Genomic DNA, 72089 nt, shown 5'->3' on the forward strand with positions numbered 1-72089 from the left:
CCACCGTCACGCCAACAGAAATACGCCCATGCCATTACGACCCACGAATCCACGCGGCGGTCATTCAAACGCGGTATTCCATTGGCGGGACACACCGCCGCGGTCAGAATACACACAAACGAACAAAACTCAGCCACATTGGACGATTTGAATTCCACACACCTGATACACATACACACACCACGCCCACACACACAATACAATATAAAACACACACCCACATCACCCACAAACCCCTACGCCAAAAAATTCTGAAAGAAGGCCAGAGCGAGACACCACCATCCACAAACTAGCAGCCACAGCCACTCCACACCATCACCCAAACACTATCCACACACAAAACAACACACACCACCACACTCAACACACTTAACTACACATACTCCACCCCACACATCATACACACCACCCCATGGCACCCCAAAGACACCCCCGCTTCTCAGACGAAGAACTCAGGGTCATGGTGGAGGAAATCGTTCGGGTAGAGCCCCAGCTGTTCGGCACACAGATACAATACACCAGCATTGCCCGGAGGACGGAGCTATGGCAGAGGATTGTCGACAGGGTCAACGCTGTGGGACAGCACCCCAGAAATCGGGAAGACATCAGGAAGCGATGGAACGACCTACGGGGGAAGGTGCGTTCCATGGTATCCAGGCACAACATCGCCGTGCAGAAGACTGGCGGAGGACCCCCACCTCAACCCCCACAATTTACAACATGGGAGGAGGAAGTCTTGAACATCCTGCATCCTGACGGCCTCGCAGGAGTCGGCGGAGGAATGGATACTGGTAAGTTGAAGCTTCACTACTGCTTCCCCCCCACCTGCATGCCAAATCATACCCCAACCCTCACCCCCATCCTCGAACCCCACCCTCACCCCCACCCCCATCCTCACCCCCACCCTCACCCCCACCACCATCCTCACCCCCACCACCATCCTCACCCCCACCCCCAGCACACCTATTCCCTGCCAATGTCTCACCATCACAACCCACACATCCCAAAACCTAGGCCTGCATGCGTCCACTAAGCATGGACACCCATCACCAAAGCATGCCCAATGCATATACACATCCCCCCCACAAGCCACCCTCACCAAAGCCCCCACACACGAATGCCAGCACTTGGGGACACGGGAACCCACAGATACACCCATATGCCACACATTGAAACTATAACCATACCTCTATACCCCTGCAGGACCCGACCATCAACACACCGCCGCGGAGGGCCCAGAATTCTCCACACCCCCCACCCAAGAGGCCGTCAGCGATGACAGCAGCTCTGTCGACCTGGACACCGATGACCAGCCCGGACCATCGGGGACCTCTGGACAGTCGGTTCCCCTCACACAGGCCCAGGCCACTACAGACCCAAACCCCTCTGGGAACACCAGCACAGCTCCCACCCAGCGGGCCCATGCCTCTGTCTCCAGGGCGCGTCAATCTGCGGTGTGTCTACCACTACAGGGCACCCACGATAACCCACCACCCCAACAACAACAGGGACCTGGGGGCAGTGGTAGTGGGCACACCGGCCAGGGGGCAGAGGCCCAGGGAAACAGGACAACTCGGAGGGCAGCTGTGCGACAGGGGGGGGACGGGCCCAGGGAACCCACTCTCCACGAGGCCCTCACCACCATCATGGGAGCATACAACCGCTCCCAGGAGACGATGGCGACGGTACTGGCCCGGTTCCAGGAGATCCAGGTACTGCAGGAGGAACACTATCGGGGGTACAGGGAGGACATCAGAGCCCTCACCTCCACCCTGGTTACCATGGTAGGGCTGCTGCAGGACCTCGTCAACACCAGGACGGACACTCAACAACACCCAAGGGCCCCTGCCACTAGCCTGGACCAAGAACAGCCAACCACCTCCGCCGGCGCTAGTGGACAGGAGGCCCCCGCACAGCAGCAGCCCACCAGACCCCCACCTCCTGCAGGAGAAGAACCACCCCGCAAGAGGGCCCTGAGATCTCGCAAGAAGACAGAGTAGGATGTCAAGACCCCCGCCAGCAATGGATACCACCTGATGTCATCCCACTGTCCCACATTGTCACCCTGTCCATCCTTGAACTGCCCATGCTCCATCTCTCCACAGGCCTCTGGACAATGCACCTGTGTGACTGTTACTCTGGACTCTGCCATGGACATTCCTTCACCATAGCCCCCACCCACTTGAAACCACCCATCCCATTTTGAGCACTTAAATAAACACCTATTTTGCACAAAACTATCTGGAGTCTGGCTGTGATTTCAATATATTGTAATTGATATGACAGTGCAAATATGTCCTTGTACATAGTGAAGTCAACAAACAGCTGCCACAAAGCTGTAGTCCATGGGGAAACGAAGCACAGGACTCGTAGTGGGGACCCCAGATCTGAAATAGGGAGGGAAAAGCCACAACTCAGTCATCATACACTGGGGCAAATAGACAGGCAGCAGAGATGCAGGAGAGTAGTTCACATTTACTAAATTATCTTTGAATTGTTACCTGTGTCCTATTGGAAGTACTGTTCAATGATTCTGTCCCTGTTGTCTGTTTCAGCCCCGTCGTCTTCCTCCTCGTCACTCTCCTCAGGTTCCACCGCTGCCACAACACCACCGTCTCGACCATCCTCCTGCAGGAAAGGCACCTGGCGGCGCAAAGCCAGGTTGTGAAGCATGCAGCAGGCCACGATGATGTGACACACCTTCTTAGGTGAGTACATTAGGGATCCACCTGTCATATGCAGGCACCGAAACCTGGCCTTTAGGAGGCCAAAGGTGCGTTCGATCACCCTCCTAGTACGCCCATGGGCCTCATTGTACCGTTCCTCTGCCCTGGTCCGGGGATTCCTTACTGGGGTCAGTAGCCACGACAGGTTGGGGTACCCAGAGTCCCCCAATAGCCATACACGGTGTCTCTCTAGCTGTTCCATCACGTAAGGGATGCTGCTATTCCTCAGGATGTAGGCGTCATGCACTGACCCAGGGAATTTGGCATTTACATGCGAGATGTACTGGTCAGCCAAACACACCACCTGGATGTTCATTGAATGGTAACTTTTTCTGTTCCTGTACACCTGCTCCCTGTCTCTTGGGGGAACCAAAGCCACATGGGTCCCATCAATGGCACCAATGACGTTGGGAATATGTCCAAGGGTGTAGAAATCACCCTTCACTGCAGCCAATTCGCCCACCTCAGGGAAAATGATGTAGCTCCTCACGTATTTCATCAGGGCAGACAACACTCTGGATAACACCTTCGAAAACATGGGCTGAGACATCCCAGAAGCAATTCCCACTGTTGTCTGAAATGAACCACTTGCCAAGAAATGGAGTACTGACATGACCTGCACCAGAGGGGGAATCCCTGTGGGTTGGCGGATGGGGGACATCAGGTCGGGCTCCAGCTGGGCACACAGTTCATGTATAGTGGCACGGTTAAGACGGTAGGTCAGGATAATGTGGCGTTCTTCCATTGTCGACAGGTCCACCAGCGGTCGGTACACGGGAGGATTCATCCGTCTCCTCGCCAAACCCAGCGGACGGTGCCTAGGAAGGACAACATGGAGCACACAGTCAAGCAACCCACAGGTACGTACTCACAGCTAGCACAGTAAACAATTCTCTATGCAGTGAATGGCGTGTCTGAGTGGCTATGCAAGGCCTAGGCCTGTGTGACGCAGTTGAAATTGAGCCATGTGGGCCCTGGAAATGGCGGCTGCCTGACCTGTGAAGTGTGACAATGGGATGTGAGGTCAATGCGCTGGCGTGGCACACCGCGGCGGGCGGCGGGCGAAGACCGCGGCGCGATGCCGCATTGGTTAACATTGAAGCCTATGGGTTTCAGGAGCCAATGGCGAAGGGCGCCGGCGGTGCGGGACGCACCGCCGCGGTACGCACCGCCGCGGACGTGACCGCCATTTTCTATCTACTTATCCACTTGCGACTTGAACTTTCACAGGAGAGGACCTATACTGCAAGTGTTGCTGTGACCTCGGTCTGGAAGGGACAATGGCTGCTGCGCCTGGGGAAAGGGCCCCTGCCTTCACTGGAGAGGAGTTGGAGAAACTTGTGGATGGGGTCCTCCCCCAGTATGCGCTACTCTACGGTCCTCCAGACCAACAAGTGAGTTTAATTCAATCTGGATTTGGGGCCACTGGCTGGCTTGGGGGCCTGGCGGGGGGCCTGGCGGGGATGGGGGGGCATGTTGGGGCTGGCGGGGGGCCTGGCGGGGATGGGGGGGCATGTTGGGCCTGGTGGGGGGCATGGCGGGGGGCCTGGCGGGGATGGGGGGCGTTGGGCCTGGCTTGGGGGCCTGGCGGGGGGCCTGGCGGGGATGGGGGGGCATGTTGGGGCTGGCGGGGGGCCTGGCGGGGATGGGGGGCATGTTGGGCCTGGTGGGGGGCATGGCGGGGGGCCTGGCGGGGATGTGGGGGCATGTTGGGGCTGGCGGGGGGCCTGGCGGGGGGCCTGGCGGGGATGGGGGGGCGTTGGGCCTGGCTTGGGGGCCTGGCGGGGATGGGGGGCATGTTGGGGCTGGCGGGGGGCCTGGCGGGGATGGGGGGGCATGTTGGGCCTGGTGGGGGGCATGGCGGGGGGCCTGGCGGGGATGGGGTGCGTTGGGCCTGGCTTGGGGGCTTGGCGGGGGGCCTGGCGGGGATGGGGGGGCATGTTGGGGCTGGCGGGGGGCCTGGCGGGGGGCCTGGCGGGGATGGGGGGCGTTGGGCCTGGCTTGGGGGCCTGGCGGGGGGCCTGGCGGGATGGGGGGGCATGTTGGGGCTGGCGGGGGGCCTGGCGGGGATGGGGGGCAGGTTGGGCCTGGTGGGGGGCATGGCGGGGGGCCTGGCGGGGATGGGGGGGCATGTTGGGGCTGGCGGGGGGCCTGGCGGGGGGCCTGGCAGGGATGGGGGGCATGTTGGGGCTGGCGGGGGGCCTGGCGGGGATGGGGGGCATTACTTTCAAGGCGGCATTTCAAGCAACCCCGCCAGCTACACGTTGCTCTTCGCTGACGACGGCCAAATAGCCAGAAACACGTGTCCGAAGATACAGCACTCGCCGCACCAACTTATGGTGAAAAACTTTTAAAACTCTGTTCAAATTCGTGCTAATGACTGCATTTACCATGATGCCTTGGGGTCACAAATGCTGTAATGGAAGACAGGGTGCTCCCCATTTTGACTGTTGTAATTAAGGCTCCCGTGAGCCTCTGAGCTGACGAGCTCGGGTGAAGCACCTGTGCGCCTTCTTGAGTGGTACTTAAACCTGTGAATACTTTCAAGGCGGCATTTCAAGCAACCCCGCCAGCTACACGTTGCTCTTCGCTGACGACGGCCAAATAGCCAGAAACACGTGTCCGAAGATACGGCACTCGCCGCACCAACTTATGGTGAAAAACTTTTAAAACTCTGTTCAAATTCGTGCTAATGACTGCATTTACCATGATGCCTTGGGGTCACAAATGCTGGAATGGAAGACAGGGTGCTCCCCATTTTGACTGTTGTAATTAAGGCTCCCGTGAGCCTCTGAGCTGACGAGCTCGGGTGAAGCACCTGTGCGCCTTCTTGAGTGGTACTTAAACCTGTGAATACTTTCAAGGCGGCATTTCAAGCAACCCCGCCAGCTACACGTTGCTCTTCGCTGACGACGGCCAAATAGCCAGAAACACGTGTCCGAAGATACGGCACTCGCCGCACCAACTTATGGTGAAAAACTTTTAAAACTCTGTTCAAATTCGTGCTAATGACTGCATTTACCATGATGCCTTGGGGTCACAAATGCTGGAATGGAAGACAGGGTGCTCCCCATTTTGACTGTTGTAATTAAGGCTCCCGTGAGCCTCTGAGCTGACGAGCTCGGGTGAAGCACCTGTGCGCCTTCTTGAGTGGTACTTAAACCTGTGAATACTTTCAAGGCGGCATTTCAAGCAACCCCGCCAGCTACACGTTGCTCTTCGCTGACGACGGCCAAATAGCCAGAAACACGTGTCCGAAGATACGGCACTCGCCGCACCAACTTATGGTGAAAAACTTTTAAAACTCTGTTCAAATTCGTGCTAATGACTGCATTTACCATGATGCCTTGGGGTCACAAATGCTGGAATGGAAGACAGGGTGCTCCCCATTTTGACTGTTGTAATTAAGGCTCCCGTGAGCCTCTGAGCTGACGAGCTCGGGTGAAGCACCTGTGCGCCTTCTTGAGTGGTACTTAAACCTGTGAATACTTTCAAGGCGGCATTTCAAGCAACCCCGCCAGCTACACGTTGCTCTTCGCTGACGACGGCCAAATAGCCAGAAACACGTGTCCGAAGATACGGCACTCGCCGCACCAACTTATGGTGAAAAACTTTTAAAACTCTGTTCAAATTCGTGCTAATGACTGCATTTACCATGATGCCTTGGGGTCACAAATGCTGGAATGGAAGACAGGGTGCTCCCCATTTTGACTGTTGTAATTAAGGCTCCCGTGAGCCTCTGAGCTGACGAGCCCGGGTGAAGCACCTGTGCGCCTTCTTGAGTGGTACTTAAACCTGTGAATACTTTCAAGGCGGCATTTCAAGCAACCCCACCAGCTACACGTTGCTCTTCGCTGACAACGGCCAAATAGCCAGAAACACGTGTCCGAAGATACGGCACTCGCCGCACCAACTTATGGTGAAAAACTTTTAAAACTCTGTTCAAATTCGTGCTAATGACTGCATTTACCATGATGCCTTGGGGTCACAAATGCTGGAATGGAAGACAGGGTGCTCCCCATTTTGACTGTTGTAATTAAGGCTCCCGTGAGCCTCTGAGCTGACGAGCTCGGGTGAAGCACCTGTGCGCCTTCTTGAGTGGTACTTAAACCTGTGAATACTTTCAAGGCGGCATTTCAAGCAACCCCGCCAACTACACGTTGCTCTTCGCTGACGACGGCCAAATAGCCAGAAACACGTGTCCGAAGATACGGCACTCGCCGCACCAACTTATGGTGAAAAACTTTTAAAACTCTGTTCAAATTCGTGCTAATGACTGCATTTACCATGATGCCTTGGGGTCACAAATGCTGGAATGGAAGACAGGGTGCTCCCCATTTTGACTGTTGTAATTAAGGCTCCCGTGAGCCTCTGAGCTGACGAGCTCGGGTGAAGCACCTGTGCGCCTTCTTGAGTGGTACTTAAACCTGTGAATACTTTCAAGGCGGCATTTCAAGCAACCCCGCCAGCTACACGTTGCTCTTCGCTGACGACGGCCAAATAGCCAGAAACACGTGTCCGAAGATACGGCACTCGCCGCACCAACTTATGGTGAAAAACTTTTAAAACTCTGTTCAAATTCGTGCTAATGACTGCATTTACCATGATGCCTTGGGGTCACAAATGCTGGAATGGAAGACAGGGTGCTCCCCATTTTGACTGTTGTAATTAAGGCTCCCGTGAGCCTCTGAGCTGACGAGCTCGGGTGAAGCACCTGTGCGCCTTCTTGAGTGGTACTTAAACCTGTGAATACTTTCAAGGCGGCATTTCAAGCAACCCCGCCAGCTACACGTTGCTCTTCGCTGACGACGGCCAAATAGCCAGAAACACGTGTCCGAAGATACGGCACTCGCCGCACCAACTTATGGTGAAAAACTTTTAAAACTCTGTTCAAATTCGTGCTAATGACTGCATTTACCATGATGCCTTGGGGTCACAAATGCTGGAATGGAAGACAGGGTGCTCCCCATTTTGACTGTTGTAATTAAGGCTCCCGTGAGCCTCTGAGCTGACGAGCTCGGGTGAAGCACCTGTGCGCCTTCTTGAGTGGTACTTAAACCTGTGAATACTTTCAAGGCGGCATTTCAAGCAACCCCGCCAGCTACACGTTGCTCTTCGCTGACGACGGCCAAATAGCCAGAAACACGTGTCCGAAGATACGGCACTCGCCGCACCAACTTATGGTGAAAAACTTTTAAAACTCTGTTCAAATTCGTGCTAATGACTGCATTTACCATGATGCCTTGGGGTCACAAATGCTGGAATGGAAGACAGGGTGCTCCCCATTTTGACTGTTGTAATTAAGGCTCCCGTGAGCCTCTGAGCTGAGGAGCTCGGGTGAAGCACCTGTGCGCCTTCTTGAGTGGTACTTAAACCTGTGAATACTTTCAAGGCGGCATTTCAAGCAACCCCGCCAGCTACACGTTGCTCTTCGCTGATGACGGCCAAATAGCCAGAAACACGTGTCCGAAGATACAGCACTCGCTGCACCAACTTATGGTGAAAAACTTTTAAAACTCTGTTCAAATTCGTGCTAATGACTGCATTTACCATGATGCCTTGGGGTCACAAATGCTGGAATGGAAGACAGGGTGCTCCCCATTTTGACTGTTGTAATTAAGGCTCCCGTGAGCCTCTGAGATGACGAGCTCGGGTGAAGCACCTGTGCGCCTTCTTGAGTGGTACTTAAACCTGTGAATACTTTCAAGGCGGCATTTCAAGCAACCCCGCCAGCTACACGTTGCTCTTCGCTGACGACGGCCAAATAGCCAGAAACATGTGTCCGAAGATACGGCACTCGCCGCACCAACTTATGGTGAAAAACTTTTAAAACTCTGTTCAAATTCGTGCTAATGACTGCATTTACCATGATGCCTTGGGGTCACAAATGCTGGAATGGAAGACAGGGTGCTCCCCATTTTGACTGTTGTAATTAAGGCTCCCGTGAGCCTCTGAGCTGACGAGCTCGGGTGAAGCACCTGTGCGCCTTCTTGAGTGGTACTTAAACCTGTGAATACTTTCAAGGCGGCATTTCAAGCAACCCCGCCAACTACACGTTGCTCTTCGCTGACGACGGCCAAATAGCCAGAAACACGTGTCCGAAGATACGGCACTCGCCGCACCAACTTATGGTGAAAAACTTTTAAAACTCTGTTCAAATTCGTGCTAATGACTGCATTTACCATGATGCCTTGGGGTCACAAATGCTGGAATGGAAGACAGGGTGCTCCCCATTTTGACTGTTGTAATTAAGGCTCCCGTGAGCCTCTGAGCTGACGAGCTCGGGTGAAGCACCTGTGCGCCTTCTTGAGTGGTACTTAAACCTGTGAATACTTTCAAGGCGGCATTTCAAGCAACCCCGCCAGCTACACGTTGCTCTTCGCTGACGACGGCCAAATAGCCAGAAACACGTGTCCGAAGATACGGCACTCGCCGCACCAACTTATGGTGAAAAACTTTTAAAACTCTGTTCAAATTCGTGCTAATGACTGCATTTACCATGATGCCTTGGGGTCACAAATGCTGGAATGGAAGACAGGGTGCTCCCCATTTTGACTGTTGTAATTAAGGCTCCCGTGAGCCTCTGAGCTGACGGGCTCGGGTGAAGCACCTGTGCGCCTTCTTGAGTGGTACTTAAACCTGTGAATACTTTCAAGGCGGCATTTCAAGCAACCCCGCCAGCTACACGTTGCTCTTCGCTGACGACGGCCAAATAGCCAGAAACACGTGTCCGAAGATACGGCACTCGCCGCACCAACTTATGGTGAAAAACTTTTAAAACTCTGTTCAAATTCGTGCTAATGACTGCATTTACCATGATGCCTTGGGGTCACAAATGCTGGAATGGAAGACAGGGTGCTCCCCATTTTGACTGTTGTAATTAAGGCTCCCGTGAGCCTCTGAGCTGACGAGCTCGGGTGAAGCACCTGTGCGCCTTCTTGAGTGGTACTTAAACCTGTGAATACTTTCAAGGCGGCATTTCAAGCAACCCCGCCAGCTACACGTTGCTCTTCGCTGACGACGGCCAAATAGCCAGAAACACGTGTCCGAAGATACGGCACTCGCCGCACCAACTTATGGTGAAAAACTTTTAAAACTCTGTTCAAATTCGTGCTAATGACTGCATTTACCATGATGCCTTGGGGTCACAAATGCTGGAATGGAAGACAGGGTGCTCCCCATTTTGACTGTTGTAATTAAGGCTCCCGTGAGCCTCTGAGCTGACGAGCTCGGGTGAAGCACCTGTGCGCCTTCTTGAGTGGTACTTAAACCTGTGAATACTTTCAAGGCGGCATTTCAAGCAACCCCGCCAGCTACACGTTGCTCTTCGCTGACGACGGCCAAATAGCTAGAAACACGTGTCCGAAGATACGGCACTCGCCGCACCAACTTATGGTGAAAAACTTTTAAAACTCTGTTCAAATTCGTGCTAATGACTGCATTTACCATGATGCCTTGGGGTCACAAATGCTGGAATGGAAGACAGGGTGCTCCCCATTTTGACTGTTGTAATTAAGGCTCCCGTGAGCCTCTGAGCTGACGAGCTCGGGTGAAGCACCTGTGCGCCTTTTTGAGTGGTACTTAAACCTGTGAATACTTTCAAGGCGGCATTTCAAGCAACCCCGCCAGCTACACGTTGCTCTTCGCTGACGATGGCCAAATAGCCAGAAACACGTGTCCGAAGATACGGCACTCGCCGCACCAACTTATGGTGAAAAACTTTTAAAACTCTGTTCAAATTCGTGCTAATGACTGCATTTACCATGATGCCTTGGGGTCACAAATGCTGGAATGGAAGACAGGGTGCTCCCCATTTTGACTGTTGTAATTAAGGCTCCCGTGAGCCTCTGAGCTGACGAGCTCGGGTGAAGCACCTGTGCGCCTTCTTGAGTGGTACTTAAACCTGTGAATACTTTCAAGGCGGCATTTCAAGCAACCCCGCCAGCTACACGTTGCTCTTCGCTGACGACGGCCAAATAGCCAGAAACACGTGTCCGAAGATACGGCACTCGCCGCACCAACTTATGGTGAAAAACTTTTAAAACTCTGTTCAAATTCGTGCTAATGACTGCATTTACCATGATGCCTTGGGGTCACAAATGCTGGAATGGAAGACAGGGTGCTCCCCAATTTGACTGTTGTAATTAAGGCTCCCGTGAGCCTCTGAGCTGACGAGCTCGGGAGAAGCACCTGTGCGCCTTCTTGAGTGGTACTTAAACCTGTGAATACTTTCAAGGCGGCATTTCAAGCAACCCCGCCAGCTACACGTTGCTCTTCGCTGACGACGGCCAAATAGCCAGAAACACGTGTCCGAAGATACAGCACTCGCCGCACCAACTTATGGTGAAAAACTTTTAAAACTCTGTTCAAATTCGTGCTAATGACTGCATTTACCATGATGCCTTGGGGTCACAAATGCTGGAATGGAAGACAGGGTGCTCCCCATTTTGACTGTTGTAATTAAGGCTCCCGTGAGCCTCTGAGATGACGAGCTCGGGTGAAGCACCTGTGCGCCTTCTTGAGTGGTACTTAAACCTGTGAATACTTTCAAGGCGGCATTTCAAGCAACCCCGTCAGCTACACGTTGCTCTTCGCTGACGACGGTCAAATAGCCAGAAACATGTGTCCGAAGATACGGCACTCGCCGCACCAACTTATGGTGAAAAACTTTTAAAACTCTGTTCAAATTCGTGCTAATGACTGCATTTACCATGATGCCTTGGGGTCACAAATGCTGGAATGGAAGACAGGGTGCTCCCCATTTTGACTGTTGTAATTAAGGCTCCCGTGAGCCTCTGAGCTGACGAGCTCGGGTGAAGCACCTGTGCGCCTTCTTGAGTGGTACTTAAACCTGTGAATACTTTCAAGGCGGCATTTCAAGCAACCCCGCCAACTACACGTTGCTCTTCGCTGACGACGGCCAAATAGCCAGAAACACGTGTCCGAAGATACGGCACTCGCCGCACCAACTTATGGTGAAAAACTTTTAAAACTCTGTTCAAATTCGTGCTAATGACTGCATTTACCATGATGCCTTGGGGTCACAAATGCTGGAATGGAAGACAGGGTGCTCCCCATTTTGACTGTTGTAATTAAGGCTCCCGTGAGCCTCTGAGCTGACGAGCTCGGGTGAAGCACCTGTGCGCCTTCTTGAGTGGTACTTAAACCTGTGAATACTTTCAAGGCGGCATTTCAAGCAACCCCGCCAGCTACACGTTGCTCTTCGCTGACGACGGCCAAATAGCCAGAAACACGTGTCCGAAGATACGGCACTCGCCGCACCAACTTATGGTGAAAAACTTTTAAAACTCTGTTCAAATTCGTGCTAATGACTGCATTTACCATGATGCCTTGGGGTCACAAATGCTGGAATGGAAGACAGGGTGCTCCCCATTTTGACTGTTGTAATTAAGGCTCCCGTGAGCCTCTGAGCTGACGAGCTCGGGTGAAGCACCTGTGCGCCTTCTTGAGTGGTACTTAAACCTGTGAATACTTTCAAGGCGGCATTTCAAGCAACCCCGCCAGCTACACGTTGCTCTTCGCTGACGACGGCCAAATAGCCAGAAACACGTGTCCGAAGATACGGCACTCGCAGCACCAACTTATGGTGAAAAACTTTTAAAACTCTGTTCAAATTCGTGCTAATGACTGCATTTACCATGATGCCTTGGGGTCACAAATGCTGGAATGGAAGACAGGGTGCTCCCCATTTTGACTGTTGTAATTAAGGCTCCCGTGAGCCTCTGAGCTGACGAGCTCGGGTGAAGCACCTGTGCGCCTTCTTGAGTGGTACTTAAACCTGTGAATACTTTCAAGGCGGCATTTCAAGCAACCCCGCCAGCTACACGTTGCTCTTCGCTGACGACGGCCAAATAGCCAGAAACACGTGTCCGAAGATACGGCACTCGCCGCACCAACTTATGGTGAAAAACTTTTAAAACTCTGTTCAAATTCGTGCTAATGACTGCATTTACCATGATGCCTTGGGGTCACAAATGCTGGAATGGAAGACAGGGTGCTCCCCATTTTGACTGTTGTAATTAAGGCTCCCGTGAGCCTCTGAGCTGACGAGCTCGGGTGAAGCACCTGTGCGCCTTCTTGAGTGGTACTTAAACCTGTGAATACTTTCAAGGCGGCATTTCAAGCAACCCCGCCAGCTACACGTTGCTCTTCGCTGACGACGGCCAAATAGCCAGAAACACGTGTCCGAAGATACGGCACTCGCCGCACCAACTTATGGTGAAAAACTTTTAAAACTCTGTTCAAATTCGTGCTAATGACTGCATTTACCATGATGCCTTGGGGTCACAAATGCTGGAATGGAAGACAGGGTGCTCCCCATTTTGACTGTTGTAATTAAGGCTCCCGTGAGCCTCTGAGCTGACGAGCTCGGGTGAAGCACCTGTGCGCCTTCTTGAGTGGTACTTAAACCTGTGAATACTTTCAAGGCGGCATTTCAAGCAACCCCGCCAGCTACACGTTGCTCTTCGCTGACGACGGCCAAATAGCCAGAAACACGTGTCCGAAGATACGGCACTCGCCGCACCAACTTATGGTGAAAAACTTTTAAAACTCTGTTCAAATTCGTGCTAATGACTGCATTTACCATGATGCCTTGGGGTCACAAATGCTGGAATGGAAGACAGGGTGCTCCCCATTTTGACTGTTGTAATTAAGGCTCCCGTGAGCCTCTGAGCTGACGAGCTCGGGTGAAGCACCTGTGCGCCTTCTTGAGTGGTACTTAAACCTGTGAATACTTTCAAGGCGGCATTTCAAGCAACCCCGCCAGCTACACGTTGCTCTTCGCTGACGACGGCCAAATAGCCAGAAACACGTGTCCGAAGATACGGCACTCGCCGCACCAACTTATGGTGAAAAACTTTTAAAACTCTGTTCAAATTCGTGCTAATGACTGCATTTACCATGATGCCTTGGGGTCACAAATGCTGGAATGGAAGATAGGGTGCTCCCCATTTTGACTGTTGTAATTAAGGCTCCCGTGAGCCTCTGAGCTGACGAGCTCGGGTGAAGCACCTGTGCGCCTTCTTGAGTGGTACTTAAACCTGTGAATACTTTCAAGGCGGCATTTCAAGCAACCCCGCCAACTACACGTTGCTCTTCGCTGACGACGGCCAAATAGCCAGAAACAAGTGTCCGAAGATACGGCACTCGCCGCACCAACTTATGGTGAAAAACTTTTAAAACTCTGTTCAAATTCGTGCTAATGACTGCATTTACCATGATGCCTTGGGGTCACAAATGCTGGAATGGAAGACAGGGTGCTCCCCATTTTGACTGTTGTAATTAAGGCTCCCGTGAGCCTCTGAGCTGACGAGCTCGGGTGAAGCACCTGTGCGCCTTCTTGAGTGGTACTTAAACCTGTGAATACTTTCAAGGCGGCATTTCAAGCAACCCCGCCAGCTACACGTTGCTCTTCGCTGACGACGGCCAAATAGCCAGAAACACGTGTCCGAAGATACGGCACTCGCCGCACCAACTTATGGTGAAAAACTTTTAAAACTCTGTTCAAATTCGTGCTAATGACTGCATTTACCATGATGCCTTGGGGTCACAAATGCTGGAATGGAAGACAGGGTGCTCCCCATTTTGACTGTTGTAATTAAGGCTCCCGTGAGCCTCTGAGCTGACGAGCTCGGGTGAAGCACCTGTGCGCCTTCTTGAGTGGTACTTAAACCTGTGAATACTTTCAAGGCGGCATTTCAAGCAACCCCGCCAACTACACGTTGCTCTTCGCTGACGACGGCCAAATAGCCAGAAACACATGTCCGAAGATACGGCACTCGCCGCACCAACTTATGGTGAAAAACTTTTAAAACTCTGTTCAAATTCGTGCTAATGACTGCATTTACCATGATGCCTTGGGGTCACAAATGCTGGAATGGAAGACAGGGTGCTCCCCATTTTGACTGTTGTAATTAAGGCTCCCGTGAGCCTCTGAGCTGACGAGCTCGGGTGAAGCACCTGTGCGCCTTCTTGAGTGGTACTTAAACCTGTGAATACTTTCAAGGCGGCATTTCAAGCAACCCCGCCAGCTACACGTTGCTCTTCGCTGACGACGGCCAAATAGCCAGAAACACGTGTCCGAAGATACGGCACTCGCCGCACCAACTTATGGTGAAAAACTTTTAAAACTCTGTTCAAATTCGTGCTAATGACTGCATTTACCATGATGCCTTGGGGTCACAAATGCTGGAATGGAAGACAGGGTGCTCCCCATTTTGACTGTTGTAATTAAGGCTCCCGTGAGCCTCTGAGCTGACGAGCTCGGGTGAAGCACCTGTGCGCCTTCTTGAGTGGTACTTAAACCTGTGAATACTTTCAAGGCGGCATTTCAAGCAACCCCGCCAGCTACACGTTGCTCTTCGCTGACGACGGCCAAATAGCCAGAAACACGTGTCCGAAGATACGGCACTCGCCGCACCAACTTATGGTGAAAAACTTTTAAAACTCTGTTCAAATTCGTGCTAATGACTGCATTTACCATGATGCCTTGGGGTCACAAATGCTGGAATGGAAGACAGGGTGCTCCCCATTTTGACTGTTGTAATTAAGGCTCCCGTGAGCCTCTGAGCTGACGAGCTCGGGTGAAGCACCTGTGCGCCTTCTTGAGTGGTACTTAAACCTGTGAATACTTTCAAGGCGGCATTTCAAGCAACCCCGCCAGCTACACGTTGCTCTTCGCTGACGACGGCCAAATAGCCAGAAACACGTGTCCGAAGATACGGCACTCGCCGCACCAACTTATGGTGAAAAACTTTTAAAACTCTGTTCAAATTCGTGCTAATGACTGCATTTACCATGATGCCTTGGGGTCACAAATGCTGGAATGGAAGACAGGGTGCTCCCCATTTTGACTGTTGTAATTAAGGCTCCCGTGAGCCTCTGAGCTGACGAGCTCGGGTGAAGCACCTGTGCGCCTTCTTGAGTGGTACTTAAACCTGTGAATACTTTCAAGGCGGCATTTCAAGCAACCCCGCCAGCTACACGTTGCTCTTCGCTGACGACGGCCAAATAGCCAGAAACACGTGTCCGAAGATACGGCACTCGCCGCACCAACTTATGGTGAAAAACTTTTAAAACTCTGTTCAAATTCGTGCTAATGACTGCATTTACCATGATGCCTTGGGGTCACAAATGCTGGAATGGAAGACAGGGTGCTCCCCATTTTGACTGTTGTAATTAAGGCTCCCGTGAGCCTCTGAGCTGACGAGCTCGGGTGAAGCACCTGTGCGCCTTCTTGAGTGGTACTTAAACCTGTGAATACTTTCAAGGCGGCATTTCAAGCAACCCCGCCAGCTACACGTTGCTCTTCGCTGACGACGGCCAAATAGCCAGAAACACGTGTCCGAAGATACGGCACTCGCCGCACCAACTTATGGTGAAAAACTTTTAAAACTCTGTTCAAATTCGTGCTAATGACTGCATTTACCATGATGCCTTGGGGTCACAAATGCTGGAATGGAAGATAGGGTGCTCCCCATTTTGACTGTTGTAATTAAGGCTCCCGTGAGCCTCTGAGCTGACGAGCTCGGGTGAAGCACCTGTGCGCCTTCTTGAGTGGTACTTAAACCTGTGAATACTTTCAAGGCGGCATTTCAAGCAACCCCGCCAACTACACGTTGCTCTTCGCTGACGACGGCCAAATAGCCAGAAACAAGTGTCCGAAGATACGGCACTCGCCGCACCAACTTATGGTGAAAAACTTTTAAAACTCTGTTCAAATTCGTGCTAATGACTGCATTTACCATGATGCCTTGGGGTCACAAATGCTGGAATGGAAGACAGGGTGCTCCCCATTTTGACTGTTGTAATTAAGGCTCCCGTGAGCCTCTGAGCTGACGAGCTCGGGTGAAGCACCTGTGCGCCTTCTTGAGTGGTACTTAAACCTGTGAATACTTTCAAGGCGGCATTTCAAGCAACCCCGCCAGCTACACGTTGCTCTTCGCTGACGACGGCCAAATAGCCAGAAACACGTGTCCGAAGATACGGCACTCGCCGCACCAACTTATGGTGAAAAACTTTTAAAACTCTGTTCAAATTCGTGCTAATGACTGCATTTACCATGATGCCTTGGGGTCACAAATGCTGGAATGGAAGACAGGGTGCTCCCCATTTTGACTGTTGTAATTAAGGCTCCCGTGAGCCTCTGAGCTGACGAGCTCGGGTGAAGCACCTGTGCGCCTTCTTGAGTGGTACTTAAACCTGTGAATACTTTCAAGGCGGCATTTCAAGCAACCCCGCCAACTACACGTTGCTCTTCGCTGACGACGGCCAAATAGCCAGAAACACATGTCCGAAGATACGGCACTCGCCGCACCAACTTATGGTGAAAAACTTTTAAAACTCTGTTCAAATTCGTGCTAATGACTGCATTTACCATGATGCCTTGGGGTCACAAATGCTGGAATGGAAGACAGGGTGCTCCCCATTTTGACTGTTGTAATTAAGGCTCCCGTGAGCCTCTGAGCTGACGAGCTCGGGTGAAGCACCTGTGCGCCTTCTTGAGTGGTACTTAAACCTGTGAATACTTTCAAGGCGGCATTTCAAGCAACCCCGCCAGCTACACGTTGCTCTTCGCTGACGACGGCCAAATAGCCAGAAACACGTGTCCGAAGATACGGCACTCGCCGCACCAACTTATGGTGAAAAACTTTTAAAACTCTGTTCAAATTCGTGCTAATGACTGCATTTACCATGATGCCTTGGGGTCACAAATGCTGGAATGGAAGACAGGGTGCTCCCCATTTTGACTGTTGTAATTAAGGCTCCCGTGAGCCTCTGAGCTGACGAGCTCGGGTGAAGCACCTGTGCGCCTTCTTGAGTGGTACTTAAACCTGTGAATACTTTCAAGGCGGCATTTCAAGCAACCCCGCCAGCTACACGTTGCTCTTCGCTGACGACGGCCAAATAGCCAGAAACACGTGTCCGAAGATACGGCACTCGCCGCACCAACTTATGGTGAAAAACTTTTAAAACTCTGTTCAAATTCGTGCTAATGACTGCATTTACCATGATGCCTTGGGGTCACAAATGCTGGAATGGAAGACAGGGTGCTCCCCATTTTGACTGTTGTAATTAAGGCTCCCGTGAGCCTCTGAGCTGACGAGCTCGGGTGAAGCACCTGTGCGCCTTCTTGAGTGGTACTTAAACCTGTGAATACTTTCAAGGCGGCATTTCAAGCAACCCCGCCAGCTACACGTTGCTCTTCGCTGACGACGGCCAAATAGCCAGAAACACGTGTCCGAAGATACAGCACTCGCCGCACCAACTTATGGTGAAAAACTTTTAAAACTCTGTTCAAATTCGTGCTAATGACTGCATTTACCATGATGCCTTGGGGTCACAAATGCTGGAATGGAAGACAGGGTGCTCCCCATTTTGACTGTTGTAATTAAGGCTCCCGTGAGCCTCTGAGATGACGAGCTCGGGTGAAGCACCTGTGCGCCTTCTTGAGTGGTACTTAAACCTGTGAATACTTTCAAGGCGGCATTTCAAGCAACCCCGCCAGCTACACGTTGCTCTTCGCTGACGACGACCAAATAGCCAGAAACATGTGTCCGAAGATACGGCACTCGCCGCACCAACTTATGGTGAAAAACTTTTAAAACTCTGTTCAAATTCGTGCTAATGACTGCATTTACCATGATGCCTTGGGGTCACAAATGCTGGAATGGAAGACAGGGTGCTCCCCATTTTGACTGTTGTAATTAAGGCTCCCGTGAGCCTCTGAGCTGACGAGCTCGGGTGAAGCACCTGTGCGCCTTCTTGAGTGGTACTTAAACCTGTGAATACTTTCAAGGCGGCATTTCAAGCAACCCCGCCAACTACACGTTGCTCTTCGCTGACGACGGCCAAATAGCCAGAAACACGTGTCCGAAGATACGGCACTCGCCGCACCAACTTATGGTGAAAAACTTTTAAAACTCTGTTCAAATTCGTGCTAATGACTGCATTTACCATGATGCCTTGGGGTCACAAATGCTGGAATGGAAGACAGGGTGCTCCCCATTTTGACTGTTGTAATTAAGGCTCCCGTGAGCCTCTGAGCTGACGAGCTCGGGTGAAGCACCTGTGCGCCTTCTTGAGTAGTACTTAAACCTGTGAATACTTTCAAGGCGGCATTTCAAGCAACCCCGCCAGCTACACGTTGCTCTTCGCTGACGACGGCCAAATAGCCAGAAACACGTGTCCGAAGATACGGCACTCGCCGCACCAACTTATGGTGAAAAACTTTTAAAACTCTGTTCAAATTCGTGCTAATGACTGCATTTACCATGATGCCTTGGGGTCACAAATGCTGGAATGGAAGACAGGGTGCTCCCCATTTTGACTGTTGTAATTAAGGCTCCCGTGAGCCTCTGAGCTGACGAGCTCGGGTGAAGCACCTGTGCGCCTTCTTGAGTGGTACTTAAACCTGTGAATACTTTCAAGGCGGCATTTCAAGCAACCCCGCCAGCTACACGTTGCTCTTCGCTGACGACGGCCAAATAGCCAGAAACACGTGTCCGAAGATACGGCACTCGCCGCACCAACTTATGGTGAAAAACTTTTAAAACTCTGTTCAAATTCATGCTAATGACTGCATTTACCATGATGCCTTGGGGTCACAAATGCTGGAATGGAAGACAGGGTGCTCCCCATTTTGACTGTTGTAATTAAGGCTCCCGTGAGCCTCTGAGCTGACGAGCTCGGGTGAAGCACCTGTGCGCCTTCTTGAGTGGTACTTAAACCTGTGAATACTTTCAAGGCGGCATTTCAAGCAACCCCGCCAGCTACACGTTGCTCTTCGCTGACGACGGCCAAATAGCCAGAAACACGTGTCCGAAGATACGGCACTCGCCGCACCAACTTATGGTGAAAAACTTTTAAAACTCTGTTCAAATTCGTGCTAATGACTGCATTTACCATGATGCCTTGGGGTCACAAATGCTGGAATGGAAGACAGGGTGCTCCCCATTTTGACTGTTGTAATTAAGGCTCCCGTGAGCCTCTGAGCTGACGAGCTCGGGTGAAGCACCTGTGCGCCTTCTTGAGTGGTACTTAAACCTGTGAATACTTTCAAGGCGGCATTTCAAGCAACCCCGCCAGCTACACGTTGCTCTTCGCTGACGACGGCCAAATAGCCAGAAACACGTGTCCGAAGATACCGCACTCGCCGCACCAACTTATGGTGAAAAACTTTTAAAACTCTGTTCAAATTCGTGCTAATGACTGCATTTACCATGATGCCTTGGGGTCACAAATGCTGGAATGGAAGACAGGGTGCTCCCCATTTTGACTGTTGTAATTAAGGCTCCCGTGAGCCTCTGAGCTGACGAGCTCGGGTGAAGCACCTGTGCGCCTTCTTGAGTGGTACTTAAACCTGTGAATACTTTCAAGGCGGCATTTCAAGCAACCCCGCCAGCTACACGTTGCTCTTCGCTGACGACGGCCAAATAGCCAGAAACACGTGTCCGAAGATACGGCACTCGCCGCACCAACTTATGGTGAAAAACTTTTAAAACTCTGTTCAAATTCGTGCTAATGACTGCATTTACCATGATGCCTTGGGGTCACAAATGCTGGAATGGAAGACAGGGTGCTCCCCATTGTGACTGTTGTAATTAAGGCTCCCGTGAGCCTCTGAGCTGACGAGCTCGGGTGAAGCACCTGTGCGCCTTCTTGAGTGGTACTTAAACCTGTGAATACTTTCAAGGCGGCATTTCAAGCAACCCCGCCAGCTACACGTTGCTCTTCGCTGACGACGGCCAAATAGCCAGAAACACGTGTCCGAAGATACGGCACTCGCCGCACCAACTTATGGTGAAAAACTTTTAAAACTCTGTTCAAATTCGTGCTAATGACTGCATTTACCATGATGCCTTGGGGTCACAAATGCTGGAATGGAAGACAGGGTGCTCCCCAATTTGACTGTTGTAATTAAGGCTCCCGTGAGCCTCTGAGCTGACGAGCTCGGGTGAAGCACCTGTGCGCCTTCTTGAGTGGTACTTAAACCTGTGAATACTTTCAAGGCGGCATTTCAAGCAACCCCGCCAGCTACACGTTGCTCTTCGCTGACGACGGCCAAATAGCCAGAAACACGTGTCCGAAGATACAGCACTCGCCGCACCAACTTATGGTGAAAAACTTTTAAAACTCTGTTCAAATTCGTGCTAATGACTGCATTTACCATGATGCCTTGGGGTCACAAATGCTGGAATGGAAGACAGGGTGCTCCCCATTTTGACTGTTGTAATTAAGGCTCCCGTGAGCCTCTGAGATGACGAGCTCGGGTGAAGCACCTGTGCGCCTTCTTGAGTGGTACTTAAACCTGTGAATACTTTCAAGGCGGCATTTCAAGCAACCCCGCCAGCTACACGTTGCTCTTCGCTGACGACGGCCAAATAGCCAGAAACATGTGTCCGAAGATACGGCACTCGCCGCACCAACTTATGGTGAAAAACTTTTAAAACTCTGTTCAAATTCGTGCTAATGACTGCATTTACCATGATGCCTTGGGGTCACAAATGCTGGAATGGAAGACAGGGTGCTCCCCATTTTGACTGTTGTAATTAAGGCTCCCGTGAGCCTCTGAGCTGACGAGCTCGGGTGAAGCACCTGTGCGCCTTCTTGAGTGGTACTTAAACCTGTGAATACTTTCAAGGCGGCATTTCAAGCAACCCCGCCAACTACACGTTGCTCTTCGCTGACGACGGCCAAATAGCCAGAAACACGTGTCCGAAGATACGGCACTCGCCGCACCAACTTATGGTGAAAAACTTTTAAAACTCTGTTCAAATTCGTGCTAATGACTGCATTTACCATGATGCCTTGGGGTCACAAATGCTGGAATGGAAGACAGGGTGCTCCCCATTTTGACTGTTGTAATTAAGGCTCCCGTGAGCCTCTGAGCTGACGAGCTCGGGTGAAGCACCTGTGCGCCTTCTTGAGTGGTACTTAAACCTGTGAATACTTTCAAGGCGGCATTTCAAGCAACCCCGCCAGCTACACGTTGCTCTTCGCTGACGACGGCCAAATAGCCAGAAACACGTGTCCGAAGATACGGCACTCGCCGCACCAACTTATGGTGAAAAACTTTTAAAACTCTGTTCAAATTCGTGCTAATGACTGCATTTACCATGATGCCTTGGGGTCACAAATGCTGGAATGGAAGACAGGGTGCTCCCCATTTTGACTGTTGTAATTAAGGCTCCCGTGAGCCTCTGAGCTGACGAGCTCGGGTGAAGCACCTGTGCGCCTTCTTGAGTGGTACTTAAACCTGTGAATACTTTCAAGGCGGCATTTCAAGCAACCCCGCCAGCTACACGTTGCTCTTCGCTGACGACGGCCAAATAGCCAGAAACACGTGTCCGAAGATACGGCACTCGCCGCACCAACTTATGGTGAAAAACTTTTAAAACTCTGTTCAAATTCGTGCTAATGACTGCATTTACCATGATGCCTTGGGGTCACAAATGCTGGAATGGAAGACAGGGTGCTCCCCATTTTGACTGTTGTAATTAAGGCTCCCGTGAGCCTCTGAGCTGACGAGCTCGGGTGAAGCACCTGTGCGCCTTCTTGAGTGGTACTTAAACCTGTGAATACTTTCAAGGCGGCATTTCAAGCAACCCCGCCAGCTACACGTTGCTCTTCGCTGACGACGGCCAAATAGCCAGAAACATGTGTCCGAAGATACGGCACTCGCCGCACCAACTTATGGTGAAAAACTTTTAAAACTCTGTTCAAATTCGTGCTAATGACTGCATTTACCATGATGCCTTGGGGTCACAAATGCTGGAATGGAAGACAGGGTGCTCCCCATTTTGACTGTTGTAATTAAGGCTCCCGTGAGCCTCTGAGCTGACGAGCTCGGGTGAAGCACCTGTGCGCCTTCTTGAGTGGTACTTAAACCTGTGAATACTTTCAAGGCGGCATTTCAAGCAACCCCGCCAGCTACACGTTGCTCTTCGCTGACGACGGCCAAATAGCCAGAAACACGTGTCCGAAGATACGGCACTCGCCGCACCAACTTATGGTGAAAAACTTTTAAAACTCTGTTCAAATTCGTGCTAATGACTGCATTTACCATGATGCCTTGGGGTCACAAATGCTGGAATGGAAGACAGGGTGCTCCCCATTTTGACTGTTGTAATTAAGGCTCCCGTGAGCCTCTGAGCTGACGAGCTCGGGTGAAGCACCTGTGCGCCTTCTTGAGTGGTACTTAAACCTGTGAATACTTTCAAGGCGGCATTTCAAGCAACCCCGCCAGCTACACGTTGCTCTTCGCTGACGACGGCCAAATAGCCAGAAACACGTGTCCGAAGATACGGCACTCGCCGCACCAACTTATGGTGAAAAACTTTTAAAACTCTGTTCAAATTCGTGCTAATGACTGCATTTACCATGATGCCTTGGGGTCACAAATGCTGGAATGGAAGACAGGGTGCTCCCCATTTTGACTGTTGTAATTAAGGCTCCCGTGAGCCTCTGAGCTGACGAGCTCGGGTGAAGCACCTGTGCGCCTTCTTGAGTGGTACTTAAACCTGTGAATACTTTCAAGGCGGCATTTCAAGCAACCCCGCCAGCTACACGTTGCTCTTCGCTGACGACGGCCAAATAGCCAGAAACACGTGTCCGAAGATACGGCACTCGCCGCACCAACTTATGGTGAAAAACTTTTAAAACTCTGTTCAAATTCGTGCTAATGACTGCATTTACCATGATGCCTTGGGGTCACAAATGCTGGAATGGAAGATAGGGTGCTCCCCATTTTGACTGTTGTAATTAAGGCTCCCGTGAGCCTCTGAGCTGACGAGCTCGGGTGAAGCACCTGTGCGCCTTCTTGAGTGGTACTTAAACCTGTGAATACTTTCAAGGCGGCATTTCAAGCAACCCCGCCAACTACACGTTGCTCTTCGCTGACGACGGCCAAATAGCCAGAAACAAGTGTCCGAAGATACGGCACTCGCCGCACCAACTTATGGTGAAAAACTTTTAAAACTCTGTTCAAATTCGTGCTAATGACTGCATTTACCATGATGCCTTGGGGTCACAAATGCTGGAATGGAAGACAGGGTGCTCCCCATTTTGACTGTTGTAATTAAGGCTCCCGTGAGCCTCTGAGCTGACGAGCTCGGGTGAAGCACCTGTGCGCCTTCTTGAGTGGTACTTAAACCTGTGAATACTTTCAAGGCGGCATTTCAAGCAACCCCGCCAGCTACACGTTGCTCTTCGCTGACGACGGCCAAATAGCCAGAAACACGTGTCCGAAGATACGGCACTCGCCGCACCAACTTATGGTGAAAAACTTTTAAAACTCTGTTCAAATTCGTGCTAATGACTGCATTTACCATGATGCCTTGGGGTCACAAATGCTGGAATGGAAGACAGGGTGCTCCCCATTTTGACTGTTGTAATTAAGGCTCCCGTGAGCCTCTGAGCTGACGAGCTCGGGTGAAGCACCTGTGCGCCTTCTTGAGTGGTACTTAAACCTGTGAATACTTTCAAGGCGGCATTTCAAGCAACCCCGCCAACTACACGTTGCTCTTCGCTGACGACGGCCAAATAGCCAGAAACACATGTCCGAAGATACGGCACTCGCCGCACCAACTTATGGTGAAAAACTTTTAAAACTCTGTTCAAATTCGTGCTAATGACTGCATTTACCATGATGCCTTGGGGTCACAAATGCTGGAATGGAAGACAGGGTGCTCCCCATTTTGACTGTTGTAATTAAGGCTCCCGTGAGCCTCTGAGCTGACGAGCTCGGGTGAAGCACCTGTGCGCCTTCTTGAGTGGTACTTAAACCTGTGAATACTTTCAAGGCGGCATTTCAAGCAACCCCGCCAGCTACACGTTGCTCTTCGCTGACGACGGCCAAATAGCCAGAAACACGTGTCCGAAGATACGGCACTCGCCGCACCAACTTATGGTGAAAAACTTTTAAAACTCTGTTCAAATTCGTGCTAATGACTGCATTTACCATGATGCCTTGGGGTCACAAATGCTGGAATGGAAGACAGGGTGCTCCCCAATTTGACTGTTGTAATTAAGGCTCCCGTGAGCCTCTGAGCTGACGAGCTCGGGTGAAGCACCTGTGCGCCTTCTTGAGTGGTACTTAAACCTGTGAATACTTTCAAGGCGGCATTTCAAGCAACCCCGCCAGCTACACGTTGCTCTTCGCTGACGACGGCCAAATAGCCAGAAACACGTGTCCGAAGATACGGCACTCGCCGCACCAACTTATGGTGAAAAACTTTTAAAACTCTGTTCAAATTCGTGCTAATGACTGCATTTACCATGATGCCTTGGGGTCACAAATGCTGGAATGGAAGACAGGGTGCTCCCCATTTTGACTGTTGTAATTAAGGCTCCCGTGAGCCTCTGAGCTGACGAGCTCGGGTGAAGCACCTGTGCGCCTTCTTGAGTGGTACTTAAACCTGTGAATACTTTCAAGGCGGCATTTCAAGCAACCCCGCCAGCTACACGTTGCTCTTCGCTGACGACGGCCAAATAGCCAGAAACACGTGTCCGAAGATACAGCACTCGCCGCACCAACTTATGGTGAAAAACTTTTAAAACTCTGTTCAAATTCGTGCTAATGACTGCATTTACCATGATGCCTTGGGGTCACAAATGCTGGAATGGAAGACAGGGTGCTCCCCATTTTGACTGTTGTAATTAAGGCTCCCGTGAGCCTCTGAGATGACGAGCTCGGGTGAAGCACCTGTGCGCCTTCTTGAGTGGTACTTAAACCTGTGAATACTTTCAAGGTGGCATTTTAAGCAACCCCGCCAGCTACACGTTGCTCTTCGCTGACGACGACCAAATAGCCAGAAACATGTGTCCGAAGATACGGCACTCGCCGCACCAACTTATGGTGAAAAACTTTTAAAACTCTGTTCAAATTCGTGCTAATGACTGCATTTACCATGATGCCTTGGGGTCACAAATGCTGGAATGGAAGACAGGGTGCTCCCCATTTTGACTGTTGTAATTAAGGCTCCCGTGAGCCTCTGAGCTGACGAGCTCGGGTGAAGCACCTGTGCGCCTTCTTGAGTGGTACTTAAACCTGTGAATACTTTCAAGGCGGCATTTCAAGCAACCCCGCCAACTACACGTTGCTCTTCGCTGACGACGGCCAAATAGCCAGAAACACGTGTCCGAAGATACGGCACTCGCCGCACCAACTTATGGTGAAAAACTTTTAAAACTCTGTTCAAATTCGTGCTAATGACTGCATTTACCATGATGCCTTGGGGTCACAAATGCTGGAATGGAAGACAGGGTGCTCCCCATTTTGACTGTTGTAATTAAGGCTCCCGTGAGCCTCTGAGCTGACGAGCTCGGGTGAAGCACCTGTGCGCCTTCTTGAGTGGTACTTAAACCTGTGAATACTTTCAAGGCGGCATTTCAAGCAACCCCGCCAGCTACACGTTGCTCTTCGCTGACGACGGCCAAATAGCCAGAAACACGTGTCCGAAGATACGGCACTCGCCGCACCAACTTATGGTGAAAAACTTTTAAAACTCTGTTCAAATTCGTGCTAATGACTGCATTTACCATGATGCCTTGGGGTCACAAATGCTGGAATGGAAGACAGGGTGCTCCCCATTTTGACTGTTGTAATTAAGGCTCCCGTGAGCCTCTGAGCTGACGAGCTCGGGTGAAGCACCTGTGCGCCTTCTTGAGTGGTACTTAAACCTGTGAATACTTTCAAGGCGGCATTTCAAGCAACCCCGCCAGCTACACGTTGCTCTTCGCTGACGACGGCCAAATAGCCAGAAACACGTGTCCGAAGATACGGCACTCGCCGCACCAACTTATGGTGAAAAACTTTTAAAACTCTGTTCAAATTCGTGCTAATGACTGCATTTACCATGATGCCTTGGGGTCACAAATGCTGGAATGGAAGACAGGGTGCTCCCCATTTTGACTGTTGTAATTAAGGCTCCCGTGAGCCTCTGAGCTGACGAGCTCGGGTGAAGCACCTGTGCGCCTTCTTGAGTGGTACTTAAACCTGTGAATACTTTCAAGGCGGCATTTCAAGCAACCCCGCCAGCTACACGTTGCTCTTCGCTGACGACGGCCAAATAGCCAGAAACACGTGTCCGAAGATACGGCACTCGCCGCACCAACTTATGGTGAAAAACTTTTAAAACTCTGTTCAAATTCGTGCTAATGACTGCATTTACCATGATGCCTTGGGGTCACAAATGCTGGAATGGAAGACAGGGTGCTCCCCATTTTGACTGTTGTAATTAAGGCTCCCGTGAGCCTCTGAGCTGACGAGCTCGGGTGAAGCACCTGTGCGCCTTCTTGAGTGGTACTTAAACCTGTGAATACTTTCAAGGCGGCATTTCAAGCAACCCCGCCAGCTACACGTTGCTCTTCGCTGACGACGGCCAAATAGCCAGAAACACGTGTCCGAAGATACGGCACTCGCCGCACCAACTTATGGTGAAAAACTTTTAAAACTCTGTTCAAATTCGTGCTAATGACTGCATTTACCATGATGCCTTGGGGTCACAAATGCTGGAATGGAAGACAGGGTGCTCCCCATTTTGACTGTTGTAATTAAGGCTCCCGTGAGCCTCTGAGCTGACGAGCTCGGGTGAAGCACCTGTGCGCCTTCTTGAGTGGTACTTAAACCTGTGAATACTTTCAAGGCGGCATTTCAAGCAACCCGCCAGCTACACGTTGCTCTTCGCTGACGACGGCCAAATAGCCAGAAACACGTGTCCGAAGATACGGCACTCGCCGCACCAACTTATGGTGAAAAACTTTTAAAACTCTGTTCAAATTCGTGCTAATGACTGCATTTACCATGATGCCTTGGGGTCACAAATGCTGGAATGGAAGACAGGGTGCTCCCCATTTTGACTGTTGTAATTAAGGCTCCCGTGAGCCTCTGAGCTGACGAGCTCGGGTGAAGCACCTGTGCGCCTTCTTGAGTGGTACTTAAACCTGTGAATACTTTCAAGGCGGCATTTCAAGCAACCCCGCCAGCTACACGTTGCTCTTCGCTGACGACGGCCAAATAGCCAGAAACACGTGTCCGAAGATACGGCACTCGCCGCACCAACTTATGGTGAAAAACTTTTAAAACTCTGTTCAAATTCGTGCTAATGACTGCATTTACCATGATGCCTTGGGGTCACAAATGCTGGAATGGAAGATAGGGTGCTCCCCATTTTGACTGTTGTAATTAAGGCTCCCGTGAGCCTCTGAGCTGACGAGCTCGGGTGAAGCACCTGTGCGCCTTCTTGAGTGGTACTTAAACCTGTGAATACTTTCAAGGCGGCATTTCAAGCAACCCCGCCAACTACACGTTGCTCTTCGCTGACGACGGCCAAATAGCCAGAAACAAGTGTCCGAAGATACGGCACTCGCCGCACCAACTTATGGTGAAAAACTTTTAAAACTCTGTTCAAATTCGTGCTAATGACTGCATTTACCATGATGCCTTGGGGTCACAAATGCTGGAATGGAAGACAGGGTGCTCCCCATTTTGACTGTTGTAATTAGGGCTCCCGTGAGCCTCTGAGCTGACGAGCTCGGGTGAAGCACCTGTGCGCCTTCTTGAGTGGTACTTAAACCTGTGAATACTTTCAAGGCGGCATTTCAAGCAACCCCGCCAGCTACACGTTGCTCTTCGCTGACGACGGCCAAATAGCCAGAAACACGTGTCCGAAGATACGGCACTCGCCGCACCAACTTATGGTGAAAAACTTTTAAAACTCTGTTCAAATTCGTGCTAATGACTGCATTTACCATGATGCCTTGGGGTCACAAATGCTGGAATGGAAGACAGGGTGCTCCCCATTTTGACTGTTGTAATTAAGGCTCCCGTGAGCCTCTGAGCTGACGAGCTCGGGTGAAGCACCTGTGCGCCTTCTTGAGTGGTACTTAAACCTGTGAATACTTTCAAGGCGGCATTTCAAGCAACCTCGCCAACTACACGTTGCTCTTCGCTGACGACGGCCAAATAGCCAGAAACACATGTCCGAAGATACGGCACTCGCCGCACCAACTTATGGTGAAAAACTTTTAAAACTCTGTTCAAATTCGTGCTAATGACTGCATTTACCATGATGCCTTGGGGTCACAAATGCTGGAATGGAAGACAGGGTGCTCCCCATTTTGACTGTTGTAATTAAGGCTCCCGTGAGCCTCTGAGCTGACGAGCTCGGGTGAAGCACCTGTGCGCCTTCTTGAGTGGTACTTAAACCTGTGAATACTTTCAAGGCGGCATTTCAAGCAACCCCGCCAGCTACACGTTGCTCTTCGCTGACGACGGCCAAATAGCCAGAAACACGTGTCCGAAGCTACGGCACTCGCTGCACCAACTTATGGTGAAAAACTTTTAAAACTCTGTTCAAATTCGTGCTAATGACTGCATTTACCATGATGCCTTGGGGTCACAAATGCTGGAATGGAAGACAGGGTGCTCCCCATTTTGACTGTTGTAATTAAGGCTCCCGTGAGCCTCTGAGCTGACGAGCTCGGGTGAAGCACCTGTGCGCCTTCTTGAGTGGTACTTAAACCTGTGAATACTTTCAAGGCGGCATTTCAAGCAACCCCGCCAGCTACACGTTGCTCTTCGCTGACGACGGCCAAATAGCCAGAAACACGTGTCCGAAGATACGGCACTCGCCGCACCAACTTATGGTGAAAAACTTTTAAAACTCTGTTCAAATTCGTGCTAATGACTGCATTTACCATGATGCCTTGGGGTCACAAATGCTGGAATGGAAGACAGGGTGCTCCCCATTTTGACTGTTGTAATTAAGGCTCCCGTGAGCCTCTGAGCTGACGAGCTCGGGTGAAGCACCTGTGCGCCTTCTTGAGTGGTACTTAAACCTGTGAATACTTTCAAGGCGGCATTTCAAGCAACCCTGCCAGCTACACGTTGCTCTTCGCTGACGACGGCCAAATAGCCAGAAACACGTGTCCGAAGATACGGCACTCGCCGCACCAACTTATGGTGAAAAACTTTTAAAACTCTGTTCAAATTCGTGCTAATGACTGCATTTACCATGATGCCTTGGGGTCACAAATGCTGGAATGGAAGACAGGGTGCTCCCCATTTTGACTGTTGTAATTAAGGCTCCCGTGAGCCTCTGAGCTGACGAGCTCGGGTGAAGCACCTGTGCGCCTTCTTGAGTGGTACTTAAACCTGTGAATACTTTCAAGGCGGCATTTCAAGCAACCCCGCGAGCTACACGTTGCTCTTCGCTGACGACGGCCAAATAGCCAGAAACACGTGTCCGAAGATACGGCACTCGCCGACCAACTTATGGTGAAAAACTTTTAAAACTCTGTTCAAATTCGTGCTAATGACTGCATTTACCATGATGCCTTGGGGTCACAAATGCTGGAATGGAAGACAGGGTGCTCCCCATTTTGACTGTTGTAATTAAGGCTCCCGTGAGCCTCTGAGCTGACGAGCTCGGGTGAAGCACCTGTGCGCCTTCTTGAGTGGTACTTAAACCTGTGAATACTTTCAAGGCGGCATTTCAAGCAACCCCGCCAGCTACACGTTGCTCTTCGCTGACGACGGCCAAATAGCCAGAAACACGTGTCCGAAGATACGGCACTCGCTGCACCAACTTATGGTGAAAAACTTTTAAAACTCTGTTCAAATTCGTGCTAATGACTGCATTTACCATGATGCCTTGGGGTCACAAATGCTGGAATGGAAGACAGGGTGCTCCCCATTTTGACTGTGGGGATGGGGGGCATGTTGGGCCTGGTGGGGGGCATGGCGGGGGGTCTGGCGGGGATGGGGGGCGTTGGGCCACTGGCAAGGAAAATGCAGACAAACTTGAACGTGGTATTTCTCCCTCCCTGTACGTGTCACATAGGTCCGCGCCCATGAGAAGATCGGGATTTGGCGTGCCATCGCCAAGGAAGTCCGGACCCTGGGGGTCCACCATCGACGGGGCACCCACTGCCGCAAGAGGTGGGAGGACATCCGCCGCGGGACCAACAAGACCGCTGAGTCTCTGCTGGTTATGGCCTCCCAACGTAGGCGGTGTGCCTGCCGTCAACTGACCCCCCTGATGTTCCGGATCCTGGCGGTGGCCTACCCTGATTTGGATGGGCGCGTGAGGGCAGCACAGCAGACACAAGGGGGTGAGTACAAGCATTATCTACTCTGTTGTCGCGCAGTGGAGGTGTCTGGGTGGGGGAGGAGGGCTGTGGGTCCCCCTAGGTCAGGGCGATATCTGTAGGCTGGGCACCCCCGTAAGCCCCTGTGTCCCCAGCCACCACCCTCAGTAGTTTGTCAGTACAGCCATCCCTGGGCCGTGTCATCCATGGGTGCAGTTGTCAACTCTAGGCGTGTAGGGCATGTTCCACGGAATGCGTAGCGGACCCCAAGTGCGCAACTTAGTGCAGGGGGCATCTGTGTCTGTCATGTCCGCTAACTGTACCGGAGATCCATGTACTCAATATCCCTTTATTTCTCTCTCCCCCCCCTTTTTGTTTGTCTTTCTGTGCTTGTGTGCATCAGCATCATCAGGCGGAGGAGAAGTGGCATTGGGGCAGGAGGGAGCTGCATCTCACATGGCCCAGGAGGGCCATGCCACAGAGTCAGACTGGACCAGTGAGACGGAGGGCGAGGGGAGCTCCACAACGGGGACGACTGGACCCTGCAGCGACACGGACACGTCCTCGGAAGGGAGCTCCCTTGCGGGGGTGGCACCATCCGTGCCCCCCGCCATTATAGGTACAGCCGCCACCCAGCGCACCATCTCCGCCCTCCCAGCAGCCCCTCAGCGTTCGCCCCGTGCCCGCTCTGCCAGGAAGCCGGGCATCTCCTTCGCCCCAGGCACCTCAGGCTCTGCCCCTGTTACCCCCGCTGCCCTCAGTGAGGAGGTCATTGACCTCCTCCGAACGCTCATTGTTGGGCAGACTACCCTTTTGAATGCCATCCAGGGGGTGGAGAGGGAGGTTCATCGCAGCAATGCGTACCTGGAGGGCATTCATTCGGGTCAGGCTCCCCATCAGCGATCGTTCCAGGCTCTGGCCTCAGCACTGACGGCAGCCATTGTCCCTGTCTCCTGCCTCCCTCTACTAACTCCCTCCTCCCAGTCTCCTGTTCCTCTGCCTGTCCCACCCACACCATCAGACCAGCCTGCACACACCTCAACACCCAAGAGAAGCTCATCCAAACATAAGCACCACAGATCACGCAGACATTCACACACGCAACATTCCGATGCAGACATGCCAACAGTCACTACCACCTCTGTGACCCCCACCTCCTCGTCTCCCTCCTCCCTCCCTGTGACGTCTACACTCACACCTCCATTCACCTCACCATCAGCCAGTGTTTCCATCACCAGCACACCCTCCACTCCAGTCCGCACATGTGCAGTCACCACCCCCACTGCCATTTACACGTCCCCTGTGTCCTCTCCCACTGTGTCTGTCACCCCCTCTTCCACACCACACAAACGCAGCCACCCAGCCACCCAACAGCCATCCACCTCACGACAGCCTATCCCTCCTGCACCTGCACCCAAAGACAGCAAACGTGACTCACCTACAACCACATCCTCTCCCTCCACTCCCATTCCCACTGTACCTACCACTCTCCATTGTCCCAAGAAACTCTTCCTCGCCACTGCTAACTTCTTTCCTGACCCTGAGCCCCCCCCTCCTTCTCGTCGGGGTAAGAAGAGCACCTCAGCCACCACCAGCCCTGCAGCCCCCTTGACAAGGGTGCAGGGGTATTGGAGCCGACCAGCCCGCATGTCTGGATCTTCGCCCAGCAGCAAGGGGACAGCCAGCCCACCCCCTGGGAAGAGGAGCAGAAGGCGGAAGGGGCGCCGCAGGAGCCCGGCTTCTACATCCCCCCCGGACACCACCCAGAGACAGTCACCAGCCACAGCTCCAAAGGGAGGAAAGGGCCACAGACTCCCGACTAAGGAGGGCAAGGGCAGCAAGTCGGAGAGGTCAGGCAGCAGGCCTGCTGCCCAGGAGGAGCCCACCACCCCCATAGCCGCTGCCCAGGGAGGACCCAGCCCAGCTGGCCAGGAGGGCCCCACCACCCACAGCCCAGGTGGGCATTGAAGGAGCACCATCCCCGCTGCCCAGGAGGGCACCACCAGGCAATGAGCAGTTGGCCATAGACCGGCCGCCGTCTCAAGCCCCGCTGAACTGGGCCCCGCCGTCTCAAGCACCGCTCCGCTGGGCCCCGCCGTCTCAAGAACCGCTGAACTGGGCCCCGCCGTCTCCAGCACCGCTGAACTGGGCCCCGCCGTCTCAAGCCCCGCTGAACTGGGCCCCGCCGTCTCAAGGACCGCTCTGCTGGGCCCCGCCGTCTCAAGAACCGCTGAACTGGGCCCCGCCGTCTCCAGCACCGCTGAACTGGGCCCCGCCGTCTCAAGACCCGCTGAACTGGGCCCCGCCGTCTCAAGAACCGCTGAACTGGGCCCCGCCGTCTCAAGAACCGCTAAACTGGGCCCCGCCGTCTCAAGAACCGCTGAACTGGGCCCCGCCGTCTCCAGCACCGCTGAACTGGGCCCCGCCGTCTCAAGACCCGCTGAACTGGGCCCCGCCGTCTCAAGAACCGATGAACTGGGCCCCGCCGTCTCAAGAACCGCTGAACTGGGCCCCGCCGTCTCAAGCACCGCTCCGCTGGGCCACGCCGTCTCAAGAACCACTGAACTGGGCCCCGCCGTCTCCAGCACCGCTGAACTGGGCCCGCCGTCTCAAGACCCGCTGAACTGGGCCCCGCCGTCTCAAGAACCGCTGAACTGGGCCCCGCCGTCTCAAGAACCGCTGAACTGGGCCCCGCCGTCTCAAGAACCGCTGAACTGGGCCCCGCCGTCTCCAGCACCGCTGAACTGGGCCCCGCCGTCTCCAGCACCGCTGAACTGGGCCCGCCGTCTCCAGCACCGCTGAACTGGGCCCCACCGTCTCAAGAACCGCTGAACTGGGCCCTTCAAGGCAAGACCCGCTGAACTGGGCCCTTCAAGGCAAGAAGCGCTGAACTGGGCCCTTCAAGGCAAGAAGCGCTGAACTGGGCCCTTCCAGGTAAGAACCGCTGGCCCTTTGGCAGACGTGGCAGGGCAGGATCTATCTCGGGCAGGGCTGCAGGATGTCCTCTGGCCAACATGCCTCCTCCAGTGGCAGTGGGGTCTGTTATGGACTGTTTGGACTGTGGCTTTGCACTCCCCAGGAGGGCCCAGTGGGCAGGCCACCCACTGTATGGACTGTATGGACTGTGGCTTTGCACTCCCCAGGATGGCCCAGTGGGCAGGCCACCCACTGTATGGACTGTATGGACTGTGGCTTTGCACTCCCCAGGATGGCCCAGTGGGCAGGCCACCCACTGTATGGACTGTATGGACTGTGGCTTTGCACTCCCCAGGATGGCCCAGTGGGCAGGCCACCCACTGTATGGACTGCATGGACTGTGGCTTTGCACTCCCCAGGATGGCCCAGTGGTCATGGAGTCCCCTCGTGGATCTGGCGTTGTGTACTCAAGTGGCTGAGGTGCCCCCCCTTCACTTCCCCCTGAGGTGCCTGTCCTATTTTCTTTCTGATGCCCCTGCAGTGTTCTCTCCATGGAGTTCTTGTCGTGGGACTGGGCCTTGCCCCTTTGCACAGGACCCCTGTGGTCCACGGATAGTGGTTGGACTACATTTAGTAGCTGTATATATTTTGTACATAGTTTATTTATTTATTGGGATTACTGGTGTCCATATTTCAATATATCTGCCCGTTTATGATCTCTTCTTTTGGTCTTTGCATTATTTCGGGGGGGGGGGGTTTGTGGGTTGTGACAGTGATCTGTGGGAATGCATTGATGTGTGTGTTGTAGTGGGTATGGGTGGGTGGGTGTGTGCCGGTAATCTTTTCCCTCCCCTGTGTCGTAGGTGCAGTACTCACCGATGTCTTCCGCGCCGCCGGGCGTGCTCCTGGTATATGAGCAGGTATAGGAGTGCGGGGATGACCTGCAACTCGGGTTCCATATTGCCGGAATCTCGCGTGGAGTGCGTAGAGGTGAGCGTTTTCCCGTTCGTAGTCTGTTTCCGCCGTGTTTTTATCGGCGGTGCTCCCGCCCCGGAAAAGGTGGCGGATTGGTGGGTCGTGATAGGGTGGGCGGTACATTGTCTGCCGCCTGGCTGTTGGCGGGGACCGCCGCGCTGTTTGTTTGTTCTGCCGTGGCGGGCGGAGTGTTAATGCGGCGGGCTGTGTTGGCGGTTCCCGCCAGGGTCAGAATTGCATATTTTGGACCGCCGGCCTGTTGGCGGCTTGGCCGCCGCATTATCACCGACCGCCAGGGTCAGAATGAGGGCCATAGTATGTAACATTTTCACCAGTGACAGTGTTGTGCTTAGGACATGGAAAGAAGTTGCAATGACTCTGACATGAAACGATATATCAATGAATGATACCATACTATGGCAGTGGACCGTCTTAAATGCAATAGTTCCACTGAAGCTATTAAGGAGTTGGAATCTCACTTGCTTTTCCGAAATTGAGGAGATTTCTAGAGTAATAGTCATTAAATTGTTTGTACAACTATAGGATGAATATGAACTGCCCATGACCTAAAAGTATTGATATATACAGCTCTGTCCTACTGTGACGACTTCCTTGCTAAACTGGACAAGACGACTTAAGCCTAGCCCCCTGTTATCTAGGATGGAAACAGAACAACTGACAAAAGGAACAATATAATATATATATATATATAAAGTGGTAGTGCACAACATGCATGGCGCTGTGTCTAACCTTAGTTTGCAAATGTGAGGAGGAGATTGGCACTCTGAAGGGTATAGACTGGAAAAAGACTGTGATGCAGCCTAGAAAAGTTCCCATCAGAACAAAACTACAAAAAATGTTTTTTTAAATAATCCACAGGGATATCACAACATAAATGGAAAAGGCACTTTTCTGCAATATGCACGTCTTTAGTCTAATCTGAGTGTCTTAGTTAAGCTACTCTCTCCAGTGCTGTGGTATGCATACTTTTTACTTTACCAGTAACGGTCCTTGGAATCCTGAATGATGTGAATATGTTTAGGAGACAATTGACCCTCTGTGCCCTGGGTTCCATCATGGCCAGATAGGATATAACAAGGACATAGGGTTATCTATAATGCCCAAATTCAGAGAGTTAGTGTAGGAGTACATCAGAGTGAATGGAGAATGAAAAGACAGTCTATGTCAGTAGTTGATTTTCCCACAAATTCAGGACAATATGGACACTTTGAATAGAGTACTTTGGGCTGGGCTACGAGGATGTGGAGGTGCCCGGGGCTCAGATCAATACACAAGAGTTGGAAGAATGGAGAACTGAGATACCTGTTGACCATCTCTCAGATATGTGTATTGCATATTTAATGAATTTTAGTTATGCAGTGTAGGTCAAATTTGTTCCATGCTCTAGTTTGCTATGCTCCACTCCAGTGAGATTTGTAGTATTTAGTTCTACTTGTTATTTGCTAAAAAGCAATTAACATTGTTTACAAAATGACAGGCATGCTCAGGTCCACCTGTTCAAGTAAAATAACGATTGATATGATACAGGAGGTTTATTTTGCTTTATCGTTGACAAATACTTGACACACTGAAAATTTTAAATGCTACATTTTGAGATTTCATTTGTATTACATTGTAAGTCTGCATAATACATAGGTAATGATGTAAATCTAGCCATGCAGAAAATCTAGGCGTTTGGTGAAATTAGCATATCTTGTTACAATTTCACATCTTCAATGCCACTGTCATCACAATGCTATGTGAAAATGGTCCTAACAAGCTGGGGTCATGCTTACAAGCCCCTTGCACTAATGTTGCATCATTGTTTGTGACCAACGTTGGCACAAACCTTGAAAAGAAAAAACATGAGGCCACGCAAAGTCACTTGGCGTGGCTTTGAATGGCCTCATAAATATGGAGCAAGGCAGCACAAATCACTGTGTTGCCTTACTCTGCACAAGGGAGGAATTCCATAAGCATTGCAGTGGGTGTTCCCATGCTACACCAATGACTTTTGACGTATCCCCAGGTTTACAAGGGGTAGTAGACCTGGTGATATGCCAAAAACTTAAGCCTCCCCAGGGGAGGTGAAACAAGGAGAAATATCATGGTTTTGCCTATTTCTATGTGTGCCACACCCATAGAAAGAATAAAAAGTCTCCCATGATTGTTTCTGTGCAGGTAAGTACCTGTTACTGCACAAAAGCAATTGTGCCTAAAACACAGACACTCTTGCACCATGGTGTAAGGGTGCCTTCATTGGTGCTAGGCTGCCAAAGCTGTGCCAGTGCAGTGGGAAAGGATAGAAATGCACCTTATGACATAGATACAGTGCATTCCTGCCCTTTTCCTTTGATGTAGGGCAGAGCAGTAAGGTAACTTGCTGACTGGCCCTGCGCCAAAAGCACATAAATACGGGACCTTGAGTTCTACGTTTGTCCTCCTAGAATACTTCTATTCTACCTAGGATCAGAAATACTGTCTTCTATTTGGCTTTAAGGTAGCTGTAGCCATTTCCAAACGAGATCATAGGCCATGTAGAAAGGAGGAGCAGAAAAGTATTAATATTCTGTACCATATTTACAAGCCCCAAGCGCCACCTTGCACCACCATGCCATCTTTTTTTTTTTTTACTCTAAGGCCGTGCTAAGGTGACTTTTCCCCTGTGCTGTTCTCACAAAGTGGTGCAATGCCACCATTGTGCAACGGCTTACACCACATTATGCATACTTCAGGCATAATGTATGCAAGGGGGACATTCTGATGCCAGGAGGTCCAAAAAATCACTCAGTGAATTTTACAACATTTCACTGCGCCATTTTTTCTGTAATTTTTAACACCTACTTAGAGCAGGTGTTAAAATGACGCACCCATTTTAATCAATGGGCTTCCCTGTGCTTTGCAGCACTAGCATCAACATTTTTGATGCTAGTGCAGCAAAGTGCCACAATAGCATAAAAAATGTTGATACTATTATCCTAACGACCGCCATGATGTGTCATATTGTGAATACAGTGCAACCATGATGTTATTATGTGGGGTAGGGGCACATGCAAGAAAAGGGGCACATCGGCCCGATGTGCTTCTTTCTTGTAAATGTGCCCCTCTCAATTTCCAATCCACACTCTGGTGACTCATATTTACAGTGGCTTGCTAGTTTGCCACATATTCCTGATTAATTTGTTTTTTTTAAACATAATTTTTATTGACATTGACAAAATAGCATGGGGAAAAGGTAGACAAATGTCATGACATCCACTTAATATCCACATGCCAATGCTCCTAACAAGTAGCAATCCATAACTGCTCACATAACCCCCACAGCAACCACAGCCATCACAAGAGAGACAGTAGTCGCTGCAGAGAAAGGCACATTTACTGCCACGAATACTCGCCCTCCTTCTATAGCCCCCCACTCTCCAGCATGTCTAACGAGTAATATTCCATCCAATTACCCCAAAATTTGCAAAAATTTGAGCACAACCTCTGCTGGCATAGGTGACCTTTTCAGCCACCATATACATGTCCATACTTCTTTTCTATTCTTGCAGTGTATGACATTCCCCAGAGTCTGGCAATATCTTGCTTAGCCACCACTAGGACAAGACTGCAGAAGAGAAGTTGGACTCAGGGTGAATCTATATCTTTAGGGATTCCCAAGAAAAGGTACTTTGGGTCCAGTGAAAGAGCTATTGAAAGCACAACACCCAGTTCCCCTATGATCGCTTACCAGTATGCTCGTATTTGGGGACACTCTCCAAATACGTAGGGATAGTGTAGAAAAAATGAGAACCCAACATCATTACCTCTCAAGCAGTATGGGTTTGGGGCCCTCCATATGATATGCAATGGGCACCAGTCGTAATATATTTGATGTAGGAATTTTAATTGGACCAGACACAGTCTTGTTTCTATAGCCACTTCCCTAGTGTGCATTAGGGCTTCCTCCCATACCCCCCACATCTCTCATCTATTTCTCTTGCAGACCAGCCAGGGTATTGAGCATATTATTTTAAGGGTTTTATATTTAAGTAAAATCGTACTTCTCCCCACTTCCTTCATCTGCAACTTCCCCTCTAGAGGGGCAAATTCATGACTGCCCTGGCCTGGGAGACCCGCTGCCCTCCAGGCTTATTTCACTTGTGCTTATTTTCAGTAATTCTCTTGCATCCCATAATCCCTCTGGAGTGTGGTAAATGGCATGAGGTCCCCATTTTCTAATACGTCAACCACTTTGGATATACGTATTAAGTCCCAAGCCCAAAATCCCTTTTGTTTCTACGGCTCAGGGAGCCGGTGCCCCACCCACATTTGTGTTTCCCTGGTGGTCCAGCCATACCAACCTATGTATCTTGTAGCGCTTCCCCAAGCCATTATCACTACCCATGTAGGGGGCTGAAAGAGGAGGGTCTGTCAACCCCCATAAAGGTAGTGTAGCCAGGATATGGAGTCCCACTTTGCCCATTCCAGTTAAAATGTGGAGTAGTACAGTGGGGTAAAAAACAACCATTAACATTCATGAGGTGAGACACCCAATAACAGACATGCAGATCCATCAGAGATAATATCCCATTGTATGGATTGCATTGACATTTTTTGGGCTATTCTAGGGTGCTTACCATCCGACAATAATGTTTGCATATCCCTTTCTATTGTAATGAAGGTCTCCAGGAGGAGCTGATTGTACGAATTCTGCATGACATAGAGTAGCTTAGGCAAATCTTATGCATGGCTGCCCTCACTAATATTGAGAGGGGTAGTATCAGCCATCTCTCCATGTCCTCTCAGGAGGCATGAATTACCTTTCAACATTTGCATTTGTGACATATCTCCTTCCATAATGTCAGAAATCTGACCAGATATTTAAACCCCAGAGTAGTGTGTGACAAGGATAGGGTAAAGGAGGCATCTTATCCCTGCTCTGTGGAAGATACAGTACTTATTTATCTCAGTTAATGTGATAACCAGAGTATCCCCCATAGTCTCTGAGTGGAGAGACTGGGGGGGGGCTCTGTAACACAAAGTAGAATATTGTCCGCATCAAGCAAGTTCTTGTATTCAGTTTTAGTCTCCCCTGTGATTTGGAACCCATGATCCTGGGATGGTCATGGACCTTGCAGGCCAATGTTTCAATTGTGAGGGCAAATAGGACCGGGGCTAGGTGGCAACCCTGTCTCATACCCTTACTACTTTAGAAGTCTGAGGACATTACTCTGAAAAATGCCTTTGGGGCCTGGAGTAGCATTTTAACCCATTCCCTAAAATGCAGACCAAACATACATTTCACAAGTGTATATTCAAGAAAGTGCCAATGCACTGAATCAACGGCTTTCTCAGGATCCAGTGCTAGAAACAGGAGCGAATTGGTGTGGTCTTTAATTTCAGCCACTTACGGATTCGCTGAAAGTTATATTGTGTAGACCTGCTGGGCATAAAGCCTGACTGGTCATGAAGTATCAGTGGTGTAATGACTTTTAGAAGTCTAGTGGCTAAAATGGTAACCAGTATTTTTACCTCAACATTAAGGAGAGAATTCAGGTGAGAAGACCTACAGTGGTCTCTCAGTTTCTCATCTTTGTGTGTCACCACTATGATTGCCCATCAAAGGTCCGGAGGAGGGACCCTTGTTCATTTGCCTCCAGAACATGTTAAACAGATGCTGCACCAGCAAGTCTGCATGGTGTTTGTAGAATTCTGCCAGGATTCCATTGGAAATGGGGTTTTGTTGGAGTTAAGCTGAGTGATGGTAGCACAGACTTCCTACAATGTCCTCTCTGCCTCAAGTGTTTCCTTCGTTTTGTTATCTAAGATGGGGTTCTTGATTAACACCTTAAAGATGGCTATCCGGAGGAGAGATTGCTGTGGTCTAGCCCTGTATATATCTTCATAATAGGGAGCGAAGGCTGAGCCCACAACTACTCCCCCAGGTTTGGTTATCCTATGGACACACCTGGCTTCTACTTCTTTCCTTCACAGCCAGGCCAGACATTTTCTCACCTTGACATCCACATCACATAGCCTGTCAATGTTGCTAGCATTTGGCTTTTGGCTGTTCCTGAGCCAGAGTTCAATATTCTTTCCTCAGGAGCTCAAGTCGCTTAAGGCTCTGGACTCAGGGCTTTCTCTATCTCCAATATCCGACTCTGCAGGCGATCCAGAAAAACAAATGCTCTCCTTTTCTACTGAGCGACCAGGTTTTGGAATTGTCTCTAAGAACCTTTTTTGTAGACTTCCCACAGCTCTATTTTGGATTGGATTGAGTCCTTACAGTGGAGCTCACTGTCCACTCTAAGCCCAACTGCCACATCCTGATCTCGCAAGTCCCCAGCATTTAATTTCCAGCTCAAACAACCACTAACACTCCTACCTCTTTTCAACAATAAGGAAGAATTGTCTGATAAGCCCAGATAATCAGCTTGTTGTATTGTGTTAACTTCGCCTGCCGGGGTAAGAATGTAATCTAGGTGGGAAAATACTTTATGGGTTCCAGAGAAGTAGGAGTAGCTTCATTCATTTGAGTAAGCTGGGTCAGTTGATTCAGCAGTTCTCCAATTCGATCTATCCTGGCACGGTATCATGACATCATTAAAATCTCCACCCACTAAATGGAGGGAGGAGTCTCCTTCTAGTAGAATACTAGCAATTTGCTCTAAGACAGGGACCTGTAACCAAGGTGGTGCATATACACTGATCAGTGTGACATTTAAGCGGTCCCAAAGCCCTCTCACTTTGTCATATCTTCCCGGTGTGTCCACACATTGTTTCAAGATGGTGAATGGGGGATTCTTCTTGATAGAATAGCTACGCCCCTAGATCCCGTGGTGTATCCCACATGTGCAAGAGACATGTATGTTGACCTCCCCAAGAACCTACAAGTCCCCCAAAAGTGTGTTTCCTGCAAGAGCACTATAGATGGTTGGAGTCTCCACATATATTGGGCTGCCAATCCCCTCTTGACCCTGTCTTCAAGACCATTCACTTTCCATGACAAGACTCTGCTTCTGGCATTTGGAAAAAATGAGATTTTCCCTGGAAAAAGACCTTTAGTTTTACCAGGAACATGAGCTTTCAGGTGGAGGCCCTGCAGTCTAGTCTTCACCTCATCAAGGATGCATCTCTGTTTCTGTACCACCCTAGGATAGTCAGGGAATATCAAGATTTTGGAATTTTCATGATGGACATCCTCCAGGCTATGCCCTTCTTCCAGTATCATGTCTCTATCTTGAAAGTTCAGGAAACGGTCAATCACAATTCTGGGGGAAACTCCCATAGGTGGCCTGCTCCCCAATGCCCAAAGCCCCTTCTCTATAACAAAGCAGGAAGAGAGTCTGTCCTGTGGGAGGTCAGATTGTAACCACCTCACCAGGAACAGCCCATGAAATGTAGATTGTTTCTGCAGGCTTGATTTGCAGCATCTTCTAGTCTCCATTGCATTTTGTTGGTAATGGCCCGACTGTCATTGACATCTTTGTGGAGACTTGTGACTACATCTCCAGTTCTGAAATCTGCATCTCTGCTGATGTGACCTTTCCGCCACATTGTGGAGGTCTTGGCGCAATAGTGAGACCTCTGAAAAAACTTCTCACAATTTATCCTCATGTGCCACACAGGAAGACTGTATAGCCACAAGAAGAGCTGTGTTATGTGACATGGGCTGTGGCACAGAGTCTGATGGAGGAGGGGGGATCTACCACCTGCACATATCTACCCAGCCGTCCCTGACGGGTTGCCTTGTGTTCCTTATCTTTGGCCATTAGTGGCATCAACTCACTTCCCCCTCTCCACTCTCAGCACAGCTCCATGGAGCATCCACCAAGGCCAATGGGTCACTTGATAAATGTCGATCGATGCAGGCAACCCTCAGGGCCTGATGGCCCCCAACACTGATCCCCCTGGGGTTTAGAGATCCTCGTCCAGCTCTCCACATTCTTTATCCTAAGTGAGTGAGAATAATTCTGACTGTCCCACTGCCCTAATCTCCTTCGAGAGGCGATAGTCTTAGGATTACCCAGTTGGTGGTGGAGGTGTGGTGGGAAGGGGGAGTCGCCTCTGGATCATGTGGAGGGGCCCTCCACATTGCTTTCAAACTTGTTGTCCCCAAGGCCACCTAGGATTAATCCCCTTCAAATCTCCAGTGGCTCGGCCATGTTTCCACTGGAGCCCTGAGTCAGTAGCACCCCACAGGTAGGTTCTCACATTCAAGGCTCAGCACCACCCCCCCGGATCATCAAAGTAGGTACGTTGGGACTCCCCAAGTCATGTACTCACATGTAACTGCCATGTGTCTTGTCAATATATTTCCTCTTTTAGGTCTACCAGTCTTGTTCACCACTGGTTGGTGAGGGGAGAGAGATTAAGTGGCAGGCCAGGCAGGCAGGCCTCCTCTGAGTGAAGCGCAGCCCAAACTCCTCAAGCAGGATAGTCAGTTCAGAACCCCGCAGCATATCTAATTTCCTTCTCGTGGCTGCTGCTAGTCAGATGCGGAACTACTGTCCCCGAGAAACTCATCAGGTCCACAGACTTGATCCAATGTCAGGGGCCTAGGAGCCCTCTGACCACCCCCTGAAATCCGTGGGCTGAGTGACAGATGCACAGTCCTCTAAATTCCTAGAGGCTTACCAGTCACATGGGCCATGGCTCATCACGCTCCCCTGTTACGGCCCCAGGAATCTTGCAGCGTTGGACCTGCAGCAATCAGGCACCAGACTGCCGTCCTGGAAGGGTCTTGGGCTTGGCCCTGCTTCAGTCTGGGCCGCGGTAGCATGGATAGAGCTTTGGGCCTCATGCTCCTCTCCAGCCGGCCTCAGTTTTTAGGCTTCAGCGAGCAGTAGACCAGGCCTCTCTCAGTGTGGCAGGCTCGTTCTGAGAGTAGGCCACTGACGGTGTCGATCTAGGCTAATTTAGCATCACGATGGCCAGGATTTCAACAGAATTTACGGGCCGGCGTGAAGCTGACTTACAAAACATCCAAATCCAGCTCCATTTTGGCTACCCATGTTCCTGATTGTTGATAGGCCCGGGCTTTTTTTTTGTGAAATATGTAAACACATTGTTTCACGTTTCATTTAAGTTTATTTCTTTATAATGTTTTACACTTTCTAGAAACTATTCCGCCTTGGTTTTTCTGATAGACTATTATTTTTTTATTTTTCAATATTTTCACAGTTATCTGTGAATGCATCACAATCATGCTTCCGGGCAGAGGATTTGATGCTGCTGGTGTCTTAATCACGACACTTATTATAAATGTTACAGTTTCAATCTCCAGTGAGAATTTTTTTCTTTGGTTTACCTTTTTTGTTTTTAAGGAATATGAAATTGTAGTTTGGGAAATATTTTTTTTTTTAAATGTCAAACCAATAATCGTTTAGTAATAAAGAACAAGACAAATATAAACTCTCACTCTAAAACGTTGCAAATGAGAATGAGCACCTTGATGATCATTTCTTATGTCTCAACTGCAATATATAGCACATTTCTTTAATTACTGAGTTGTCTGCATTTATTACTTAAAAACATAGTTAAAAAAATCTAAGTATTTGAATTTTCCTTCGTACTACAACACTATGGATTTTTTCTTTCATAGACTATGCTGATTTAAAATAGTACACAAATCAGGGTATAGAAGTAAGAGTTGCACATATGCGTGATTTAAAAAATATATATTCTTCTTATTCCATTCTATACATGCTTAAATTGAGATTCTTTCGAAATACACCAATCCACGTATTTCTTTATTTTTGAATCTGCACATTTAAAAAGTATGCATTATCAACTTTCCTGTAGACACATGGCTACATATAAACATCAGAGGAGCAGAGAAAAGTTTAGTGCGGTTTTGAAAAGGTTGATTCTACAAAATGGCGTTGCAAACAGAGCCGAGTAGCTATATGGAGTGACAATGACATGTACAGATTGCAAAACCAAACTGCGCATTAAATATACAAAGCTGATTTTGTATGCCCATATATTTTCAATGAACTTGCTGCATATTAATATATATTCTATGAACTCTTTGTATATTCATATATATTCAAAGAGCAGCCATTAAAGCAGCAGGGAGAGGATGAAGCAGAGATGGAAGTCAGTATCTGACAGCTGGCATCCATGGTGCTCAGAGGATAATAGCAGGTGTAAGACCTGTGTGGGGCATCCTGTGTGGGAGCACGTATTTGTGGTGTGAGCTGTACAAAATGATGAAATCTCGACCTATTAATAGTTGTGTGCTTGTTTGTAGATACAAATGTATAGCCATCGATTGGGTTAAAAAATTGTCAAGTTTAGAAAGCTCACCTAAAGATGCAGCTTCTTTCCTTGATTTCTGCTATGAGGAGGTCTTCATATTCAGTGCATTTCTTCAGAAGACTGTTAGGAATTTTTGTGGTCACATTGGCCTTACTCAGGCACAAGATAAAAACACATGAATTCCAAAACTGTGCATACCTACTGATGTTGTTAGTAATCTAATCCTAAGGATTAATAATTGTGTTATAATTATTATTGGACACAAATATGTACGTGGCATACTGAGGATTTCTTCTCACATTGTGTATTATTCTTACAACTAATTTCCAGATCGAGAATATCAGAGCCTCATACTGTTAGAGTATTTCTCATGGTAATGAATGCCTTCCTTCAATGTTTGGAAGCGTTAGTGCACAAACAGTCATATTTCCTCTTCCTGAATATAATATATGCTTATAAACAGTCTATAAACAGTCACATTTCTTTGTGGAGTAAGAGGAGATGAAGAACTGTTGAAGGCCCTCTTTCAATACGTATTGAACGTACAGAAAGTGCAACAGCCCCTGGGAGTCTATAAAAGTATTATACCTGTAGGTGCATGTACAAAGTGTGACTTGCTTCATCATTGTATTCCACATTTATCTCTGAGAGGCATCCAAGAGTGCAATGACCTCTCATCATCCAATGTTTTAGTCATGGATCCCTAGTGTGGAAGGTCTTCCAATTAATACAGTCAAATGTATTTTCCTTTGTTCCTCTGTGAGACCTATGTGTAATATTATGTATTGATGGATTTTATTTAAAGGCCGACCCTGCTACTACACGGTTAATATAAACCAGTATATCGAATAATTGACTCTAGATTACCCTGTACCCTGTTCCTGCTCTCTAATGTAGACCTTGTGCCATCTTTTTTGTTTACATAACTACTGCTTTGTAAAGTATAATGCTACCCTTGTGGGTCTGACTTGCACTATAAAACATACAAGCAAATAAATACTTAAAAATTGTGGGTGTAGACATTTTTTAGTGCTTTAAAGAGTTGGGTACCTTCCTCTGGACTTTAAATCTCACTAACCTACACCTGACTTAGTATGTAATACTTCTGTTGCTGTAAATAGTGAAAATCTTAAAAATACATTGAATGCAACTGCATTGTAAACAGCATGTATTATGATTTTGCTGCATCTGTAGTGGAATAATATATGGTAAGGTTTGATTGCAATCAGAGCTATAATAGATTTAAAATATAGGTTTAGGTCAATACATTCCCTCAATCTGGTGAATCCTTGGGTTCACTAATAGACCAGAATGCCAATGATTATAGAACTCTCCAACAAAAGACAAATCAATACTGTGTGGGGATGGTCTATGAAATCCGCACTGAGAGATCGTTTAGATCATGATGCAACCAATAATGTGATGTTGTTGGAGCGTAAAATTGGGTAATGCTTTTAGTGACCCAGACATCAGCTGAAGGTTTCATGTTAAAAGTTAACATGGAATAAAGCTGCAGTGACACATACTTTAAAAATGTTCACGTTTCATTTGTGATGGACACCATTGTGCCTACCACAATTGACAATGTGCTAACAAGATTAAAATAATACTGAAGTACAATATAAACAGAGTATGTGTTAGTAGTCAAATAAATTAGATTTATAATGTTTATTGTGATTTAACAGCAGAAAGTTAAGTGTGCATGAAATTAAATGCAATTCTTTGTCATACCTAAAGTGATAATTTAAGATTGCAATTCTTAATGACGTATGTTTTTACATATTCTAATATATTATTAAGGCTGAATTTTTAATGTTGCATATTATGTGTGTTTTATTAATAACACTATCAATGTATTATATTTCTTGTATTAGCATAACTAGCCCTGAAGATTTCGTATTTGCAGTCATGTAAAAGTGATGAATCATTACTTTTTGTCTAACATGAATTTTTCCATTAGATTGTTCCTTTGAATAATAAAGTGGTCCCATTGTTTAAATCTCACAAGTTGTTTCTAAGTGACCGTGATTCCAGAATATTTAAGCCTGTGTACTAAGGGCCATATTCATACTTTTTTAATGCTGCATTTGCGCTGCTTTTTAACGCAAAAACAGCGCAAACTTACAAAATACAATTGTATTTTGTAAGTTTGCGCTGTTTTTGCGTCAAAATGTGGCGCAAATACAGCATTAAAAAAGTATAAATATGGGCCTAAATGTGAAGTAAACCATTCACAAGGGAAGACGGGTCTGAGGTGTACCCAAGGGAAGAATTCCTCTTGTTGCAAGTATTAAAATTTGTTATAAATTATTGGTTGCGCATGGAAGGTGGAAATGACTTCAGACCAAATCTGAGAATATGTTGCCATGATGTGTGAACCAATGTGCTGTTGAATCAGAGACATTTGTGAACTTTACTATAGGGATGGACTTCGTAAGTTTAAGTTAGTTTCTTCTCCAGTTTTCCTCGTCTTCTGATTGTTCACTGTGCAGCTCAGGTTCTGCACTTATCCTGATGGTGCTTGTAACAGACTATTCTGGTGATCTACATGCTTTGCTGATGAAGTCCTCTTGAATGCTGACCCTAGGAGAGGTATATTTTTATGCTAATGCTGTGTTTCCCTGACCTGTTTTTTCTGATAGAAGTTAGCAAGGGGACACCTGTCTATTTTACTTTTCTAGTTAGTTTCTTTCAGCGTGAGATAGACTATTTCCGAATTATTTGTTTTATTCTTTTACATTTTGTCTTCATGTATTAGCTCACTCCCACACATGCTTGTCCTAATTTGGCTAGCAGTAGGGACATCCTATGTCAACCTATTTCAACCTCTGATTCGTAATCTCTGCTTAATTTAATTTGTCAAATGTGAACACAGTCTGATTTGAGATAGGTTTATAGTTCACAAATCTTGTCACTAATGATGTGTATTATTCTTCTTGAATGTTTAATGGTGTTGATGTTGAGGAGATTACATTTGTTTCCCCGTTTTGGGCAACCAGTGGTGTTCCTTTATCTTTACAATTTGATTCTGTACACAATTCACGTAACTTTAGCTTTGTGGATGTGAAATAAAGCTGTGAAATGTTTAATGACTGGAGATTTCCTTCTATGGCTATATTGGTCATGGTGTCTAAATTTGCTGAGATAAGAGTGAATTGATTGTGTAAGGTTAACCACACTCTTCACTGGGTCCAAAGGTCCATCGACCTTGATGAAACATTTCTGATTACTTTGATGGATGATGAAAAACATGTTACCAGTGTCATAGCATTACTTGCAAATCCTTCAGATGTTGATGACCTGGGTCCCCTGCAGAAGTTATCTTTAGCCTTGTCATGATATCCAAACCCATTTATTTCAAGAAAGAGTTTTAGGATAACCATACGTTAGGACAACAGACACAGGAATGGGCCTGGTACGCGCCTGAATTATTTGTCATGTATCAGTAAGGTAGGGTAAGGGAAAGCATCCCAGATGTGATTGAAACTATGAGTTTTATGAATCTATGTAGGGGCTTAAATGTTTCTGTAAGAGGGAACAGCTTTTTCCTCACTTGCTTATCTAATAGATCTTGCATAGTTTTTTTATATTGAAAACGTATTAGAGCTACTAACAGAAATTTACCTCAGGGTGTATCTGGATCATATGTTATTAACATTAAATATTTTTTGTTTTATTCTCTAAAAAAGACAACTACAGAAATTTGCAATGCACACATCCATTTTATCAGATCACATAATCAAAAAACAATATATTTCCAATACCGATAACCTTTATTTCAAGTGATTCTAGGAAAATGCAAACATTCCTAGGTGTGGGAGGCTTTTAAAGCCATTGTTCATGGGATTACTATTTCAGAGCCAATAAGGTATAAGCCTGCACAGTGTGCTGAAGTACAGACAATGAGCTCTCAGCTGAATATAGAACAGGCCGAGAAATTATTTGTTTATATTGGACAGTGAAAAGTTTGTTGTGATCAGCTGGAAGCCGAAACGGAAATTATAGTTCTACACCATAGAATCATAAATTATGGGATTTTAAACAACATTTTAAAATTGTTAACCTTGCATAGTAAAGCCAAAATAGCAATTAACAATAATGACATAATTAGTAACCCTGAGATCCAACAATAGGTAGAAAGGCAAGAACTGAAAGACTATTTTTACCTTTTCATTAGTCCTAGGAGAAATTTTAATTGAGCCGAAGTAGTTGGAATAATTTCAGTAATTGCGCATTGCTGTTGTGATGCTAATGTACCAAAATTAAAACTTTGGGAATTCACAACGGTTAATTACAAGTACTATCTTTAGGTCCCCACTTGGGCCTAGATTTAGATGGTGTAATAACATCCATGACTCCAGGTCATCCAGTGCTTCAGCTAGAAACAGTATTTTCAGGAGGAAAGTGTTTCATATAAAGATGTGTATCATCAGCATAAAGGTGGCAGGTGATGTTGGATTGTTCCAGTTGGGAGTAGAAGACCTCTATGTACAGGTTAAAAGGAGTAATCAGATAAATGATGGAACTTTGGCACTTGGGGGGGAGATGCGGCGGCTATTGTTACACCACTGTACATGTACTGTGACAAGGAAGGAACATTTTTACTCATGTAATAATGTTTATGCATTTCATATTGAGTTTGTCAATTAAAAATGTAAATTATTATTGAAAGAGTGAGCATAGTTTAAAACTTGGCATTTATTGTACATTAGTCAAACAATACAGCAATTCATCAAAATTGCTCAATATTTATTCACCCTCAACAGCCGCTGACTAGTGTTCTTGGACCTCCTCCCTCTGCAGTGCATACAGTTAAATCATAAATGTTTTTTTGACAATGGCTTATATTGCTATGACATCTACCTTTATATCTATAGGAAACTGTAATATGGTCTTTTATTACTTTCAGCTGGACCTTGTGGCATCACAAACCACATGGCATATAGAAGAGTGGTTTGTAAACGTCTGAGATGGCACTGTGGAAACATATTAAATGAGGCATGGCTCGCGGGAGAAAAAATGGGCGGCGCATGGTGGGGACCCAAAAAAAGAAATAATTTTTTTTTTAAAACATACCTTTTTGCCACGCCACCGCACTGCACCATACGCTCCATCAGGCATTAGCAGAGACAGGCTCCCAGCCTACCCTGCAGCCAATCCTGACGCTGCTCAGATCAGCATTAATATTGTCTGGGAGCGCTCAGCCAGGGTGCTCCCAGGCAGACTGTCAACTGTGTTGCTGTGCTGTAGAGAGCCTAACACGCATGTTTGTTTGGCCGGCCCGAGGCGGCCGGCCAAACATATATGCTCAGTGAGGGGAAGTGCTGTGCCCACCCCCTCACTGCTCGTCAACCCTGTAGACCCGCACCTTTAAAAGAAAATGAAAATAAACAAAGTTTATTATCATTTTCTTTTAAAGGTTTTACAGCTGCCACTGCTGGTGGGAACAACGCTCACCCGCCCTAACGGAGGCGCTGCCCCTAGTCTGCAGGCTAAAAATAAGAGAAGTATATTCAATTTTGTAGGTGTTTAAAAAAAACCAGGTTGGGCTTTCTTAAAAAAGCATTGTCGCTATAGAAATAAGCAGTACTGGAACTAACACCGGCAAAACAACAAGCGTTAGTGTTTACAAATAGATTTGCTAATCTAACATTGAACAAGACTAAGCTCAGCAATGTATGGGATGCAATGTTCATTTAACAATGGACAACGAAGACAATTTTAATGATTTCACTTCATCCTTCATGACGGGATTCCTAATGAAACAATGGCCAATGATTAGACTCTGCAAGGGCTGTCATTGTGATGTCATTTCCATGAAATATGGAAAACATTTCCCAGGGAACTGTTACATGTGTTTTATGCTATTGAGTTTTGTATAAAAAATGCACCCAAACCTACAATACTACATAATATAACATAAAAGTATATTGAATTTAATGTACCACTATTATATTATATTATGTTATAATACAACAAAAAACAATTTCACAATCCATGTCACCATGGCCGTGAAATGCAGTAGCCTGAATTCATACAAAAAAAGGGTATGTGAAAAACAGATACTTTTCATAATATAGTAAGCATGAAAATGAGTCCCAATACATAGGTAGTAGGCGCATAAACCCTGAAGTTTGAACTGTGTCCACAAACTTCATCATAATTTTACAAATACATGCACAATAACTCTAAATAAAATTGGTTCAAAAGAGGCCTTCATTCGTTACTCACATTCAAGGTTGATTATAAAAATAAATTGCATTTAAAACAGTTTCTATTAAAAAAAAACTTGAGCTGGATGGTCATTTTGGTTGATATTCAAAACGAAATTCCACTGAAGTTTAGCAGTCAGGGTGAGCGTTGCAACAATTACGTCCTTCATTACCTGGGACATGCGACTTTACATTGAACATTTGAGGGTCAATGCGCAATTGCTAAAGTGTCCATGATGATTTAGTAATAACATACTGTGTATTCTGCATAGGTATGCCACTGTAAATTTCTCTCCTCTAGTGACATCGATGCACCAAGTTTTCTCTTTTTTAAAATGTTTGCTTGCACTTGAGTACTCCTAATTCCTCTGGGAGGCTTTATTGTATCACTGCCCCATGAACCCCATTTAGGGGTCACCGTTGGTCGCTGCTGCAGCAGCCCTGGCTTGCCCCTTGCAATTTTCTGCACTGCTGTTGCGACTCCTGGCATCAGAGGAAGCAAAATCAGGCCAGGAACAGGGGAAGCTTGGCTTTGGTTGGGGCTCCAATTTCCTTATTTTTTGTCATTTTTTAAATAAACTGGTAGTGAATAATAACATAGTATTACAATTAGCTGGAATATCACCATCCCTGGCAGCAAAGGTATGAAACTGTTAACGCGTCCCTTTATGATTAATTTATTCACTCTGGGACTCGTTTTAGGCCAATGAATCTTTCAACCCTGATTGAAGTCACCTTAGGACGAGATAGCTGATCAACATATCAATCAATGTATCAATAACGTCATCAGTATTTATCATATCAAGACAATCCAGTTTTATCAATGACATTAATAAGGCTCAGAAACCACCATGACCTTTCAGTCATGAATAACCACACCAGTTTAGTACGATCATTTGATGTTTATTCCCCATTGATTACAATTCTAATAGCAAGTTTATTAGTTTCAATAGCTAAAAGCTCAACAACATTGTCATAATTTGGCAACTCGAATAAGACTTCATCAAAGCAAGAATTATCAACACTAAAACATAGCACGACTTCAGCATAGGTTATCCTTTGCAGAGTAACATGAGCGCATCCTTCAACAAAGCATAGATTCAGTCATTTGTCTATTTGCATCCATTTAGTGAACCCCTTAACTTACTTCGAATTACCATTGGCATGTTGGGCTTCATGCAAAACAATTTAGCAACATCAGTTTAGAAAACCTCTAACTATGATCTCTGTCAAAAGAAGCAGTTGGTACCTAGAAAGGAAAGCCAAACAGACAATCACAATCTCATTGTCATATAGTTACCCTCCGTATTGGGTCAGCATAAGGATTCAGTCTTCATCCTCAGGACATCAGTTGATTCACCATCAGTCAGGAATTCAGCAAGTTCGGGAAAAAGGGTAAAATGTACGTCCCTCATAAGGAGGTAAAGTATAACCGGGCAATGTAAAGGCAAGGATGGTTTTAAGTAAAAATTAACAAGTCACTAGATAGAGTGACAAAGGGGTTCATTCTGACCGCCAGAAGACCGTACCGCGGTCAAAAGTCCGCGGCGGTCATTCTGGGTTTCCCACTGGGCTGGCGGGCGACCGCCAAAAGGCCGCCAGCCAGCCCAGCGGGAAACACCCTTCCACGATGAAGCCGGCTCTGAATGGAGCCGGCGGAGTGGAAGGTGTGCGACGGGTGCAGTAGCACCCGTCGCGAATTTCAGTGTCAGACACTGAAATTCAAAGTGGGGCCCTCTTACGGGGGCCCCTGCAGTGCCCATGCCATTGGCATGGGCACTGCAGGGGCCCCCAGGGGCCCCCCCGACACCCCTCACCGCCATCCTGTTCCTGGCGGTCGAACCCGCCAGGAACAGGATGGCGGTGAGGGGGTCGGAATCCCCATGGCGGCGCAGCAAGCTGCGCCGCCATGGCGGATTCCCATGGGCAGCGGAAAGTCGGCGGTACACCGCCGACTTTTCGTTTCTGGCCGCGGCTGTACCGCCGCGGTCAGAATGCCCGGCGGAGCACCGCCAGCCTGTTGGCGGTGCTACTGCCGACCCCGGCCCCGGCGGTCCTTGACCGCCGGGGTCGGAATGACCCCCAAAGTGTCTGGGTCATAGCGATTCGCAATAGAATCTCCCTAACTCCGTTATTTCCTTGTGTCATAGGTTTTTATCCCTTTTTTGTTGTACAGTCCCCTAACTCTTAATTGATTGAGGTCGGCACCCCACTATCTTCAGCCAATGAGTTTCAAAATGAGTTCATCAAAATTGTCACCCCATAACAGTTCTCACGTAGTTTATTGGTCCTTATGATTGACGTCTTCAGCGGGTAGAATGTCCGGTATGATTTCATAATCTTGTGGTCATTTGCACACCTTCAGTGACTCCATTGTCTGTATCGGTTCAGGAGACCTTGTACCTGCGACTAATCTACACTGTTACATTCAGCAGGAATGTTTCCATGAGCAAGTCGAATTTCATGAGAACGGATCTACTACAGTTACATTCATCTTCTAGTTTTTTTAGAAAAGTATGAGTTCATGTCCTTCAGGAAGTCAGCACACTGCACATTAGAAAAACACATTTAATATGAAACCAGGCAGCTAGGCCTCGACTCATGCTAACTAAGGCCTACTGATTTATTAGCAGAACTTTAGCATATAACCTTTAACATTTAATGTAAAACCATACATTAGCACATTAATTCTACATCATTAGTCAATTTCATTAATCATTGTATACATTGGTGGCCACTCCCCGTGGGCACATTTCAGGCACACGTTTAGCAGAACATATCAATACATTTTCTATGCGGCATTATTATGCATTAGTTTATAAACATTTCATGTTAATTTCTTAATATATATAAGCTACGCTCTCTCAGTCCCCCCTCTGATGACACTTGTCATCACACAAAACCTTTCCCTTCACAACCTTTCACTTTTTCAGACCACGCAATTCAATTTCTTCTTCTCTGTGTCACCTTTCCCAAATTTCTTTGAACATTTTCTCCTTTTTCTTTTCTTCTTTTCTTTTATTGCGTTTTGCCAAATTTTTCTTTATTCTTTTATTCAATTTGCATGAAAACCATAGTCCTAATAGACAAGTTAGAACAATTAGTGTACCCCCTATTATTTTTGCAAGTACCCCATTCCAAATACTACTAAACCAGTTCCCTACTTTAGTAATTCCTTTCCCAACCTTTTCCCAAACTCCAGGTTCTTTCAGCTCCTTCAAATCTGCACTATCTCTTGTTAGGTTAGTAAGCATAACTCTAATCTTATTACTATTATCAGGAATGAATGCACAACAATGGCGCTCATTAAGCATCTTAAAGGCTCCGCCACTCTTTGCTTAAAGAATGTCTAAAGCAAGCCGGTTTTGAAGAGTCATAGCTCTCTCCGCAGCAAGTTCAGTATCCATCAAGAGTATAGCCCCTGTGAAGTTTGTCAACATGTTATCCACAATAGTAGACAACTTTTTAATCTTTATGGAGTTTAAGATAACCCCTACTGAAGGAATTATGGGCCAAATATATCACCTACGACAGCAGCTGCTGTCTCTCTCTTTTGTCTAGTATGATGTAATTCAGACATCTTAGGAAGTTGCTTTAAGTGATCAATATGGTAAATCTTTGGGAAAACTATTCCCAAATAACATGTCCCATACCATCCCTTAGGAAGACGGTAATAAGCATTAAGTCCACATATATAATAAATCCCAGGGATCGCTGGATCCTGCCATTTAACATGAACGTCCATTTACTCTGAAACCAAAACACATGCCTGCACTCACTTGTTCCCACAAATAAAGTGTCATGATCAGATTTCGGCCTATATATACAAAGCTTTCCTACATGCAGTGCATCTATAGCTAATTTACCCTGTGTCTTTATTGCGGTGTAAGCATAATCATTTGCAAACGTGTGTTTTTCTAATCCCTTTTCTAGCCTTTCCTTTAGTGCTTTTCGTCTTTCATCAGTGTGATTTAAGAAGCTTTTCTCTACAGGCGTTAGTAAGCAAGTTAGATTATTGTGGTGCGCATAAGCTGTTCCAAATGTCAGTGTCGGTTCAAAGAAACCCCTAACTATTTTTATATTATTATCCTTAGCTAATTTATTTAGAAACTCAATCACAGGCACAAAAGAAAACACTACGTCTAGATTAGAGTAGAAATATTGCACATGTTCCTGATTATAGAATCTCATTAGTAGCAAACTACAGCTGATTCCATATGTAAGTGGCAGATTATGATAAGTAACCCCTTCTTGAACTTGCACACATAGCAATTCTTTGCATCCATTGTGTCAACATACTCATTCAACAAGCGACAGAAGACATTAGTAGATAGTTCCCTTTTCAAATGAGTTCCCTCATGCAAGTATTTTGTATCCTGCTCAAACTTCTTCCATGGTGTTAGTGTAGCAGACTCAGGAGTTGAAGCATTATTAGTCACTTTCTTATCCACCAATGGCATCCCCACAATCACACTTATAATTATTATTGCACACATAATTCCCACACCAACAGCCAAACATGCATAAGTCTTACCCTTATTACTATTATCACTATTGTAACTCATGATCTGTAAAGAATCAGAGAGCGGAAGAATACAAAGCAAACAATCAACTTGAGGACGATATAAAACTCTCTCTTTTTTTTCTTCTCTTGTGCAAAGTCTCTCTCTATTAGCAAGTATTTACAGCGTTTCACTCACTCCAGGACTCTTTAGTCAAATAAGGTTAGCAGCTTGTCATAATCGGGTTTTTAAGAGTCAATTCAGGTTAACAGTGTCACATCCGATAATTTATTGGTCTCCCTTCTCAGCTTTTCAGCTTTCAATTTCAGTTTCAATTTTAACACAGTCTCTTTCTAAAGTTCAATTCAGGTGCCATAGTACTGGCTTGGGATTTCTCAATCAAAACAGAACGCCAGGAATTCTTGTTGCCATTCAGCTGATGTTGTATATGCCCATTCGGGACCTGCGTATCTTCTGTTTGCAACTCTCTTTCTTTTCAATTTGCGATCACCCTGCAACTCTCCTTCACTGAGATCTTCTTTCCTGGTTGTGTCGACTTCTTCCTCTAGTGTGTTGTTAGGGATCACTTTCTCCCCTGCAGCTTGTTTTCTTTCTGCTCGGCCTTTCAGAACGTTGAACAGCGCACTCCTCTTGTGCTATGCTGTTTTCTCTTGATGGACCCGCAAACGGCTCAGGAGAAGTCAGAACACTTTGACTTTCTTCCGGCTCACCTCCTTCGCCTTCAGGGTCAGTTATGGGCTCAACTTCAAACCTGTATCCGTCCGCTTCTGGGAGAACCTCTCTTGGTGTTGGTTCCCCTGTTGCCTCGGCTGAGATAGGCTCAGTGTCACCCCTCCCGAACTTGTTTACTGTTTGAGTGACTAAGCCATCCTCACCAGTCTCTCCTTCAGTCTCAGTTCCCCTTTGATTACTCTCCGGCCCTGAGACTTCCTTCTCTGCAGCTGTTGTTTTGGACAACTCAAGTTCCTCATCAGATGGACACGTCACCTTCTTTGTGTGACTGGCATGTATCCAATTTATTTGGAAGACCTGCACACTTCACAGCAGTAGTAGTTGTCAGTATTACTAGGTATGGCCCCTTCCAACGTGGCTCCAAACACGACTTCCTCACATGTTTCTTGACAACAACCCAGTCACCGGCTTTCAGAGTGTGACCTGGATCACTTATCAGTGGCAATGTGGTGGACTACATCAGCTAGACCCTTGCAGTAGTCCAACACAATATCATCCGTGATATTCACAAGAGCATTTGCAGGCAATGCGGGCAATCTCATAGCTCGACCCATAAGAATTTCATGAGGAGACAGTCCTGTTTTCTTGTCAGGTGTGTTTCTTATTGACATCAGCACTAAGTGCAATGCATCTGGCCATTTCAAGTTGGTAGCTGCACACATCTTTGCCATCCTCGACTTCAAGGTACCATTCATCTGTTCCACTAGTCCTGATGCTTCAGGGCGATAGCTACAGTGCAGCTTCTGTTCAATGTTCAATGCGGCACATAAGAGCTTAATCACCTCATTGTCGAAGTGTCTGCCCCTATCTGATTCTAAAGAGATCTGAAACCCAAAACGTGGTATTAGTTCCCTAAGCAGCAGCTTCACTACTGTGAGATTGTCATTCCTACATGTAGGGTAACCTTCAATCCAGTGACTGAACATGCACACAATCACCAACACGTACCTCAGTCCTCCACATCTGGGCATCTCAATAAAATCCATCTGCATTCTGCTAAACAGACCTCCTTCTCTTCCACTGTGGCTCAAATTCACCACAGTCCCTTTCCCCGCATTCATCTGCTGACAGATGATGCACCTGTGACAGATAACCTCTGCAGCTTGTCTGAATTTTGGATTGTACCAATCAATTTTAAACAACCTGATCATTGCGTCTCTCCCAACTTGTGCTTGCCCATGGTAAAACCTCGCAAACTGTGACAAAAGACAGTTTGGCAAAACCATTTTCCCTTCCTCTGAGACCCATAAGTCATCAGACCTCTGTATGCATTTCATTCTCTGCCAGGAACGTTTTTCCTCTTTGCTGGCACGTCCCTGCAATGATTTTAGCTCATCTAATGTGTCAACCACTCTTAATGCATACCCTGTGCATGTTTCATTTTCTGTTTCAGGTAACAATTCCCACTAATCTCGAAACGATATACAGTTCAATGCACAAAACCTTGCGACTTGATCTGCATATCCATTTCCCATTGATACAAAGTCTTGTGATTTAACATGAGCATTGCATTTCACCAAGGCAATTTCAAGAGGTAAATGAATCGCGTGCAACAAATCCTTAATTTTCTCGCCATTTTTCACTGGAGACCCATAAGAGGTCATGAAACCCCTCTGGGACCATAGTTGGCCAAAATCATGTACAATTCCAAATCCGTATCTGCTGTCAGTATAGATAGTGACTTTCACATTTTCAGCTGCGTGGCATGCCCTAGTAAGAGCAATTAATTTAGCCACTTGAGCGGAGTATACTCTTTCGAGCCAGGAAGCTTCTAAGATACCAGTGATTGTACACACAGCATATCCAGCCCTCAGTACTCCTACAGCATCTCTCAGGCATGAACCATCAACAAATATAATGTAATAATTTTCTTCCAATTGGATATCTTTAATGTCAGGTCTCGGTTTGGTGCACAGATGTGTTACCTCAAGACAATCATGTTCCACTTCCTCGACATCATCAATATTCACATCTTCAATGGGAAGCAAAGTTGCCGGGTTCAATATAGTACATCTATTAAGGGAAACATTCGGTGACCCCAGTATAATTGTTTCATACTTTGTAAGTCTCACATTTGTCATGTGCTGCGTCTTAGTTCGGGTTAACAGGATTTCAACTGAATGTGGGACCATTACTGTTAAAGGATGTCCCATCACTATACCTTCACACTGAATGAGGCTTTGAACAATTGCTGCAACTGCACGCAAACAACCCGGTAAGTCTGCTACGACTGGGTCCAAAGTAGCTGAAAAATATGCTACTGGGCGGTTTGCTCCTCCATGGACCTGTGTCAGGACAGACAAAGAACAAGCATCATGTTCATGACAAAACAGTACAAAAGGTTTTTTGTAATCAGGCATACCTAAAGCTGGTGCACATTCTTTCCCTCAGTTCCTTGAATGCCTTCATCTCTTTCTCGGACATGTTTATGGCACCCGGGCCATCCTGAATCTCCTTGACCATTAACCTCACCAAAGGTTTAGATATAATTGAGAAGTTGGGAATCCACTGACGACAGTAGCCCACCATTCCCAAAAACATCCTAACATCTCTCTTTGTTGTCGGGGGTTTCATCTGCAGTATAGCTGTCACTTTCTCTTTGGATATTCTCCTAGACCCCTTTTCAATCAGGTGACCCAAGTATTTTACCTCTTTCTGACAGTACTGCAGCTTCTTTGGGGACACTTTATGTCCATTATTTCCCCAGTGATTCAGTAACGCAATTGTGTCATACCTGCAGTCATCTTTTGTTCTGGACGCAATCAACAAATCATCAATGTACTGCACCAAAGCCGAACTAAAAGACAATTCTAATGATTCCAAATCCTTCTTCAATATCTGATTAAAGATGGAAGGTGACTCAGAAAACCCTTGAGGAATTCTGCACCAACTGTAAACCTTGTCCAGGAACTTGAAACTGAAGAGAAATTGGCTATCCTCATGAAGAGGCACCGAAAAGAATGCTTGAGACAGGTCCACAACTGTGAACCATTCTGCATCACACGGAACCTGGAACATAATCACTGCTAGATTTGGCACTATGAGGCAACATTTTACCACAATCTCATTTATTTTCCTCAAGTCTTGCACAATTCAAACCTTCCCACAAGGCTTTTTCAAACCCTTTATTGGTGAATTACATGGGCTACTCATTACTTCTTTCAGAAACCCTTGCTTCACAAAGCCCACAATTATTTGCGTCACTTGTATAAGGACATCTTGTGCCATGTGGTACTGCGGTACCTGAGGAAACACTGCATTCGGTTTTATATCTTCCTTGACCGGTTCTACTCCTTTTATTAGTCCCACTTCCTTACCTATCAGGTCCCACACTTTCTCTGTCACTGTTCCCTGTAAATCAGCTTGTAATTCATTCATTGTGAACATCGGGAATAAGGTTATCAAAGGGTATTCCTCATTTGACATCTCCGTCTCTAGCTAAGAGATCTGAACATCGTCCCCTTCATCTTCACTGTTTGTCTGTACTTCAATCCCCTCATTGGAACAGGTAATTGAACACCTCGTCTTGCACAGTAAGTCTCTTCCCAGTAGGGATACGGGACTCGAATCACAGACTACAAATTTAAGTAATCCCTGGAAGTTACCAATCTCAACTTGGACCGGAACTGCAATCGGATTTGTCAGGAACTGATTTGCTACTCCTACCACCCTTATGGTACGCCCTGAAAGTGGTAATTTCAGAACCTCTGCACTTCTAACAGTAGAGCGTGTAGCTCCTGTATCAACTAGGAACAAAACCTTATGACCCATTACCTTTCCCTTTACATAGGGTCCCTTCTGATCTACTTCTAGAGACGCTGCAAGCATGCACTCCTCACTGTCTGAACAATCATCCGACCATTCATCGTTTATTCCATCCTCACCATGCAGTGGGAACTGTTGTACTGTGTTATTTTGACTCATTGTTTGACCTGTGACCTATTGAGGAAGCATCACCTGTTGCTGTCCCATTGGAGCTAATGGTATCTGCATTTGCTGCCTAGGTACCATGGGAATCTGCTGTTGTACTTGTTGCACTTGTGCTGGTTGAACACGCGGCATTTGTATCTGTTGCATGGGTTGTAAACCCTGCATCTGAACCATGTTATTCTGGAAATTCAGACTTTGACCCCTCATTTTTGGACCCCTCATATTTTGAAATGTACCGACATCATTGCTTTGTTGAACAATGCCATCCTGCACCACCATTGGACATTCCCACTTCCAGTGCCCGAGGCCCCCACACGCGTGACATGGTGACACCTTTTTCATCCCCTGCACATCATTTTGAACCACAAAAGTATTCATATCTGGACCACGGTTCACAAAACCTCCTCGACCTCGTCCTCTTGGTTGTGCCTGAAACATTCCATTTACCTGTGGTTGCTGCTGTACCATCTGCTGTATTCCATTTCCTGCATCCCTGCTTGCGCTGCCTTAATCTGCATCAGCATCACTTTCTCCTTCAACTTTCTCTGCTTCAGCTCAATCTCATCACTACAGTATTTCGCATACTGCAATACTTCATCAGTCGGCTTCACTTGCCAACAGATCAAATGATTCTTAATCATCTGGCTAATCTCTGGTCTAAACCCAACAAACCTGAACACAAGATGATTCATGTCTTTCGGTTCTATGACCTCAGTGCCACTGTAGTGTTTGAACGCCTTTAACAACCTCTCATAGTATGCATGTATCGACTCTTTGCCCTCTTGAGAAGTTCGATCGATTTTCTGCCAATCAGTCACTTTCGGCGACACCTTCTGCTTCAGAAACTCAATCACTTTATGATAATACCTCATCACCCCTGCAGACGGTGCTCCAGTAACTTTATCCCTTGCTGGCTCCTCTGTCGGCCAATCCACACCCCTCTTGCACTCAAGCCAGAAGTCAGCTGGAACGATAATCTCAAACAGAGTATTCAAGTCTTCCCAGAGACATTGCGCAAGCTTCACAAACCTGTCCGTCTGCTGGTACCACTCTATTGGCTTCTCCCTCAACCTGGGATAATCATTTGTGAATGACAGAATGTCACCTCTAGACCACAGTATATGGACTAGAACCCCTCCAGCTGTTTCTCTCATTGGCAACATCTTTATTGTCCCCGTTTCCGGCGCAACTTTAGCCTGCTTCGGTTCTGGACCATCATCTTTCTCTTTATCTCTCTTCTTTGCCCATCTGCCTTCCCAATTCTCTAATGCTCCCCAGATTTGAGCACTCTGCAGTATCTCTTTAAGATGTGCCTTCATCTCGGTAGATCTCATGTGATTGAAATCTTTAGGCTCAAAGTCTAACCTATAGCTCCTCTTCAGATGTTTAGTATTCTCTATGTCTATGCCATGTTTATCCGCCAGGTTTGCCAACCTTTGATGCACCTTGCTTACTTCCTTGGTTATTTTGGGGCACAGGTACCTCAATTCTGCCTCTGTGTATGACTCTAATCTGTTTACCCCCATTGTCCCTTCTACTAGTTCTGTGGCTTCTACACCCAGTCTCACAAAATTCAGGTATTCGTCCCTTTCTAACCTCTCCGCAGTTACTGTAGTAGTCTGCGGAGTGTTGAGCTTGTCTAACCACTCATTCAATTGTTGCGCTGTTAAGCCTTGCAACAAGACATTTCCAGACTGCACCAATGGTGTCTGTGTCGGATTTGTACTCATTAGCTGTGGGGTTAGCGTTCCTAAACCTGCTTGCCTCATCGTCTCCAAAGGAACCCCAATCGGACTAAAGTCTAACAAAGATCTAGACCCTTCAGCTGTCTGCCCTCCCTGCGACATTCCCTGCAAGTTTCTGGTAGACCCTCCTCTTATTGCCTCTTGGGTCATTACTCCCTGATCACATATGCCAGGCTTACCTTGCGCATACAGCGGTACTGGTGGACCAACAGTAATTGGCAATGATATGGTGGCTGGTGACTGTCCAAGTCCCAAACCCTGCGGAGCATTAACTCCCATAGCTTGATTCATCATGGGTGCAGTAGCTACTGGCTGTGGTCCTGCAACAGAAGTGTTACTCAGAACCACCTGTTATAGCAGCTGGGGCAGCAATAGTGGAGTTGGCTCAATCTGCACTAACTTTGATCTTGCATATACTGAATCAGGCGGCACCATCAAACTCGTAGTTGTCTCCAATACCTGGACAGCAGGATAGAGCCTCTGAATCTGTGGTGGCTGCAACTGCATCTGCGTGTCGGGCGCAGTGGGTACACTGACACCATTCTGTATCAAAACTGTATCACTTGTCTTCACTGTATTCGTGCTTCCCTTATTTTGTGCCGGGCCGTCAGAACCCACACTAGTACTCTGTGCATTATCATTTATGGCTTATGGTGGTAGGCAATCATGTAACAACTGATTAAGAAACTCTTCATCGTCTGAATCATCTTCATGTACCCAGGACCTCTGAGTCTCCTTTGTCTTACTAGAGCCTTTGTCTGACTTACAAGTGGCTTTCTTTCCCTGTGTCTCATCTTCTTAAGTTATTGCCGGAAAAATCTTGATTCTGTCAACTATTCCCCTTCTCCACATCTTGGTCTCATTGTCCCATCTAGCTTCCGCTGAAGTGTTTTCTGTTTTTTTCATTCTCCTCATGAATTTCTGCTGCCTCTGGGGTATGGCCATTAAATCCCAGACCGATAATGCCTCATATTGGGATGGCTTCGGGGTGGTTTTTGCACACTTAACATCAATCGCAAATTTTCCAAAATTCTTATATTAAACGTTCCGTGTTCCGGAAACGCTAAACATCCCTCCTTTTCTGTCAATTTGCACCACTGTTTTAACCAAAGACATGGCGCGACTCCCTCCCCCTCCATTACAATATAAGCTGGAGTGCCCTCAGGCGGTGTAGGCTCCCCCACATTCGCTGCAATAAATGTTTCTCCCCTCAAGGCACACTTTAAAGCCTTGAAAAACTTCATTTTTGCGTCTTTTATTTTGTTTAGAATCTAATCAGGAAGTGACTTTAATTCCCAGAACACTCTTCACCCACCTTTCTCAACCAATTGACTCTCACGGACGGCTGCCAATCCATGCGCAACCCCTCTCGGCAACTGAGCTATCCCAGCGTGGCTCAAATGACGTCATACCCACACACTCTCTGCGGCTGAGAAAGTCTCTCAGCTTGTCCTCCATACACAGAAAAAATGCAATATATTGCGAGCACCTTTAACAACAAAACCCAAATTTGCCGGTTTACTACAGGAAGGGTAACACAATAGCTTCAGAACTTTACGGAGATTTCACTTGAAGCCTTGGCCGCTACTCTCTCCTTCTCAGCTGCCGCACTCGCAAGCAGAATTCGACCCGCAAATCCTACTCTCGACTTGTCAATGGTTTGCTCTAGTGCACTTTAGAACTTGCCAAATCTCCATCAAAGGTTTCAATCACACAATTTGACTCAAACTCGACTTGTCAACCACGCCCGATTGACGTATTAAACAGAACAAATTATAACATAAACCAAGTGTCTCGTACACTTATCAATATACTCCGGAGTCTTAGACCACGACGGGTCCGCACATCACCAATAACCACGTGGATATTTTTTTTTTTTGCACAAAGCACCACACTCACATGAAGTTCGCCGACTTCCCTACTCTCATACTGTGGAGTACGCCCACTCCTACTAAAACAACATTACCTGGCCTAAACACACACAACCTTCACAAATCACCTGCAATATGCATAAGCTGAGCAAGCGCATATTCTACACCACACATGCTAAGACGCCGAGAACATACCCCACTCACTCCGAGATTCCGGGAATATCATGGGGAATTTAGAAACGCATCATACCTCCAATTTGCATTATCCCAAAAAACAATTCTAAACAATAGTTCTCCGTCCTAGGGCCCCCAAAGGGCCAAACCAACGCTCTGCTACCAAAACTGCTAACGCGTCCCTTTGTGATGAATTTATTCACTCTGGGACTGGTTTTAGGCCAATGAATCTCTCGATCCTGATTGAAGACACCTTAGGACGAGATAGCTGATCAACATATCAATCAATATATCAATAACGTCATCAATATTAATCATATCAAGACAATCCAGTTTTATCAATGACATTAATAAGGCTCCGAAACCACTATGACCTTTCAGTCATGAATAACCACACCAGTTTAGTATGATCTTGTGATGTTTATTCCCTATTGATTATAATTCTAATAGCAAGTTTTTTAGTTTCAATAGCAAAAAGCTCATCAACATTGTCATAATTTGGCAACTCGAATAAGACTTCATCAAAGCAAGAATTATCAACACTAAAACATAGCATGACGTCAGCATAGGTTATCCTTAGCAGAGTAACATGAGCGCATCCTTCAACAAAGCATAGATTCAGTCATTTGTCTATTTGCATCCATTTAGCGAACCCCTTAACTAACCTTGAATTAGCATTGGCGTGTTGGGCTTCATACAAAACAATTTAGCAACATCAATTTTGAAAACCTCTAACTATGGTCTCTGTCAAAAGAAGCAGTTGGTACCTAGAAAGGAAAAGCAAACAGACAATCACAATCTCATTGTCATATAGTTACCCTCCGTATTGGGTCAGCATACAGATTCAGTCTTAGTCCTCAGGACATCAGTTGATTCACCATCAGTCAGGAATTCAGCAAGTTCAGGCAAAAGGGTAAAAGGGTACGTCCCTCATAAGGAGGTAAAGTATAACCGGGCAATATAAAGGCAAGGATGGTTTTAAGTACAAATTAACAAGTCACTAGATAGAGTGACAAAGTGTCTGGGTCATAGCGATTCGCAATAGCATCTCCCTAACTCCGTTATTTCCTTGTGTCATAGGTTTTTATCCCTTTTTTGTTGTACAGTCCCCTAATTCTTAATTGGTTGAGGTCGGCACCACACTATCTTCAGCCAATGAGTTTCAAAATGAGTTCATCAAAATTGTCACCCCATAACAGTTCTCACGTAGTTTATTGGTCCTTATGATTGACGTCTTCAGCGGGTAGAATGTCCGGTATGATTTCATACTCTCGTGGTCCTTTGCACATCTTCAGTCCGTGATTCCATTGTCTGTACCGGTTCAGGCGACCTTGTACCTGCGACTAGTCTACACTGTTGCATTCAGCAGGAATGTTTCCATGAGCAAGTCGAATTTCATAAGAACGGATCTATTACAGTTACATTCACCTTCTAGTTTTTTTAGAAAAGTATGAGTTCATGTCCTTCAGCAAGTCAGCACACTGCACGTTAGAAAAACACATTTAATATGAAACCAGGCAGCTAGGCCTCAACTCATGCTAACTAAGGCCTACTGATTTATTAGCAGAACTTTAGCATATAACCTTTAACATTTAATGTAAAACCATACATTAGCACATTAATTCTACATCATTAGTCAATTTCATTAATCATTGTATACATTGGCGGCCCCTCCCCGTGGGCACATTTCAAGCATGCGTTTAGCAGAACATATTCATATTTTCTATGTGGCATTATTATGCATTAGTTTATAAACATTTCATGTTAATTTCTTAATATATATATAAGCTATGCTCTCTCATAACAATGCTTCAAAATGTCATTTGTGTGCGTGCAAGTGAGAATGTTTATGTGAGGAGGAGTGTGTGTATTTGTGATTGTCTGTGTAAGCAACTCTGTGAGAGAGAACGTAAAGTTCAAATGGCGTGTGATGTCACTTCTGTTACTCCTGGCCTTTTGGTGATATGACTTTAATGCACTGCCCCCATTTCTTATTTTTTCATCTCTTCATTTTTCTGCAGTACAGCTTCACTGCCACTCATCCTGTCTCTTTAGCTCTCACTAGCCATTTATAATTAGTAATTTGTTTTGTTCCTAATTGAACTCTTAACTCTAGCCTGATCTCAAAATACACTAAGAGGTAGTCTGGTAGGGTGTCTCCACCGCACTGATTCAAAGGAGACGAGGTCTCTAAATTGTTTCTCTTGCTCATCTTGTCGTATTAAATTAAAAATAAATTAATCCTTTCTCTACTGTCAATTCAAATTCAGTCTATAGGTCATATTTCACCAATATTTTTGTATTCTTCTGTAACGAGACTCTTGAAAGTCCCTCTAGGGCGCAGGCCTCTTCCTTTGAACTCTGAAAGTTGAGACTTGACTTCGGACAGAATCCTTTAGTTTTGATTATTTGCTCAAACGGGGGTAATACAGACTTCCGTTTAACAGTTTTTATAATATGCACAAGGTAAGCAAAATACCTAATAACAGTAGGGGCATGTGTTGTGGCTAGTCTTAGAACATCACTGTATAAACATTTTAGTAATGATGAACTAGTGCCATAGCAACTGGTGGAATGTGGGGATGGCCAGTGAGCCTTTGCTAGGAGATGGAGTGAGAAGCATGTGTCAGCTGTTGCTGAATACAGCCTTAGAACTACAACGGTTCCAGTGTGATAACGCAACATTGGTGATGTCAGTCCTGCGCGGAGAAGGTTGTTGTCCACCAACACCCCTCTCCAATCACCACTGGAAGGGAGAACCGTGTACAACTTGGTGTTCAGCTGTCAACTGTATTGTGAAGAAAAGTCGTGTTGACATGTAAGTGCTATTACTGCAGCACAACTCAGCATAGCCCGACAACTCCACTAGCTATTTTTGAGTGTGGACATTAAAGTCTAAAGAAAGGAATCAACTGTGTATCTATTAATTTACTGTCAAGAGGGAGGGAGCACCTTTTAATGTAATGTAATTCGAGATTTATAAAGCGCGTTCCTACTCAAAGAGCATCGAAGCGCTGGGAAGAAAACGCGTAGTAAAAAATAGACCTAGGATAAGAAAAATAACAGAAATAATAACGATAGAAAAACATCCAATAGAAGAAACTGAAACTAACTAAATCAAAGACCCTGATCTTGATGTACCAAAAAATTAACGAGGAAAGAGACAAGTTTTCACCATTTTCCTAAATTTCATATAACCTGATTCTTGCCTAATATTCTGTGGGAGAGAGTTCCATACACTGGCTGCAGCTACTGTAAAAGCTTTGTCTCCCCATTTGGCTTTATGTGTGTGAGGGACCTGAATCAAGTGAGCTTGGGAAGACCTCAAGCTTCTTTTATGTACATGCAGGAGGAGTCTGGAAGTCAGGTACTGTGGTCCTATTCCATGAACTGCCTTAAAAGTAAGAAAGAGCGACTTAAACTGGATACGCTGCGCCACTGGTAACCAATGTAATTTCCTGAGACTTTCTCTAACTGATATACATCGTGGGAGATTAAGAACCGCTCTGACAGCGGAATTCTAAACTAATTGGAGTCTTTTTTATCAGCCCCTTATCCAGATTAAGGAACAGTGCATTACAGTAGTCTATCTTGGACATTACCAATGCCAGAATAGCAGATACTCTCCATTCATGTAACAGATAGGGGAAGATTTTTCTGAGCATTTTAATTGACCATAAACCGATGTTTACCACATGGTTAATCTGTTTTTTAAAGAAACACTTTAAAAAAAAAACTTTTAAGAAGCCCTGTTGTACTTATTCCACATGTGCCTACAAATTGTGGATACTAGCAAAATGCAGGAGCCTTGGCCCGGGTTGTACGTTAATTAAACATCCAAAAGTGACGGAGCATGTGATAGCAAGCATAGGAAGTTGGCAGTGTCACTGACAGCATAACTTGAAAGGAGATTGCTCTCACGTGCAACCAAACTTCACTAACCCCTTACTGTGAAGTCTACGAATCCTTGTGGAGCCAACATGAGCTTGGAGCTGGTGTCTTCATGTCAAGATCAGGTACGCATATTTGTTTTACGCAAGACTAGTTCAGGTCAGTTGCAACATGCAAATGCACGCATTGGAGTTATTGCTTTGAAGGGTGGGAAGTGTACGGACGCACTGAATGCAGGGAGACTGGCAACGTGAGTGCGTACGCTGACTTAACCGGTTCTGTGCCAGGACGTAATGGTTACGTCCTGAGGCACAGTGCTGCTGTGCCCAGGACGTAACCATTACGTCCTAGACACACAGCCCAGAGGGAGCGCTAGCGCTCCCTCTGTGGGGTTCCCCCCCACCCGCCCAAGTCAGGGATGGAAAGGGAAGCCCTTCCCTATTATTAGGCCGATCTGCCTCCAGGGGGGGCAGAAACATCTAGGCACCAGGGATCATTGTTTTGTTTTTTTTGTTTTTTGTTCACTTTTTTGTTTTAGGTGTGGGGAGCGACCCCTTGGGCAAGGGTCGCTGCCCTAGGGGGCAAATTATATTTAGGCCATTTCTGCACCCCTGGGGGTAGATCAGTCTATTTTGATGAGGCCAATCTGCCCCCAAGGGGGACAGAAACCACTAGACACCATTTTTTTTTTTTTTTTTACGTGAATTTCACGCAAAGGGGAGTGACCCCTTAGGCAAGGGTTGCTCCCCTGGGGGGGGAAATTATTTTAGGCCATTTCTGCCCCCCTGGGGGGAAGATCAGCCTATTTTGATTAGGCCGATCTGCCCCCAAGGGGGGCAAAAACCACTAGGCACCAGTGAATTTTTTTTTTTTTTGTTTTACAATTTATTTTAGGCCATTTCTGCCCCCAGGGGGGGCAGAAACCTCTAGGCACCAGGGCAAAAAAAAATTTGTGGTTTTTTTTTTGTTTGTTTTTTTAGAGATGGGGAGCGACCCATTAGGCAAGGGTCGCTCCCCTGGGGGGAAAATTGTATTTAGACCATTTCTGCCCCCCTTGGGGGCACATTGGCCGATTTTAGGTCAATCTGCTACCAAGGAGGCAGAAACCACTAGGCACCAGGGATTTTTTTTTGGGCGACAATGTCACACAGGGGGAGCGACCCCGTAGGCAAGGGTCGCTCCCGGGGGGGGGGAGGGTTGGGGGACAAATTTATTTTAGGCCATTTCTGCCCCACCTGGGGCTGGCTGAGCTAGAGGCCAAAATCCACAGGTAGGCACTTTGCAAAAAACACCTCTGTTTTTTGTGAAAAAATTTGATGTGTCCACGTTGTGTTTTGGCCCATTTCCCTTCGTGGGTGCTAGGCCTACCCACACAAGTGAGGTACCATTTTTATCGAGAGAATTGGGGGAACGCTGGGTGGAAGGAAATGTGTGGCTCCTCTCAGATTCCAGAACTTTCTGTCACCGAAATTAGAAGAAAAAGTGTTTTTGTTGGCCAAATTTTGATGTTTGCAAAGGGTAACAGAACCTGGTCAGAGCCACACAAGTCACCCCATCTTGGATTCCCCTGGGTCTCTAGTTTTCAAAAATGCGCTGGTTTGCTAGGTTTCCCCAGGTACCGGCTGAGCTAGAGGCCAAAATCCACAGGTAGGCACTTTGCAAAAAACACCTCTGTTTTCTTTAAAAAAATGTGATGTGTCCAGGTTGTGTTTTGGGGCATTTCCTGTCACGGGCGCTAGGCCTACCCACACAAGTGAGGTATCATTTGTATCAGGAGACTTGGGGGAACGCTGGGTGGAAGGAAATGTGTGGCTCCTCTCAGATTCCAGAACTTTCTGTCACCGAAATGTGAGGAAAACGTGTTTTTTTAGCCAAATTTTGAGGTTTGCAAAGGATTCTGGGTAACAGAACCTGGTCAGAACCCCACAAGTCACCACATCTTGGATTCCCCTAGGTCTCTAGTTTAAAAAATGCACAGGTTTGGTAGGTTTCCCTAGGTGCCGGCTGAGCTAGAGGCCAAATTCTACAGGTAGGCACTTTGCAAAAAACACCTCTGTTTTCTTTAAAAAAATTTGATGTGTCCACGTTGCGTTTTGGGGCATTTCCTGTAGCTGGCGCTAGGCCTACCCACACAAGTGAGGTATCATTTTTATCTGGGGACTTGGGGGAACATAGATTAGCAAAACAAGTGTTATTGCCCCTTGTCTTTCTCAACATTTTGTCCTTCCAAATATCAGAGTGTGTGTAAAAAAGACATCTATTTGAGAAATGCCCTGTAATTCACATGGTAGTATGGTCACCCCGGAATTCAGAGATGTGCAAATAACCACTGCTCCTCAACACCTTATCTTGAGCCCATTTTGGAAATACAAAGGTTTTCTTGATAGCTATTTTTCACTCTTTATATTTCAGCAAATGAATTGCTGTATACCACGTATAGAATGAAAATGCACTGCAAGGTGCAGCTCATTTATTGGCTCTTGGTACCTAGGGTATTTGATGAACCTACAAGCCATATATATCCCCGCAACCAGAGGAGTCTAGCAGACGTAACGGTATATTGCTTTCGAAAATCTGACATTGCAGGAAAAAGTTACAGAGTAAAACGTAGAGAAAAACTGATGTTTTTTTCACCTCAATTTCAATATTTTTCTTTTTTCAGTTGTTATTTTCTGTAGGAAACCCTTGTAGGATCTACACAATGACCCCTTGCTGAATTTAGAAATTTGTCTACTTTTCAGAAATGTTTAGGTTTCTGGAATTCAGCATTGGTTTCATGCCCATTTCTGTCACTGACTGGAAGGAGGCTGAAAGCACAAAAAATTGTAAAAATGGGGTATGTCCCAGTAAAATGCCAAATTTGTGTTGAAAAATTGGGTTTTCTGATTCAAGTCTGCCTGTTCCTGAAAGCTGGGAAGCTGGTGATTTTAGCACCGCAAACCCTTTGTTGATGCCATTTTCAGGGAAAAAACCACAAGCCTTCTTCTGCAGCCACTTTTTCCCATTTTTTTGAAAAAAAACAAATTTTCACTGTATTTTGGCTAATTTCTTGGTCTCCTTCAGGGGTACCCACAAAGTCTGGGTATCTCTAGAATCCGAAGGATGTTGGAAAAAAAGGACGCAAATTTGGCTTGGCTAGCTTATGTGGACAAAAAGTTATGAGGGCCTAAGCGCGAACTGCCCCAAATAGCCAAAAAAGGTCTGGCACTGTCGCGCCGCGCGGTGCGGCGCGAGCCGAGAGCTCGACTCAAGCCGGGCGTTCGGCTCGAGCCGCGCACCGCGTTGCTAGGACGCGGCGCGCCCCCAGCCTCTCCTGCGCATTTCGAGGCCCCAGACTTGCATGGGGCCTCGTTCTACCTTCTGCTTTCCACTATGCTAGGGGTCTATGACCCCTCTTACATGTTTTTTCGTTTCTTTCCCTTTTTTCTTCTTTTCTTCTTTTCTGCAGTCTTTTGTTGTGCCTTTCTTTATGTCTTTTCCCCCTTCCCAGATTCCTGTTCTTTCCCAGCATTCCTTGTTTCCTATTCTCTATGGTTCCTGTTCTATTCTGTTCTATGTGTTGTTTCCCTGTCTAAGATGGTGTCCTTTTACTTCCTGTGGGTCACTTCCTGTTTTTTAGTATATAAGGGCTGTGTTTTCTTCTTTCTTTGCGCTGCAACACTTTCTGCTCAGTTAGTGTCTTTGCTCCTGATTTCCTCACCTTTTGGCTCTGGATTTCAGCATTCTGTGTTTCCTGACCTTTGCTCCTTTTGGATTCCTGTTTGTTTGTTCTTGTTTTTTCCAGGAATCTTCCTGTTTGGAGGTTTTTCCCCTTTTTCTAAGGGTTTTTTTCCCTCTGGCGCTATTTTCTGAAGGGCACGGTCTGTTCTTGGCGTCTCCATTGCCTACAGCACCGTGGCTACCAGAAAGAGTCGCCCCTTTTTGGTCCAAAGTCGAACCTTGAAGATCCACGCCACCAGATCTGCAATTTCCAGGCGCCAGCAGCACGTGAGTCGTGACAGATTGCAGCGCCTAACCATTCCGACGTCCTCAAACA

This window comes from Pleurodeles waltl, chromosome 12 (genome assembly GCF_031143425.1).
Source record: "Pleurodeles waltl isolate 20211129_DDA chromosome 12, aPleWal1.hap1.20221129, whole genome shotgun sequence".
Classification (NCBI taxonomy): domain Eukaryota; kingdom Metazoa; phylum Chordata; class Amphibia; order Caudata; family Salamandridae; genus Pleurodeles; species Pleurodeles waltl.